The sequence below is a fragment of the Scardinius erythrophthalmus genome, assembly GCF_964197995.2.
Source record: "Scardinius erythrophthalmus genome assembly, chromosome: 1".
In the NCBI taxonomy this organism is placed as follows: Eukaryota; Metazoa; Chordata; class Actinopteri; order Cypriniformes; family Leuciscidae; genus Scardinius; species Scardinius erythrophthalmus.
In genome coordinates, this window is record NC_138221.1 from 5,680,839 (window position 1) to 5,752,277 (window position 71,439).

Below are 71,439 nucleotides of genomic sequence, written 5' to 3' on the forward strand. Positions count from 1 at the left end.
GTACAGCATTAACATTATGTCTGGAAATAATTGGAAACAAAGAAAAAAACAGTGTTCTGCCATCAACAACTACCAGTGTACAACCAATCAACTAGCATTTCATAGATTCCCCAAAGATCCAGAGAGGTAAAGTAGAAAAGGTTTTATTAACTTTAAAGTGAGCTAACGTCAACGATAACAGGTGCTGTAACGTTATTGTAAGCTATCCCATAACCGCAGTAACAGTTTGCTAATAGTAATGTTATGTATTTGGTCGAAATTGTCAAGACTCGAAATGGGCTTTTTAAATCGCATACTTTCAGAGATATATGAACACCTAACCTGGCAAATGACCGCTTTATTAATTCATTGTTATCACTAAATTAGCCCTTTAACTGTCACCTTTTTTTCGCATAAACATGAAAATCACTATCCAAACTTAAATGGTTGTAACGTTAATTCAAGAATGCTTTGGAATTTAGACCTATGGTTGGTCTTGTTTTAATTTGTCAGATTATTGTTGAAGTGAAATAAATTATGAAAGTGAAACAGAAAAAAGTTATATAAGTTTGAGTTTATTAAAATGTACAAATTTAAAAATAGAATTATTTATATTTTATATAAAATATATATATTACAAAATATATTTTACTTTAGAACTGCAAGAATATGAAAGCAAAAAATCTGAACAAGTTGTGTTCCACATTTTAGGTTGATATGTTGATATCTCGCTCCCTCACCCTTTCTGCCGTGTGCTCTAACGTTACACGGTTTGGAGCTGCGCGCTCTTGCTCGCTCGCTCTAGATTCCGGGTGATTTTAGCTAATTTGCGGGCATCAGGGAGCCGCTATCAATATGCGGGAGACTCCCGGATCTTCCGGAAGACATGGGATGTCTGCTCTAGAGATATTAAAAACTAGAAACTACTTTTTAGTTCATTTAACCGCTTTTGAATTTGAACCGGTATCGTTCAATTCTATGACAGCTGTGTTGCGTTCAGTCCAAGATGGCGGAGCTGCAGCTCTGCGCATGGGGGAGTTTGTTGCAATGGAACGTTCTATTGAGTTTCGCCTCTTGTTACTTCTATACTCTTTAATTATATTGCACATTTGCCCAAAATTACAATAGGTAACATGGAAGAAAATGGAAGCACTTTGGGAAAAAAAATCCGCTTTTACCACTTTTAAGAATATAGTGTTAAAATGGACAAAAAAACATTTTCTAAGCTGACAACCTTGCTAGAACATATGTTGTGGGGTTAAATATTAATACTGGATAGGTTGTATACTTGTACCAAAAAGTGTCCAACAAAGTTTTAATATCAGTTTTGGCCCCCTGACTATTAATGTGAAGTGAACACGTGTGATCATGTGAAGTGACTGAATTGTGCACTGGCGTGGAAACTGTAATTTTATGTCTGCTCGTTTCCCAGTTGGCATACTCGTGGGTCTCGAAGGTCAAATTGAAATTTACTAACTGCTGTGTGTTTAGCGCATGCTGTACAGGAATGCAGCCCCATCTTGTCTGATTTGAAGAGGATTTGTTGAATATTCATGCATTGCTGTTGACTCCGTGACCTGAAGAGGAAGCATTATCTGTTTATTGAACTGTCCACACCACACGAAAATCAGATCTGGGTGGGTAATTTCTAAATCACACCGGGTACCCAGATAATACTAATCCAGTGCGAATAGGGCTTTAGACTGAGGTATTACTTATTGGACCAAAAACCTGTACACAGAATCACAATTTGCATTTAGAAGGTTGCACTGAAACTTTATCCTCTACAGTTAAAGACCTGGGCGTTATATTAGACAGCAACTTGTTTTTTCGAAAATCCTATTTAATATGTTACAAAGACAGCTTTCTTCCACCTCAGAAACATTGCTAAATTCTGGAACATGCTATCGGTTTCTGATGCAGAAAAGTGAATTGATGCATTCATGACCTCTAGGCCTATAGAGTAGATTACATTAATGCTTTATTAGCTGGTTGTCCTGCATCCTCGATAAAAAAGCTACAATTAGTGCAAAATGCCGATGCTAGTGTTCCTGTTTAGGTCAAGATGATATGGTCGTATAACACCAATTTTATCATCTCCACACTTTTTCCTATTAAGTTCCGTATCAGTTATAAAGTATTGCTACTGACCCTAAATGGTTTAGCTCCTGTGTATTTAACTAATCTTCTATCGCCTTCCAATCCATCACGCTCTTTAAAGTCACAAAACTCAGGGCTTCTGATAGTACCTAGGATATCTAAGTCCACTAAGGAGGGAGAGCGTTTTCACATTTGGCTCCTAAACTCTGGAATAGTGTCTCTGATAATGTCCAGGGCTCAGACTCACTCTCCCAGTTTAAATTTAGATTAAGGACTCATCTCTTTAGCCTAGCATTCATATATGCATCTCCTAATCTTATAGTTATATTAGATCAAATTCACATGACTATCTGTTACGTGCTCAGATGATGTTGTTTTTTTATTTTACTTTCTCTTTCTCCGCTAGGGCGGTGCTGTTGGCTTTCGACGGTTACACCGGAATGGGTGTCCCTGTTATAAAAGTGACGTAGACCGGAAGTGGGGGAGAGAGAAGGAGGGAGTTGATTCGTTTTGTTTGGCACCGCTGGGTTGTTGCCGTGTTTTGTTTTTGTTTTCTGATTCTTTGTTTAATCTTTTCAGTTGTTTTAACCAACAGTTTGTTTTCTCTCAGTGATTTGTTGTTTTTCAAAGCATGTAAAAACTTGAAGTCTTTATGTTTTCTTTATATTGGTTTACAGCCGACCAGGGAGTAGTGACCAGGGAAGTGTGTCACGTGACTTCCATTTTTTGCAACATCTCTAGGAAAACACGTTGCTAAAAACATTAGGTAAGGAGCGGGTGCCACCATTGTATGTTTTGAGTTTTAAGTAGTTTAAGTAGGGCATGTTGAATGCTGAAGATATATATATATATATTTTTTTTTTGTATCTTTTCTTTTTGAATTAGTAGCTTATTGGGAAGGGGAGATGAGTAGTACTTACCCTATACCACCTGTCAAAATTATTGATGACTTCCGGTCCCGCCCCCCTAGATAAGACATCTGGTAACCGCCCTTCCGGTTGACGGTTGACTTGTCCCGCCCTTTCTGGCGTGTATTGATAAGGATATGGATTGTCGTATTGACCGTTCGATCATGCGTTTTGACAGTTTTATCTACTGCATATGTTGTTTTTTTTATCTATTATCTTTCCGGCATATGTTGTTATGGTTTGCCTATCGTCCTAGCTAGTCGTAGATAATGTGGTTTTGTCAGAAAGTTTGAAGACTGTCACACAAGCATTATCTCTTGTGCACACAAGCTGGGTGTATTTTCTGTTTGTGAAAAATTCAATAAGATGAACATTTTAAATGGTAACCATATTGTAAAACTTTTTTTCTGTCTGTTTTCTCTAAACACTGTAGATGAACTTAAATTGTGTCCATATTTTAAAGCGTTATATTCTGCATCTACATTTTAATAATAATAATAATAATTTGTTACATTTATATAGTGCTTTTCTGGGTACTCAAAGCGCTTTACATGGAAGGGGGGATATCCTCAACCACCACCAATGTGCAGCATCCATATTGGGCCAGAACGCCCACCACACACCGGCTTAATGGTGGAGAGGAGACAGTGATGAAGCCAATCAGTATATGGGGATGATTAGGAGGCCGTGATGGACAGAGGCCAAGGGGCAAATTTGGCCAGGATGCCGGGGTTACACCCCTACTCTTTTTCGAAGGACATCCTTGGACTTTTAATGACCACAGAGAGTCAGGACCTCGGTTTAACGTCTCATTGGAAGGATGGTGCTCTTTGACAGTATAGTGTCCCGATCACTACACTGGGGCGCTAGGACCCACATAGACCACGGGTGAGCACCCCCTGCTGGCCTCACTAACACCTCTTCCAGCAGCAACCTGGTTTTCTCAGGAGGTCTCCCATCCAGGTACTAACCAGGCTTGCTAACCTCTTACAATAACAAAGGTGTAGGTTGATGACGCATAAGCGGAATTATGGAACTTGTCGTCATTGCCAATGAGAGACAGATATCAGAGCCACATGCGAGTCCTGCGGATATAAAGGAATAAGGACATTTCATTCTACTGATCTACCCGCAAGTGTTGAATTAATACTCACAAATACCCCTTTTCCACCAGCATGAACCAGGTGCCAGTTCAGAGCCAGAGCTACAGTATTGCCAGTCCGGAGTTGGTTCGTCTGACGAGCTCTCTAAGATCCGGTTTGCCAAACACAAGGTCACTGTATACATCTCATGTTGCCCAGCAATGCTAGCGTGGCAGCGCCAAACACAAACACACCAGGCTTGTTCGAGATGGTTCGGCTTCTCGCAGACCGATCGGCTCATGACATCAAAGCACGGCGAAAGCAATCCAAAAGCACAAGGACTCGTATGCTCTCCAAACACTCCCGCAGCTCCGATTGGTCCGTGCCGCTCCGATGCATCTCGAACAAGCCTTCCATCAACAATGGAGGTCATTGCGTTACTATTGATGCTCATGGCTTTGCGAACCTACATCGGCATCCAAACACGGCGAATCCAACGTGTTCGTGCAGCTCGACCATAACTTGCATAGACGGAGATTACAATCAAGCTGTTATTAGCTCGATTAGCTGCTATTTGAGAAATGGCGGTCACAAGTTTCTGTTCGTCTTGTTGGTCACGGTAACCCCGTCCCTAGGCCCTGACGCAAGCGGTTCTTACTTCTAGACCAGCAATGTTTTGGTGCTACTTAAGAACCACTTTTCCTGGTTCAGAGCTGGTGCTCTGGGTGTCGAAAAACAAAGAACCCATTTGAAACTAGGCTCTAGCTCTGAACCAGCACCAGCACTGCCTTGGTGGAAAAGGGTTAACAAGTCAGTTTATTTGGTGAATTAAACTTGTGAGGTAACGCAGAGCTGTTTCACTTGGTCTACACTATCACACTAAACTGCATTCGAGTGTGTTGAAAGTTATAATGTTATTCTATGCGTTTGTTTGTCTGTATGAGACTAGCAGTAAGCTAGATGAACATTAGAATAACATACTGATCATATTCTAACATTTCATCATGTTGAGCTATATGACATTGATTAGTTTTATGTACATTTGCTCAGCTGTCTAATAAAGTACATGCAATACGCCTCTGTCAAGTCGAAGTTTGTGGCATCTCCAAAACACCACGCCGATATTGATCCTCGTTTTAGTTCTCCTTTTGTCCCAAAGTCTGCTTGCCATGGTCCATAATGTTTGAACGAAAGTGAACATGGACGAGCCATTATTAGGGGTTCAAGCACAAAGTGCTAAAACTTTTGAACTTTTACATTTGGACGGCTATAACACGGTCATTTAGAAAATGGGCGTGGCAAATATCACTCGAAAGCCTATAAATCCTAAACAAAAACTCAGAACTTAACGAAAATTGGTGAGCATATGTGAAATAACATTGTAAAGAAGCATGCACAAATTTATGGAGATCGGACCATAGGTGGCGCTATAACTGTTAAAAGCTTTGAAAACGTCTCTGGTTACTTACGTAACCTATGTTCTCTGAATAGGGAACGAGACACTGCGGATAGCGCAGTGGGATATTCTCTGAATGTGCCGATTGTCTGAAGCCCTATAGAATCACGCCAATTCATTGGCTGATGGCGCCCGCGCAATCTGGCTCCGCCCCGACGCTCTTACGTTGCATCATTACATATTCGCGCTCGCCATCTGCTCCTCAGATTTCTCTGCCGAAAAGAAAACTGTCAGCAGCGCGAGGAGCTTGGCAGCTAACGCAGCATCTCGTTCCCTATTCAGAGAACATAGGTTACGTAAGTAACCAGAGACGTTCTCTTTCATAGGTTCACTCAACGCTGCGGATAGCGCAGTGGGACAAGGACAACCAAACTCGCCAAGCTAGAGCGCTTTCAATGACTGGTACATAAAGAGACAACGACCAAGATGAGTTCAAACAGAAAGAACCTGGGAACCCGGGGTCATGTCAAGATCCAAATTATAGAACCTTACAAAAGTGTGCAGTCCTCCAAAAGTGCTCCTCTAAAAAGAGCTTGAGAAGATGCCACACTTCTGGTGGAATGTGCTTTAATGCTAAGAGGTGAAGGCAAGCCACGCACCTCGTAAGCCAACGAGATAGCTTCTGTGACCCAGTGAGAAATCCTCTGCTTTGATGCAGCAAGCCCACGGCGGCCAGCACCGAAACAAACCAGAAGCTGGTTAGATTTCCTCCAACCGCCTGAGTGGTCTACATATATCTTAAGAGAACAAACTGGGCAGAGCAAGTTAAGCTTCCTATCTTCCTCAGAAGAAAATGGAGGAGGGTGGAAAGCGTTAAGGTTAACCACCTGCGAGCGGAAAGTTGTGGAAAGAACTTTGGGGACATACCCTGGTCTCTGCCTCAAGGAAACCTTGACCAAGCCAGGAGCAAAGTCCAAGCAGGACTCGCTAACAGAAAGAGCTTGTAAGTCTCCTACCCGCTTTAATGAGGACAAAGCCAACAAAAGAGAAACCTTGAGAGACAGAATCCGCTCCGGAGCTGACTCCAAGAGCTCAAAGGGGGTCTTCGTCAAACCCTCTAGGACAATAGAAAGGTCCCATGAGGGAACTCTAGGGGAGCGAGCCGGTTTCAGGCGCTTAACCCCACGCATGAAGGCCGAAACTAACCTTAGTTTCCCCAGGGGAATCTCGTCCGATTCCCTATGTGCTGCAATAGCTGCGACATAAACTCTGAGAGTGGTAGCAGCTGCTCCAGAAGCAAACTTCTCCTGCAGGAATTCCAGTACTGAACCAACAGGGCAGTTAACTGGACTCCTATCATGTGCTAAGCACCATGCCTCAAAAACCTTCCATTTGGAAGAATATAGCCTCCTTGTAGAAGGGGCTCTAGCACTCGCAATGGTCTCCTGAACGTCAGTTGGGAGATCAGAACTTAATGCTAATGGCCTCTGATTGGCCAAACATACAGCTTCCACATGTCTGGGCGAGGATGCCATATCCTGCCCTGCAGCTGGGACAACAGGTCCTCCCTGACCGGGATCTTCCAGGGGGAAGATTCCAGCAGAGGAATTAGCTCCGAAAACCATGGCTGAGACGGCCAGAACGGAGCTACCAGGAGGAGGCTGACTCCGCTCTCTCTCACTCTGGCCAAGACCGCCTGGATCAGTTTGATGGGCGGGAAGGCATAGAGTTTCTGCGTTGGCCAAGGGTCAGCGAACGCGTCTATCCCTAATGGAGCCGGGGGACTCAGGGAGAACCACAGCGGGCATTGGGACGACTCTTGAGATGCAAAGAGGTCCACTTCTGCCTCTCCGAAAACCTCCCAGATCAGGGCCACTGTCTGGAGGTTCAACATCCATTCTCCCGTTTTGAGTTTCTGCCTCGACAGAAAGTCTGCTGTGAGGTTCAGAACCCCTGGGACATGGACTGCTCTCAGAGATAGGAATCTGCTCTGAGACCACAGGGCGACCGAGAACCCCCCTGCCGGTTCACATGAGACACCACTGCCATGTTGTCTGTTCTGACAATTACATGGTGTCCCTCCAGAAGAGGGAGAAAATGATGCAGAGCTAGAAAAACGGCTCTTAACTCCAGGCAGTTTATGTGCCAAGAGAGAGTCTCGCCAGTCCAAACCCCACACGCTGGTCTGCCCTCGAAAACTGCTCCCCAGCCGGTGAGAGAGGCATCCGTCATAATCATCTGGCGACGAAATACCGCACCCATGCTGACCCCTTTCCAAAGAAAAAGAGGGTCCCGCCAAACTGACAGGGCTCGAAAGCAACTGCGCGATACCTTCAGTAGGCGAAAGGCTGGCCCGGAGGGCCGAACCCCTGAGAGCTTCATCCACCACATGAAGGGTCTCATGTGGAGCAGGCCCAGCGGTAGCACGGAGGAGGCCGCGGCCATCAGGCCCAGCATCCTGCGGCAAGTGCCCACAGACACATGATGGCCTAGCGAAAAACGGGCCAAGCATGACGTCAGACTGGAAATCCGTGCAGGAGCCAAGCGGGCCTGCATGAGAATGGAATCCATGTTCACCCCCAAGAAAACGGTGCTTTGAGCCGGAGCAAGAACACTCTTCTCCGAGTTCAACCTCAAACCGAGAGACTGGATATGACTCAGGACGATGTCTCTGTTGTGGGTCACTAGCTCCCTGGACTGGGCTAAAATGAGCCAATCGTCCAGGTAATTTAGAATACGGATGCCCTGGAGCCGCAAAGGGGCCAGAGTTGCATCCACACACTTCGTGAATGTCCTCGGGGCCAGAGCGAGGCCGAAGGGAAGGACCCTGTATTGGAACGCTCTTTCTCCAAAGGCGAACCTGAGGAACTGCCTGTGTCGCCGTACAACCTGGATGTGAAAGTAAGAATCCTTTAGGTCTACTGTCACGAACCAATCCCCTGGCCGAATCTGAGATATGATAGCTTTCAGCGTCAACATCTTGAATTTCCCTTTGTAAAGGGGCGAAGTTCAGTCGGCGGAGGTCCAGTATGGGACGCAAACCGCCGCCCTTCTTCGGGACCAGGAAATAACGGCTGTAATTCTATTGCTCCTTTGAGAAGGAGGGATGAAATTTCCTGCTGAAGTACAGAAGCCTGAGTGGCGCTGTCTACTACGGTAGGAAAGACCCCGTTGAAACAAGGGGGATTGCGGCAAAACTGAAGAGTGTAGCCGAACCGAACTGTGCGAAGAACCCAAGACGATACCCCTGGTAAGCGCTCCCATTCTTGAAAGAAAGGTGAAAGAGGAAGAGGGATGTTGTAATGCAGACGACATACCTGCGTGAGGGTGCCGTGTTGACGTTTGTGAGGTTGAGAAGTTGACTGTGCAGGAGAGCCCTTGGCGTCCTGACACGTGATGGGAGGCATCGATGCTGGGGTCATGGTGACCAGGTCCGCCCGCTCCGGGGGAAAGCGAAAAGTGCCTCCGAGGATGCGACCGGCAGTTATAGAGAGTGTCGGGGGTGAGGGGAGAAAGCAAAAAGCGTTCCTTCCTCCCGCGCTGGGTTGAGTAGAGATGGTGAAAAATGGCCTGCACTTCGAGACACTCTGAGTGGCGAAGGTGACAGGGCAAGGAAAGGAGAGCTGGGAGGTGGGCAGAAACGCTTGCGCGGTCTGTCCCAACCTTGAGGAAGCAGAGGAGCTCTCCTTTTTCCGACCGGAGGGTCAGGAATGGCTCTGGGCAGCCGGAGGGGTCGGTTTGTCGGACCGCTTCATCTGGAGGCGCTTGTGAGGCCGTTGACGGGGAAACAGGCGACCGCGTGCTTCCCAAACCATGGAAGGTGGGGGATGCACCGGTTCGCTCCTCCTGGAAGAGAACTCCGGTCTAAAAGAGGGACGTTCTCTGGGTCGAACAGGGGAGGGAGCAGAAGGTTTCCTAGCCCTCCTGGGCATGAACTGTCTGAACGCGGCCGATTGTGATTTGGAGGAGCGGAATATCTCAACCACCGTGTTGACCGCCTCACCAAACAACCCTGTTTGAGAAATGGGGGCGTCCAGGATGAAAACCTTCTCCTTGTCACGGATCTCCGTGAGATTAAGCCACAAGTGGCGTTCCACCGCAACGGAACCAGCCATAGAGCGACCTATAGCGCGTGCGGTATGCTTGGTGGCTCTTAAGGCTAAATCCGTAGCCTTACGAAGCTCCTTGACTGCTTCAGGGGTCACGCCGTCGCCCTCGTCCATTTCCTTCAGGACGTCCGCTTGGTAGGCCTGAAGAATGGCCATAGTGTGCAGGGTCATGCCTGCCTGCCCTGCCGCCATGTAGGATTTTCCAATGAGAGAGGAAGTAGTCCTACATGCTTTAGAGGGGAGGAGGGGGCGCGACTTCCAGGACGGTGCAGACGACGGAGCGAGATGGTCGGCTAAAGTTTCCTCAATCGCCGGAATGGCGGAGTAGCCCTGTTCCACAGAACCTACTAGGTTGGTGAAATCAGCAGCTGCCGCATTAGTGAGGCGCGCAGAGAAAGGCTGCTTCCAGGATCTAGAAATCTCGTGATGCAGATCACTGAAAAATGGCAGCTTTCTCCATTGAGGCCTAGAATTAGGGCCACTGAGAAGTCTCTCGTCGAGTTTCGACAACTGAGATTCGCGGGGCTCGTCGGGCCAATCAAAAGCGAGCTTCTCTGTAGCGCGTGAAAGTACGTCAACGAGCTCCGCGTAGGCCGTAGTAGGCCGCGCTTCCTGGCCGCTCGGCGGGATAACCTCGTTGGCGAGAGTAGGCCCGAAATCCTCGGAGTCGGAAGCCTCGGTAAAAAGTACATCCTCCAGCCCGAAAGAAACCGTGTCGCGTGCTCCCGGGCTGGGGCGCAAATAATCGTGTGAAAATTAGACTGGCATGCCTCGCGCGTGCCGAGGGGAGGGAGGGAGAGAAAGAACGGGGCTCGTCTGCTCGAACTCCACATCCTCAAGCTCTACATCCGAACCCCAAGTCGCGGATCCTCGAGAGGCCTCGGGAGCGCGACGGGGGAGACGAATGATTCCCTCTCAAAAACCGCGAGCCGCGATTTGAGGGTCTTGAGCAACAAATTTTCACAGAATTTGCATTTAGACGATCCTATGACTGCCTCGCGCGCATGTGAAAAACCCAAACATTTAACACACTTACTGTGTGGGTCGTCGTTAGCGATGTAACGAGCACATGGCTGAGTACAGCGTCGGTATTCCATGGCAACTTCACCGTAAGGAGTTCCACTTGAACAGTCGCAGAAGCGCCGAGAATAATCCAGAAGTCGTTTGAGCTCTGAAAAATCACGAGCGAAGTGCAACGTGACCGCTTCGTTCTGAAGGTAGAGAAATCTGAGGAGCAGATGGCGCGCGCGAATATGTAATGATGCGACGTAAGAGCGTCGGGCGGAGCCAGATTGCGTGGGCGCCATCAGCCAATGAATTGGCGTGATTCTATAGGGCTTCAGACAATCGGCACATTCAGAGAATATCCCACTGCGCTATCCGCAGCGTTGAGTGAACCTATGAAAGAGAACCATATATTTCCTCTTTGTTAAATTGGCTGGAAATGGTCTTTTCTATGTGGTTGCCAAATAAAACTTAAGGTCTTTTTATGCATTTGTGCTTAAAGGCCTTAAATGCTTGAACCCCGATAAATGCTGCTTGCAGCTTTAACCCTCTGAGGTCGACAAACGCGCCGGCGCGTTTTGCTGGATTTTCTCCACATTGTAGCACTATAAACTTAAATTTCTCCGTCATTTATGGTCATACAGAAAAAATAAATATAAAAAAAGAATCTGTGGTATTTCTACTTTTGTATGTGTCCACTTCCAATCAAATCAAAACATTGTGCTTTTGTAAAATAAAGAAAATAAACAGTGTGTGCGTTCTGCCTCTCCGTCGCGGTGAACTTTTTGTTCTTGAGCACGTCTATAAACTGAAACAAAACTCAGCGAATACTTGTCACACATTTATGAGCCATACACCTTTATAAACATTTAAGTGTGTACTTTTAAATGATCGGATTCAAAACGAAAACAAATATTCTCTGTTTAAGTAATTTGTATAAAACCAACAAGATTTCCAGCTTCTCAAACGCTTCCTAATTATTTTTAATTCGGCCACGCCCACTCGCGCAAAAGATATTCACATGCAAATCTCCACATGGAACGCGATCGCCCTCATTACCTCAACAACAAAACACTTCACTTCACTTTTCGTCGAGTTTGAAAGACGTGCCTGAGCTTACATTGGATTTACATCAGAAGAAGAAGAACGATATTTGAAGACAAGAAAGATAAGGTAAGTAATTCTTACATATTAGTTTGCTATTGTTGCATAAATTTCACATTGCAGTTGAACTGTTGCTAGATATATGGTGAATATTATAATATTTAGACCCGTGTTTACTGTTACTGTGTTTGTGGATATCTGCTCAAACGTAGATAGGCTATGTATATGGTAGGCCTAACCATAATGTTTTATATTTGATCGCAATCGCGTTTTAATGTATCATATTTTTGATCGCGATCGCGTTTTAATGTATCATATTTTTGATCGTGATCGCGTTTGAATGTATCATATTTTGGAAAAGCAAAACGCTCCAAACGGCTTCATGTTTTTACTATTATCTCATTTCATATCATCATAACGAATGGAAACATTTGAAGTAACATGATAATCAATATATTTTTCTCTAGCTTAGTTGTTACTGAAATCTTTTTGAAAATATATATAGGCTGCTATATTGTTATTATTTTATGCAGCACTGCGCATAGCCTATACCTACAAGGCACAACAAACCTGGTGTTCATTATATGTTGTTGGAAACATTTGTGTGAGTGTGTGTGTGTATTCTGTGAATTTTAAAAAGCAATTTTAACAAGAAAAATCTAAAATGTATTCCCAAAATCGTGCAGGCCTTTCTCTTGATATCAGTATGTTCTTTTTTTTTTTTTTTTCAGGGCCCAGATGCCACTGAGTCCTGCTGACTTAAACATTCACAGTACATGTCTCTGTACATGAACATGGTAAAGTGAAAATCAAACACCTTAGAAAATGAAAGGTATGTACAATGTTTTTAGGAATGGCACAAAGGTCTCTTTCTTCAATAAGTGCTTTTTTGTTGTGTATCTTTGGATTATGTTGTGTTGTAAATAAATCCAAACAATTTTAAAAGCCATTCTTTTTTAAATCTCCTCATTCTTTGTGCAAGGTTGGTCAGAATGATGGGCCCTGATAAGCTCCTAATAGGGCCATTAGGGAGGTTCTTTGTCTTTCTCAGGTGTGGAAAGCTTTCATATTAATGAGGTGATCCGCCCCTTCGCATATTGCTTTCTAACACAAAACACGTCGTAAAATTTTTAAATCAATATATTGTCTTCTCTGAATGAGCAGTCAGGGTGATTCTCACATAGTTTTAGAGCAAATATTCTAGGCTACGTGATACAATTTTCAAAAGTCTTGTGAAGAAATAATCAGTATGGGTTTCATGACCTTATTTCAGTGAGAATTTATTTTTGTATTTTCACAAACCACGCATAAATGTCATTATCTCAAAACTACAAACTTTTACATACATGCTGCTGATATATTATTGTAGCAGAGTTTGTGCTGAATACAGTGTAATTAGACTTTAGCCATGAAAATGTCACAAGTAACAGAAATAACCACAAATGTCAGAGCATGTCAGAACACCTCCAGGGCCCAGAAAACAGCTCAGACCTCAGAGGGTTAATTTAAAATGGGAATTTCTCTGAAATTAAAAATCTTTGGGAACTTTTGGGATACTGGAAGTACACAACTGCAGGAAATATATCACACTTTGCAAGTGATTTTTGGTTATTTTATTACAAAAATCTTACATATTCTAGCTTTAAACACCTTACAAGAAAACCAAGACATTTTTTTGCATTTTGATTCCCTGTTAACTGTACTAACAAACTGTCAGAATAATATAATAAGAATAATAATATTTTTAATTTATATGTGAAAATAAAAGAGAACAAAACACTACACAACACATTTGATTTTTCAAATATAGACATAACGGTATGTATAAATAAATAACCAGGCGTCTGGTCTTATAAATGATTGTTTTCTAACTCGGGTGCACCGTTGCCATGGTGGCATTTTTGTTTATTTTTCATTCGCGCTCAATCGCCTCGTGATGGATTGTGGGAAATAGTGTCTCAGCAAGTGTACATCGTATGTACACTCGAATTCAGAGAGGATTGTGGATAAAAGTAGTGAAGAATGTAGGGAATGATGTCGTTCACTCAGAATTCGGACACCTCTACAAAATGGCCGACACCCTAAATAGTGCACTATATAGTGGATAGGGAACGATTTCAGACACAGATCTTGTCATCATGGAGAGCGCAGTTCATGTTTGCATAGCAACGACAGACGCCACAGGAGAACAAGCGAAAGGAGACAGCGGCGCGCTCGCGCTTTCCACTTGTTTTTACACATCTAATGTGCGTTCCATTCGACAGGGTCCATATGCAGTGTTCACTGCTCCCCTACTCCCTGAGCACGGTATATCAGTTGAAGTGGACTTCACTGACAATAACCGCTCATTAGAAACACCCAGCAAATGTCATCAAAGAAAGTCAACGACGGAGTCGCGCAGATTATGATATAACAAATATATGTAGGACTACATTCATATTTTAATTTTTATTATTATATTATATATTTACAATTATATTGCTCTATTTTACAACTACCTAAAATAAAATCACTTTACTTCACAAACTAGCTAAGCTGGCTGCATTCACTGAGGTAAATTATAATCATCAAAAATAGTATATGTAATATTCACAACAATAACCGTTAAAAATACTGTCATTTGTATAACAATGGCGAAATGTATTACTTACACACATACGTAAACTCCTCCATCGTTAGTTATGACCGTTCTGACTGGTGATGACCTGATGCGCGAAATGACAGTTGGGTGTGTGATCATCGCTCTCCACTTCCTGTGAAGTGATGTATCGATGTTCCCTTATTCCCTATGCCGTGCGCAGTGCCCTTCGAACTGAACATGTTCGCTCCCTTCGGATTAGACTCTAACTTAAGATGGCGGAATACCCTGTGAAGTCCACTTCGCAGTCCACAACGCACCTCTAGAGCGACGTTGTTGATTGTTTGAGCATGTGACTGCGCGTTTCTCCTTGTTTTCTATTGTTATGCGCAGCATATTTCCCGCGCGCACAAACACAGCCACAGACAATTAATTGTTTGTTCGGTTATCGAAGAAGAGCATAATGTATTTTGTATAAAGTTTTTTTTTATTATTATTAACTGCTTTGAGGATTGGAAATGCACAATTCATGCATACAAATCTGTATATATTAATAAATGAAGATGATTAAAATAGACCAATGCAAAAAACGAAATTCATGCCTGCATTTATTAAGATAAACCTGGTAAAAACGAATGCAGTCTATACACTGACTTGGCTGCTCTGTGAAATGTAATACAACAGTGCCACCTACTGTCTAAATGCATTACCTAACATTAAAAGGTGAAACTCTTGCATAGACATAGGTAAATGGGTTTGTCTATTAGCCTGAAATAAAAAAATAAATAAAAAAAAATCAGATCTTGTACATCCTCACATTGGAGTCCCGAGTTCATGTATAAAGTTTGGTTTCGATATGTGACAGAGTTCCTGAGATATGGACGACTTCCTGTTTGGCGACTACGCCGCTGATTTCGTTTGGCTGTGACGGGCAAACGCTTCCAAAAATCAAAAATCCTTCTAGTAACTTTGATGAGGCTTGCTCCAATGATCATGTACGTCTAGTTTCGTGAAGTTCGGACCAAATTTGTGACCTGTGAAACTTTAGTTTCGCTTTCTGTTCAATCCAATATGGCGGACGAACGACATGGACTCGTGATGTCATCTTCGCGAGCAACTTACACCGGTACTGACCGAACGTTTTAAAGTTGGAACGGTGTCTCTGTCTCAAAGGGTCTAGGCGCAGGAGCTGGCCAAAATGTTTCTCCCGGGAATAATAATAATAATAATAACTAGAAAAGTGCATTTCCGGAGGAACTGCAAAGTGTGCTTGCTCTGGTGCGGTTCACTAACGTTAGCAGGTAGTGGATAAGGGTGCGTTGAAGTTTGCTTGATGTGAGAATTTCAACAATAGTACTTTTTTCAAGATTGTGCATATAAAGGCCAAACAGCGTTATCCATGTTGTTGCGATTGCATCGCTAAGCTAATAGTGAAACTGATAGCGTTCTTCATTTAATTACAATATGAGGACTGACGGTAGGCTATAAAAAACAGCGTTTCTGTGTAGGTGATGACAGTCTTCATTTACTTTATCCAATAAGCCAATACAAAACTTACCCAGCTGTTCTGTGGTTGAGTGTTCCCTTTGATTAGGAACAAATTTACTATCTCAAATTAAGGTCAACCGTAATTAGCGATGCTTTGATTGCTGCTGTCAAGATGGTTGTCATCACCTACACAGAAACGCTGATTTTTATAGCCTACCGTCAGTCCTCATATTGTAATTAAATGAAGAACACTATCAGTTTCACTATTAGCTTACTCTAGCGATGCAATCGCAAAACATGGATAACGCTGTTTGGCCTTGCCTAACTTTATATAACATATGCGCCATATGCTAGAGTTACACATCCCGCTGCCATTTCAGGGCTTGAATTTCGGTGCGGGAATGTGGGGATTGCGCATTTACATTTACATGAACAAGCAAAAGCCATTTAATGACTTTTAATGCTTTTTAATGCCCCGCGGAAACCCTGGCTGATTATAGCTGTACAGGGCGCCTTATTATTTTTCATCTCCATAAATATATCTAGTAGTAAAGCCAAGGCCGTGACCAGGGTTTGAAAATTAGTGAGGTCCGGGGTGAGGTGCAGGGCCGGATTAAGAATTCAGAGGCCCCTGGGCACAATGTCTTGTAGGCCCCCCCTAAGGCAGGCCAAATGTATAGTTTGTCCAAGTACATTTTAGGACATTAAAAGGAACTTTGTTGTACTATGCTGGAGTAAAGTTAATAAATTATCGTTCTTTACCATAGGATTTTTAAAACTATGTTGGGTAAACCTCTGTCCCTCTAGGGGGGTTCGAGGACATGCTCCCCCGCAAGAAAATTTTGTACATTTTAAAGTTAAATGCATCAGTCTGGTGCACTTTGAGAGCTCAAAATTAAGAGCTTTAACGGGCTTCAACCATAGACTGTAAAAAAAAAATGGCTTCAACCCATGAACTGTGCACAAAGAAAAAGCATTGACTTATACCTGGACATTAAAGAGGGCTAAAACATATTTTTTAGTTATGATATAGAGTCTCAGTCTACATTAAATTATCACTGGTGTTTTAGGACGCCAAACAATTAGTATAATAATATAATAATGATTTATATAATTATTCCTATGACATAAAATAGCCTATAAACGTACTGTATTAAATGAAAATGAATATTTCAAAAGTATATTTTACATTACACTACAGGAAAATTACAATACTTTTGTCCTAATGTCTTCTCCACTAGCAAGAAATAAACTCTTTGATCGCGTGAGCAAAGTGCGCACTTTTCTTTAAATCACGCAGCACAAACATAATGCCTATATAGGATACTTAAAGTCTTGTGCTGTTTTATAAAGCACAAAACCATATCACGGTTTCGATTTTAGTTCGTTGGCAAAATATAACGCTAGAGACCTTTATGTTAGCTATACATTTTACATCTCATGTGTATTGGGAAAAGGGAGAAGAGCGAGTTCGGCAAAAGGCGAATTCGAACTTGAGTCGAACGCGTCAAAAACTACTTTGTTTTAAGCACCTCACGCACGCTCTCAAGCCCCGTTCACTGTTCTACATTCTCGCAGCAACATGAATTGCAAACACACATGTGACGTGGTTTAAACGACTAATTAATCATTCAGAGAGCTTGAAATTTTATTTTTGAATGCAAAAAAATTACCGAGGTCCAGACCTCGGTGACCTCATAGCTGGCTACGGCCATGAGTAAAGCTAATGCAAGGGCTAGAAATCTATTAATCTTTTGCTGATACTTCCTTGTCATCATGGCGATCGGAGTTCACGGTTGCATAGCAACGACAGACGCCACGGGACAGCAAGCGAATGTGGAAAGGAGAGAGCGGCGCGCTCGCGCTTTCCACTTGTTTTTACATATCTAGAGAGACGTTGTTGATTGTTTGAGCATGTGACTGCACGTTTCACCTTGTTTTCTGTTGTTATGCGCAGCATATTTCCCGCGCGCACAAACACAGCCACAGACAATTGTTCGGTTAGCGAAGAAGACCGAATGTATGATGCATAGGCTAATAATCTTTGAATCCCCCCCATGTGACCCATATAAGCGGTGGAATTCCCTCCCAGTTTAAAAAACGAAATTCATGCCCTGCATTTATTAAGGCAAACCTAGTAAAAACTAATGCAGTCTATTCACTGACTTGGCAGCTCTGTGAAATGTAATACAACAGTGCCACCTACTGTCTAAATGCATTAACATTAAAAGTCTGAGTTGAAACCTAGACATAGGTAAATGGGTTTGTCAATTAGCCTGAAATAAAAAAAAATAAATAAAAAAATTCAGATCTTGTACATCCTCACCTTGGAGTCTCGAGTTAATGTACAAAGTTTGGTTTCGATACGTGACAGCGTTCCTGAAATATGAACTACTTCCTGTTTTGGCGACTACGCCGCCGATTTCGTTTGTCTGTGACTGGCAAACGCTTCCGAAAATCAAAAATCCTTCTAGTAACTTTTGTGAGGCTTGGTCCAAGGATCATGTACGTCCAGTTTCGTGAAGTTCGGACCAAATTTGTGACCTGTGAAACTTTAGTTTCGCTTTCTGTTCAATCCACTATGGCGGACGAACGACATGGACTTGTGATGTCATCTTCGCGAGCAACTTACACCGGTACTGACCGAACGTTTTAAAGTTGGAACGGTGTCTCTGTCTCAAAGGGCCTAGGCGCAGGAGCTGGACAAAATTTTTCTCCCGGGAATAATAATAATAATAATAATAATAATAAAACTTAAGAAGAACAATAAGTGTGCTGCTTTCAGCAAGCACACTTAATAATAAGAAAACTTAAGAAGAACAATAAGTGTGCGCTTTCAGCAAGCACACTTAATTATTTAATTAATGCTTTATTTAATTGTTTGAATGCAAATGTAGATATGTTCACTATATACTTTTTACTACTATTTTCAGTAAAAAGTAATATAATTAAGTATTGGTCAGCATTTATCGTTGTTATTATTGCATGTTTTGGGGTGGGATATCAATGCAATTCATTCTGGGGTAATATTAATTTTTAATATTAATGATACTTAAATTTTTTTGAGTATAAAATCAACAGTTTTCTCCAAAGGCAAATCTTTGCACAGCTGCCCTTTGTGCAGACATTACAAACGCTGAGGAAAACCGTTCTAGGTAGGGCTGTTGAGTTACTGATGTTATGTGTATATATATATATATATATATATATATCATGGGTTTGCATACATAAGAGATTTTTTACACAGGAAAAAATAACCTAGTCCTAGTACAAGGTTGAATATTTTAATATATTTTTTCTTAAATAATTCATTATAATACATTTAAAAATGCATAAAAAAAAAAAAAATAGGCCTGAGGGATGAAACGAGAGTTAAGAAAAAGAAGAAAACATAAAGCAGTTAGCCACTTTTGCTTGTGGATAAATGTTTGGATATAAAATAAAGAAATGAACAACATTCAAGAGATGACCATTTTGGGATTTCGTAATAAAAATAAATATTGTAAGGATAAAACGGTGGGTCACATTAGTAGGGTTAAATATAACAACTTTAATCAACCCTAAATGTATACACAAAATAAATGGGCAGCAGTTTCTTCAAAATGAACAAGTTTAATCAATATCAATATTTACAGATAGATGAATTAAACGTATTGTTCAAATCTTTTAAGTTGTTGCGCGTGTGATAATGCAAGGCAAGGCAAGGCAAGGCAAGTTTATTTATATAGCACATTTCATACACAATGGTAATTCAAAGTGCTTTACATACTATTAAAAATAATCAGAAGAAATAAGAATATACAAAACAGTTTAAAATAAAGAAACAAGAAAGAACTAAAAATAATTAAAACAGTTTAGAATAAAGAACAGTTTAAAATAAAGAAACGAGAAAGAACTAAAAATAATTAAAACAGTTTAGAATAAAGACTAAAATAAGACACAGTATAAACAGTCGGACAAACAGTGACACAGTGCTCATTCATTTAATGCAAAGTTAAACAGATGTGTTTTGAGTCTGGATTTGACATCTGATCTCCTCTGGAAGCTGGTTCCAGCTGCGGCTGGCATAATAGCTAAAAGCGGACTCTCCTTGCTTAGAGTGAACTCTTGGAACTTCTAGCTGATGTGATCCTAATGATCTGAGTAATCTGTTGGGTTTGTATTCCGTGAGCATATCTGCAATGTATTGAGGTCCTAGGCCATTGAATGATTTATATACTAGTAATAATACTTCAAAAATCAATCCTATAAGTAACTGGCAGCCAGTGTAATGACTTGAGTACTGGTGTGATATGGGCTGCGTTTCCCGATAACGTTGTCTCTTAGCGCTCTACGAAGACTCTTAAGGTATAACTTAACTGAAGGTATACCATTTCTAGGTGTGTTCCCCGAACTATACCTTAGGAATCTGCTTAAGATATACCTTCTTACGTGCGACGTTACCCGGCGCTTTCCGTGGCGATGGTGCTGAATGTTTATATCGATGGCTCGAGAATCAATTATTCTCTCGTGCAGGGGCTGTTTATGTGAGAAAGCGGTGTTTTTTTTGTTTTGTTTTTTTTATAAAATAAGCACTTCAGAAATAGTTTAAATTGCATTTATTAGGACTCATGGGACATTTAAAAAAATAATCCAAACTATACTAGCCTATAATAGCCTTGCCTACATATTTTAAAAGTGTAGGCTATCATATAGGCTATTGCTGCCATAATAACCATTTTAATTTTTTATGTGCTTTCTTCTCTTTCCCATTTTTGTTTGCTGAGGTGGAGCTGCGATGAAATATTGTTCTTATAAATACTTTCCAGCATCTCTCTAAATAAAAGTGTACGTCACGTACGGTGCTCGGCAGTGATCAAAAAGGATTTAAACAGTGGATTTTGAATCTCTTTTTGTAAACTCGGAGATGTGGATTCAGACAGCAATTCAATTAGGCTACCACACGACCTGTTTGTCAAAAAACAGTAGGTATAATTTGGCCAGGGATTTTTACGCGGGTTGGGTGAGTAAAAACACTGATATGGATTCGGACGGCACTAAAATCACAGACTTACCCCTGTAAATGTTTAAAATACTGTACGAGCCCATGAGAAACAATATTAGCGTCCGAATAGGACTTAACTGACAGTAGCCTATTTCACTGGCCTTTAAAAGCGCTCTTTAATTAAAATACATTTATAAAATTGTATTATATAATAATATAATTAAAATTCTAACAACAATCATTGTAATGACAATTTTATTCTTTGCATGAAAACACTTGAATTAGCCTAACTGAACACTGTCTGGGTGTATTAAAACTTCAGAATTATATTCATATAGACCTGCAACAGTGATAAGGTGAAGCTAAGAGCGGTCCAGACCAACCTTCCGAAAGTATGACTTACAGAAGATATACTTAACTAAGAACGTTTTGGGAAACATGTATTAACGATAAGGTACAGCTTAAGGTCTAACTTAAGAACGACGTAGCGTTAAGAAGGTTTCGGGAAACCCAGCCATGATCATATTTTCTGGTTCTGCTAAGAATCCTGGCTGCAAGAATGCGTCGTAGGTCACATGATAACGTCAACATGGCAGATGTCCGGTTCGCATTCATACTCAAAGAGATATGGCTATAAAGTACCTACTCTTTTAGTGCTCGTTAAGTAAGTATTCATTGAAAATAAGTACCTACTCATTGAGTATGCGGTTTCGGACGCAGCCAGTGTATCTTTAATTAAAGGCCATTGTCATGCTCAGAAAGTGTTAACCCATTGAGCACAGTAAATCAAACTAAACGGCCCACTTTGCCTGCATTCACCCTACATTTATTTTTAATAGTGCATTTACTATTGGAAGCTTTGGCCAAAAAGCCTCTGAAAAGACCAAGAAAAAAAACATGGGAATGTTCAGGTTCTGAAATATACTTTAATGATGGACACATACAAAGAATACACAAGGAAAATCATGATTATCCCATTTGAATCTGCCCTTCCACCATATCCAACTCCCTCATCTTTGACTCTCAGTGCCTTCCTCCACATGGTTTCTTGGGGGGCACTTCAGTCTTCTGCCACAGACTTGGAGTAGTAATACCAATCACACCGAGAGCAATTATCGGTCCAGCATTCCCACTGAGTTTACTCTCCTCATCTGAACCCATTCCCAGATCATCCTCCTTCTCATGAACCGCCACCGCACGTCCCAGAATGGAATAAGGCCCAAAGAGCTTGGCGTCTGGAAGCGTCAGGAACTGCCTTATAACTCCTTTCTCGGAAGCAAAGTTGCCCAGGTCTCCAGGATGATGAGGGTGGTCAACGCCGTTTGGATTATAATGAGGACCAACAGTGATGCAGCCTTGACTGAGGTCTCCATACTGATGGATGTGCATGGCACGCTCTTGACGATCGATGGCAGGCAAACCACGGAGGTTGATTTTCACTTCTAATTCTCCATTGGGGAAGACCTGCTTGAAGAGGATTTGCCCAAAGATCTTTGGCTGGTTACGTGGCAAATTGGGGCTGGGAGTTACTTCACAAGTGGCATAGATGGTGTTGTCGAACTCCACGACTTCCGGCTGTGGAGCTTCGGCAGGCAAACACTCCTCCTTGTGGAACTCTCCTCCTTGTATATGCAGCACCAGCAATATCAGAGGGAATATTAGGATGATTTTCTCCATGTTGATCTTTAAAGCCTACAATGAAAAGTGGATTCAGTGAAATCATGCCATTTGGTTTAAGAACGGAATATTTTTGATAAAAGGTCAAAGCTTTGTTGCAGGGAGCTTTGAGAATAGAAGTTGCATTAGGTAAAAATAGCACAACCAGATTAGTTTGCAACGGAAAACCATACAAGAACCCAGACAGCAACCAGATCTGGCCCACATCTGGGCCGCGTGTAATCCAGGTGTACCAGACGTGGGCCGACACCATGTTGCTGTCTAGAAAACTCTATAATTTTTTAATTGCTATGTACCCTTGTGAAAATAATAAAATAAAAAATTAGCTTATTGGTATTGGATGTGTACCTGTAGTATCTTGAAAGTACAATAATAATAATAATAATAATAATAATAATAATGCCTACATGTTATTTAATATTAAATATAAAGTTGATGTCTGATATTTTTCACAAGGACAGGTAAAATAAAAGACAATATCTATACTTCTGCTTAAACTTTTTTTAGTTGTACTAAATCAAGTCAGTTGATGGAGAAAATGGAATGGAGAAAACAAAAACAAAACAAGCCTAAAACAGCAAAGGTGCACTACCGTACAGCTGAAAAGTTGTCCTCAATCCGTGTGGAGCCTGAATATTGCAGTCACAAAAATACTACAACACTTAATCCGTGTGCAGTCCTGACCTGGGGTTGAGAGAATGTTCCTTTTGGTTGCTCTTATAGGAACTCATGTTGAGCTACAAGTTAACCATGATAGTCTGTTAGTCACTAATTAAGTTCACCTGTGTTTCATTTAGCTCCCTTTGTTTGCCTGTTTAAATATAGCACTCAGTTTATTCAGTTCTTTGTCTTGCATTGCACAATGTGTTCTCCAGTGTTTTGTGTTTATTAAAAGAAGTACTGCTATAGTTTTTTTTTTTACAATTGCTATGACAGATTTTTCAATACTTTTAACAATTTTCCAAAACTCTTAACACGGTTAGTTAGCACTACATCCGTCTATGTAACCTATACTATTAACACATTTCTCGTTGCTTTAACACAAAATGCATACAATTAACACAAATTTAAAATGCTTGAACTTCTTTTACACACAACCTTAAACAAGACCAAAACAATGGATTTTTAGTGCCAAATTTACCGATGCTTTAAACAATGTGTGTCAGAACAGATAACACCATGTTCTGAACCTTACAGGCTAAAGTCAAGGTAAACAGCTGTTTATATTGTGAATTGAAACCCAAATATATCCCCTGTATTTTATCCTATTGTTACTGAGAAACAATTATGCAATAATATAAATCACAGCTGATTCCCATCTAGGAAACACACTCAGGTGTTAAGTTTCTTTCAATCGCATGACCATATGGTATACTGTAACCGTACATTCTATAAAGCACTCTGAGATGGGTCTTTTTTTATTGAATTTCTGCAGCAAAAGACCTACAGTAAACCCAACAAAACAAAAATGTAGAGAGGCTTCAAAAGAAACTGCAGTGCAAAACACAATCTATGATCAATACAATATACTGTCTGTTGTATGAGGGCATACCTGACACGTATACAATAATGCAGTTTCTGTAATTCCATCTGATGTTAGTGTTTTTATGACATTGTGCTATGATTGACTAAATCTTCCTGTTGGACAGCTATGTTACATATGTTAGTGTTTTGAAAAATGATTTGATTTTGAGACATGTTTGCAGTGTTCTGGTAGGCATAGTGTATTATTGTATTTAGAAAATTAGTGTTGGAGTTTAGTTTACAGTGTGTGATTTTGAGCATGAAATAAACTGTTTTGCCAATTGTGTGTTGTAGGTGTGTTGGTGCGTTAAGAGTTTAGGAAAGTTGTTAAAAGTACTGAAAAAACTGTACTTGTCTTTGAAGGCAGAAGTACAAATTTCTGAGGGAATGATTCTTCTATGGCATCGATGTTAAAATCCCCTTTTAGTAGATTGAATGCAGGTAAGGTGGGACACTTGTCATTTAGATAGATACAGTATCTAATAATTTATAATAATAATTTATTACATTTATATAGCGCTTTTCTCGACACTCAAAGCGCTTTACATAGAAGGGGGGAATCTCCTCAACCACCACCAATGTGCAGCATCCACCTGGATGATGCGACGGCAGCCATATTGCGCCAGAACGCCCACCACACACCAGCTTACTGGTGGAGAGGAGACAGTGATGAAGCCAATCAGTATATGGGGATGATTAGGAGGCCATGATGGACAGAGGCCACTGGGCAAATTTGGCCAGGATGCCGGGGTTACACCCCTACTCTTTCGAAAGACATCCTGGGATTTTTAATGACCACAGAGAGTCAGGACCTCGGTTTAACGTCTCATCCGAAGGACGGTGCTCTTTTGGCAGTATAGTTTCCCCGTCACTATACTGGGGCATTAGGACCCACACAGACCACAGGGTGAGCACCCCCTGCTGGCCTCACTAACACCTCTTCCAGCAGCAACCTGGTTTTCTCAGGAGGTCTCCCATCCAGGTACTAACCAGGCTCAGCCCTGCTTAGCTTCAGTGGGCAACCAGTCTTGGGCTACAGGGTGATATGGCTGCTGGACATCTAGATGTTTATTTCTTTTTATTACTTTTGTTAACTTTAAGGTCCGACTTTAATATTTCATTTTGAATACAGTTGATATGTGTTATTTGCAAGGTATATACCAATAAACATTTTGAGATCATGCACTCCAGACAAATTTCTTTTCAGGTAATGTGACCCATCCCTAATTTATCAAAAATGATCCTGGTTCTTAAAATCACATGATTTATTAACACATCACACAAACATATTCCACAGCATATTTAACAGACCCAAAAGCACATAGATGGGCTATGATGAGTAATACTCATCAGTTCACTCAATGCATGTGTAAAGTTCAAAACAACTAGAACATGTTGTGTTGACATGAAATTTGATGAAAGTTGAATATCAGATATCTTAATGAACTCTACAACATATTACAAATGGAACTACAACACATGCAACAACAAATAGGCTAACAAAAATTCAATAAGAGGAACATTTTAAATGGTAACCATATTGTAAAACTTTTTTCTGTCTGTTTTCTCTAAACACTGTAGATGAACTTAAATTGTATCCATATTTTAAAGCGTTTTATTCTGCATCTACATTTTAATAATTATAATAATAATTCGTTACATTTATATAGCGCTTTTCTGGGTACTCAAAGCGCTTTACATGGAAGGGGGGATATCCTCAACCACCACCAATGTGCAGCATCCATATTGGGCCAGAACGCCCACCACACACCAGCTTAATGGTGGAGAGGAGACAGTGATGAAGCCAATCAGTATATGGGGATGATTAGGAGGCCGTGATGGACAGAGGCCAAGGGGCAAATTTGGCCAGGATGCCGGGGTTACACCCCTACTCTTTTTCGAAGGACATCCTTGGACTTTTAATGACCACAGAGAGTCAGGACCTCGGTTTAACGTCTCATTGGAAGGATGGTGCTCTTTGACAGTATAGTGTCCCGATCACTACACTGGGGCGCTAGGACCCACATAGACCACGGGTGAGCACCCCCTGCTGGCCTCACTAACACCTCTTCCAGCAGCAACCTGGTTTTCTCAGGAGGTCTCCCATCCAGGTACTAACCAGGCTTGCTAACCTCTTACAATAACAAAGGTGTAGGTTGATGACGCATAAGCGGAATTATGGAACTTGTCGTCATTGCCAATGAGAGACAGATATCAGAGCCACATGCGAGTCCTGCGGATATAAAGGAATAAGGACATTTCATTCTACTGATCTACCCGCAAGTGCTGAATTAATACTCACAAATACCCCTTTTCCACCAGCATGAACCAGGTGCCAGTTCAGAGCCAGAGCTACAGTATTGCCAGTCCGGAGTTGGTTCGTCTGACGAGCTCTCTAAGATCCGGTTTGCCAAACACAAGGTCACTGTATACATCTCATGTTGCCCAGCAATGCTAGCGTGGCAGCGCCAAACACAAACACACCAGGCTTGTTCGAGATGGTTCGGCTTCTCGCAGACCGATCGGCTCATGACATCAAAGCAGGGCCGGCCCGCGGCATAGGCGGAATAGGCAAATGCTAGGGGCGCCACTCATCCATAGGGGCGCCAGAATGAGTGAACGAGTGAATTTTTTTTTTTTTTTTTTTTTCATATTTATTTTTTTATAATACTATTTTAAAACCATTAATTCGAAATACTACCAAATAAAGCAATAAAAGCCCGCCTCATCAATCTTCCCCCGCCCATCGAGTGCTTGAAGTGCGTCAGAAACAGCGCGCGCGCGCGATCAGATGTTGGTCATTTGTTGTGTAGCGTGCGCGATGCCGCATGCAATGTAGACAGCACTGCTTTTGTTAACACACGGGCCTGGCAGCTCGCGCCAGTTCTAGACACGGTGAAAGTTTCCTGATTGTGACGGATGGCCGAATTTACATGACACATTATAAATGAGCATAGTCTGCGATACAGTGCCAAAAAGAAGAGAAGAGGATAAAAGTGGATAAAGACAGAGGTAAAGTGATGTAGTGAATGAACAATTTATTGCATAGGAGTAAGATACTATAATTTCATGGCAGTTATTTTTACCTTAAACTTAATGTTAGCAGTTGTTCTGAGTTCTACAGAGTCCCCAGGCCCAGACTGTGCTTTTGTAACAATCATGTCAGTTTTAAGACGCATTTTTTATTATCACTTTTTTTTATTAATGTTTTACTCTACAGTTGTGCAGTTTTGGGGGGATACAGTACAGGCCAAAAGTTTGGAAACATTACTATTTTTAATGTTTTTGAAAGAAGTTTCTTCTGCTCATCAAGCCTGCATTTATTTGCTCAAAAATAGCCTACAGAAAAAAAAAATATATATATTGTGATATATTATTACAATTTAAAATAGTTGGTTTTCAATTTATTATACCTTAAATTATCTTTTATTTCTGTGATGCAAAGCTGAATTTTCAGCATCATTACTCCAGTCTTCAGTGTCACATGTGACATCCAGTCTATCACATGATCCTTTAGAAATCATTCTAATATTCTGATTTATTATGAGTGTTGGAAACAGTTCTGCTGCCTAATATATTTGATGAATAAAATGTTAAAAAGAACTGCATTTATAAAAAAAAATAAAATAAAAAAAATTCTAATTATATAAATCATCTTTACGATCACTTTTGATCAATTTAACACATCCTTGCTGAATAAAAGTATTGATTTATTTAAAAAAAAGAAAGAACAAAATTACTGACCCCAAATTACTGACCAGTAGAGTACATTGTTGTTACAAAAGATTTATATTTTTAAAACGTTTTTTTTTTTTTACTTTTTATTCATCAAAGTATCCTAAAAAAGTATCACAGGTTTTGAAAAAATATGAAGCAGCAGAACTGTTTCCAACTTTGATAATGAATCATCATATTAGAATGATTTCTAAAGGATCATGTGATAGACTGGAGTAATGATAATTTAAAGTATAATAATTTGAAAACCAATTCTTTTAAATTGTAATAATATATCACAATATTATTATTTTTTCTGTATTTTTGATCAAATAAATGCAGGCTTGATGAGCAGAAGAAATTTCCTTCAAAAACATTAAAAATAGTAATGTTTCCAAACTTTTGGCCTGTACTGTGTATGGCATTTTTAAAATTTGTTTGCCAAAATTAGTAATGATATTTATTTACAGGTTTATTCAAAATAGCAAAGTTCACATTAAATCTGTATTGTAAAACGTGTTATAAAAGATAATGGGGACTTGAATGCTATGTAATGCTCTTGGTATTTGTGTTTAGGCTGTAATGTGTGTGTGAGTGTGTGTGTGTGTGTATGTATGTGTATGTATGTGTGTATATATATATATATATATATATATATATATATATATATATATATATATATATATATATATATATATATATATATAATGTGTGTGTATGCTAAATAAACATGAACACAATGACGGGGTGAAATGGGCTGTGATGCATGGGGCACCAGGTAAAGTCTTGCCTAGGGCAGCAAATTGGTCAGGGCCGGCCCTGCATCAAAGCACGGCGAAAGCAATCCAAAAGCACAAGGACTCGTATGCTCTCCAAACACTCCCGCAGCTCCGATTGGTCTGTGCCGCTCCGATGCATCTCGAACAAGCCTTCCATCAACAATGGAGGTCGTTGCGTTTCTATTGATGCTCATGGCTTTGCGAACCTACATCGGCATCCAAACACGGCGAATCCAACGTGTTCGTGCAGCTCGACCATAACTTGCATAGACGGAGATTACAATCAAGCTGTTATTAGCTCGATTAGCTGCTATTTGAGAAATGGCGGTCACAAGTTTCTGTTCGTCTTGTTGGTCACGGTAACCCCGTCCCCAGGGCCTGACGCAAGCGGTTCTTACTTCTAGACCAGCAATGTTTTGGTGCTACTTAAGAACCACTTTTCCTGGTTCAGAGCTGGTGCTCTGGGTGTCGAAAAACAAAGAACCCATTTGAAACTAGGCTCTAGCTCTGAACCAGCACCAGCACTGCCTTGGTGGAAAAGGGTTAACAAGTCAGTTTATTTGGTGAATTAAACTTGTGAGGTAACGCAGAGCTGTTTCACTTGGGCTGCGTCCGAAACCGCATACTCAATGAGTAGGTACTTAATTTCAATGAGTACTTACTTAACTAGCGCTAAAAGAGTAGGTACTTTATAGCCAGATCTCGTTGAGTATGAATGCGAACCGGACATCTGCCATGTTGACATTATCATGTGACCTACGACGCATTATCACGCGCGCAACAACTTAAAAGATTTGAACGATACGTTTAATTAATCTATCTGTAAATATCTTGATATTGATTAAACTTGCTCATTTTGTGGTCTTTTTGAAGAAACTGCTGCCCATTTATTTTGTAAATATATTTAGGGTTGATAAAGTTCTTATATTTAACCCTACTAATGTGACCCACCGTTTTATCCTTAACGATATTATTTATTTTTATTACGAAAACCCCAAAATTGTCATCTCTTGAATATGTTGTTAATTTCTTTATTTTATATCCAAACATTTTTATCCACAAGCAAAAGTGGCTTACTGCTTTGTTTTCCTCTTTTTCTTGTTGAATTTAACTCTCATTTCATCCCTCAGGCCTAGGCCTATAAATAAAAAAAATTAAATTAAAAATGCATTTTTTAAAATGTATTATAATGAATTAAGAAAATATATTAAGATATTCAACCTTGTACTAGGTTCTTTTTTCCTGTGTAAAAAATCTCATATTATGTATGCAAACCTATGATATATATATATATATATATATATATATATATATATAATATATATATATATATACCTCATAACATCAGTAACTCAACAGCCCTACCTAGAACGGTTTTCCTCAGCGTTTGTAATGTCTGCACAAAGGGCAGCTGTGCGAAGATTCGCCTTTGGAGAAAACTGTTGATTTTATACTCAAAAAATTTAAGTATCATTAATATTAAAAATTAATATTACCCCAGAATGAATTGCATTGCTATCCCACCCCAAAACATACAATAATAACAACGATAAATGCTGACCAATACTTAATTATATTACTTTTTACTGAAAATTATATTCAATTCAATAAAACAAACAAAATGTAATGTATGTCATATGACATAACTATGCAGGATTGAATACACTCTACATGTGTATATAATGAACATATCTACATTTTCATTCAAACAATTAAATAAAACATTAATTAAATAATTATATTGTATTTACTGACAACAATGAGAAATATTAATAAAAGAATGAATGAAAGTCACCATCACACAATAAACAAATGCATATACAAGTCAACACATGAAACAAAGCTTTATTCAAACTACAATCATGTATGTAGGCTGAAGGCGCTGAGGTTGTTGCGTGTTGTGTTGTGCTTCACAATCTGAAGCAATAAGGGCAGGTGGAGTGATGCAGGGTCTCGTAAGGGCAGGTGGAGTGATGGAGGGACTCATCCATGACACCATCTCCAGGATTCAGCTCTGGTCTCCTCATCCTCAGTGCTCAAACCAGCCTGCTGACATTTCAGATTCTACAAAATGCACAAACATAACACAAAAGCAGTCATTTTAACCGCACAATGTCATTTGATTTCAGTATTATTTAGAAGACAAAACCGCTTTTTTCACAAATTCCGCCATCATCTTCCCTTGCAGGTCCTGCTCCACCACAAAAGCTGTGCAGCTAATGCACAGAAATCAAGAATCAGAAAAGTGCTGTAATAGCTCTGTTTGAAATTACAATAATTAAAATAAACTACTGTCATGAAACAGAGGTCCAGAGACGAAAAGCAGGTACAGTTCTTTTAATAGAAACAAGGAAAAAGCCGTACAGGCTGATAACAGAACGTCACTTCTCAAATAATCAAACAAAGGTTTCGTTCGCAGCTTTTCTCAATGTAAATAGAAACTGAAGAGTAAACTGTCGATCTGGACCACTCCTGAGTAGCGAGGACTGGAAGTAGGTGAGCAGTGGAACCCTCTGCTATTCTCCACGGAGAACACTGGATACAGTACAGAAGAGGTAACTCACAGCAGTTGAAAACAGTGGCACAGTATTATTCAGCAGGACCAGACAGGACAGGACAAGACAAGGTATTCCTACAGAGCAATAACAGCCGACGTGCATCACAGAGAAACAATAATCCGACAATACAGACACGAAAGAGAGAACTAGATATAGCGAAGACAAAAGTGAAAGATAGAGAACAGGTGTGTAGATGGGATGCGAATGAGAAACAGCTGAGGGCGATGAGGTGAAGCGTTAATGAGTGTCTGCGTAAGTGTGTGAGCAAGGAGGTAGTAAGGCGTAAAACAGCCAGCAGAGGGAGACAAAGGAAAGAAAAAGAGAAGGAAAGAGCCAGGATCATGACAGTACCCCCTCCTCAAAGTGCGCCCCCTGGCGCATCTGAGGAAGAGGACTGACGGGAGCGGATAAAATCGTCAATAAGCGAGCGGTCCAGGACGTCCCGGGAGGGGATCCAGCATCTCTCCTCAGGCCCATAACCCTCCCAATCGACAAGAAATTGATGGCCCCTCCCCCTGGGGCGCACATCTAGTAATCTGCGAACTCGGTAGACGGGCGAACCCTCAACCCGGACCGGAGACAAGACAGGACGAGGAGGAGCGCGAATAACGGGCTTCAAACAAGAAACATGAAAAACTGGGTGAACCCTACGGAGATTGGCTGGCAATCGGAGTCTGACCGAGACCGGACTAAGGACCTTAATGACGCGGAATGGTCCAATGAATTTGGGAGCCAGCTTACGCGAAGGATACTGAAGGGGAAGGTTAGCATTTGAGAGCCAGACTTTCTGTCCGCGGACATAACGGGGACTCTTGATGCGCCGCTTATTAGCGGATCGACGCGTCACAGAACGAGACTTACAAAGGGCGGACCTGACTATTCTCCAAGTTCGTTTGCAACGTTGAATAAACGCCTTAACCGAAGGGACCTTAGACTCGGTATCAGAAGCGGAGAAAAGGGGAGGTTGGTACCCCAAACTGCCTTGAAACGGCGACAGACCGGTGGCCGAGGCGGGAGCGGAATTATAGGCATATTCTGCCCAAGGAAGCTGTTCTACCCAGGACGCGGGATTACGAAAAGCAAGGGTGCGTAACAGACCACCGATAGTTTGGTTTGCGCGTTCAGCCTGACCATTTGTCTGGGGATGAAACCCGGAGGAGAGGCTGACAGAGGCACCTATGAGGCGACAAAACTCCTTCCAAAAGAGGGAGGAGAACTGTGGACCTCGATCCGAGACAACATTCTCGGGAAGACCATGGATCTTGAACACATGGTCAACGACAATCTGAGCGGTCTCTCTGGCTGACGGAAGCTTAGGCAACGGAATAAAATGGGCGGCTTTTGAAAAGCGATCAACGACCGTGAGAATTACGTGGTTACCCTTGGAAGAAGGGAGACCAGTAATGAAGTCAAGGGCAATTTGTGCCCATGGACGCGACGGAATAGGTAAGGGTCTAAGATACCCTGCCGGGGGTCTGTTACTGATCTTGGTCTGTGCGCAGATAGAACATGAAGCGATGAAGCGACGAATGTCTCGCTCGCGGTATGGCCACCAAAATCGTTGTCGAACGGCGGAAATTGTGCCTCTTACCCCTGGATGAGCGAATAACTTAGACGAGTGACCCCACTGAAGAACGGCGCGGCGGGCGGAGGGTGGCACAAACAAAAGTCCCTTAGGGCAGAGCCTCGGCGTCTGAGTGTGAGAAAGGGCTCGTTTGACTAAACGTTCAATACCCCAGACGGCCGCGCCAACTACCACCCCACGAGGAAGAATTCCCTCATTAGTTGGCACGGTCTCTGAAGAAGGAAACTGGCATGATAGTGCGTCAGGCTTTAAATTCTTGGACCCCGGCCGATAAGAGATAGAAAAATCAAAACGCGTAAAGAAAAGAGACCAACGAGCCTGACGGGCGTTAAGTCTCTTGGCAGAACGTATGTATTCGAGATTCTTGTGATCGGTCCAAACCACGAACGGAACCGCAGAACCCTCAAGCCAGTGTCGCCACTCCCCCAAAGCCAGACGAATGGCCAGAAGCTCTCGATTACCTACATCATAATTCTGCTCGGCAGGGGTTAAACGATGTGAAAAAAAAGCGCAGGGGTGAATCCGCTCATTAGCTGAAGCGCGCTGAGAGAGGATGGCCCCTACCCCGACCTCTGAGGCATCGACCTCGACAATAAACTGCTTCTCTAAATCAGGCGTGACAAGAATGGGAGCGGAAGAGAAACGCGATTTGAGAAGATCAAAAGCTGCCTGGGCAGCTTCAGTCCAGGAGAATCGAATCTTAACAGACGTGAGCGCAGTGAGAGGGGCCGCAATCTGACTAAAACTTTGAATAAAGCGTCGATAAAAATTAGCAAACCCTAGAAAACGCTGGAGGGCAACGCGGGACTCTGGTCTGGGCCAGTCTGTAACAGCGCGAACCTTGGCAGGGTCCATACTGATTCCCTGGGCGGAAATAATGGAACCTAGAAACGAGACCGACTGGGAGTGAAAGGTGCACTTCTCGGCCTTGACAAAAAGACGATTCTCAAGGAGTCTTTGAAGGACCTGTCTTACGTGTTGCACATGAACTTGGAGATTAGGAGAGAAAATCAAGATATCGTCAAGGTAAACGAACACGAAAAGATTTAACATGTCTCTGAGAACATCATTGACAAGAGCTTGAAACACGGCGGGAGCGTTGACCAACCCGAACGGAAGAACGCGATATTCAAAGTGCCCTAGGGGTGTGTTAAATGCCGTCTTCCACTCATCACCCTCCTTGATGCGGACAAGATGATAGGCATTACGAAGGTCCAGTTTTGTGAAGAATTGAGCCCCCTGCAGGATCTCAAAGGCTGAAGACATGAGCGGCAGCGGATAACGGTTCTTAACAGTTATGTCATTCAAGCCTCTGTAATCAATGCAGGGGCGGAGCGAACCGTCCTTCTTCACAAAAAAGAAACCTGCCCCCGCAGGAGAGGTGGAGGGAACGATAGTACCTGCATCTAACGAATCGGAAAGATACTTCTCAAGAGCCTTGCGCTCAGGAACCGAAAGAGAATAAAGCCTTCCACGAGGAGGCGTAGTACCCGGTAGAAGCTCAATGCTGCAATCGTACGGCCGGTGGGGAGGGAGAGATGCGGCCCGGGAACGAATGAAGACCGCCCGCAAATCGAGGTACTCCTCAGGAACACCGGACAAATCCCCTGGCTCCTCCTGAAAAACAGGCACAGTAGATACAGGAGAAACAGCAGACACAAGACATTCTACATGACATGAAAGCCCCCATGAGAGTATGGAATTCTTAGCCCAGTTAATATGAGGGTTGTGTTTGACCAACCATGGATGACCCAAAACTACAGGGGTATTAGGTGAATCAAAAATTAAAAAAAGAAATAGTCTCTTTGTGGTTGCCAGATACGGTGAGACTCACCGGTGCTGTAGAGCAGCAAACCTGGGCGAGAACTCGACCATCCAGGGCGTAGACAGGAGTGAGGTCTTGAAGGTCTAATAGGGAAATACCCTGTTTAAGAGCCCAGTTCTTGTCCATAAAATTTCCCTCAGCTCCAGAGTCTATCAGAGCGGGACAGGTGACAGACGAGTTGGCCCAGCGGAGGAAAACAGGAAATGTGGTCCGGGAGCGCAGTAGAGGGTCCAGAGAGGATGCGCTCACCAGTCTCCCTCTTATGACTGGTGAGCTTTGGCTTTTACTGAGCACTGTGTAGCGAAGTGCTTATCCGAACCGCAGTAAAGACACAGACGGTTGACGATTCGACGATGGCGCTCAGCAGCCGAGATCCGTATCCCTCCTAACTGCATTGGCTCGTGTTCGGTAGAAATTGCAGGTGGAGAGCTGGCGGTAGACGAAAGAGTAGGCGTGGTCATAACACGGCGAGTCCGCTGGCGCAGTTCAAAGCGCTTTTCAATGCGTAAAGCAGAGTCTATCAGTGGATCAAGACGAGTAGGGACCTCACGAGCCAACACTTCATCCTTAATCTCAGCATTGAGACCTTCAATAAAACGAGCCACCAGAGCAGGCTCGTTCCAACCACAGGAGGTGGCGAGAGTCCGGAACTCCACAGAAAAGTCAGAGACAGAGCGGCGTCCCTGCCGTAAGCAGGACAGTGTGCGAGAAGCCTCAGGACCATGGACCGAGCGGTCGAAAACTCGCAGCATCTCCTCTTTAAACAGTGAATATCGGATCAGACAATCAGCTTCAGCATTCCAGACAGCCGTTCCCCACTCGCGGGCTCTCCCCTTGAGAAGAGAGATTACATAGGCTATTCGGGAGTGCTCTCTTGTGTAGATAGATGGCTGGAGCGAGAAAACGACTTCACACTGGGTGAGGAAAGGCAGGCATTCCGTAGGTTCACCAGCATAACAAGGAGGGTTGTTGACCCGCGGTTCAAGTGTACCTGATGAGGCAGACTGGGAAGCGTCCATGCGAAGCACGTGGAGCTGCTGAGAAAGGTCGGCCACTTGAGCGGTCAGCGAGTCCACAACACGGCGGGCGGCGGAGAGTTCTTCATCGTGCCGACCCAGTAAGGCGCCCTGCATCTCCACAGCGGCCTGGATAGGATGTTCACCAGCCTGCTCCATTCTGTTGGTCGGATTATTCTGTCATGAAACAGAGGTCCAGAGACGAAAAGCAGGTACAGTTCTTTTAATAGAAACAAGGAAAAAGCCGTACAGGCTGATAACAGAACGTCACTTCTCAAATAATCAAACAAAGGTTTCGTTCGCAGCTTTTCTCAATGTAAATAGAAACTGAAGAGTAAACTGTCGATCTGGACCACTCCTGAGTAGCGAGGACTGGAAGTAGGTGAGCAGTGGAACCCTCTGCTATTCTCCACGGAGAACACTGGATACAGTACAGAAGAGGTAACTCACAGCAGTTGAAAACAGTGGCACAGTATTATTCAGCAGGACCAGACAGGACAGGACAAGACAAGGTATTCCTACAGAGCAATAACAGCCGACGTGCATCACAGAGAAACAATAATCCGACAATACAGACACGAAAGAGAGAACTAGATATAGCGAAGACAAAAGTGAAAGATAGAGAACAGGTGTGTAGACGGGATGCGAATGAGAAACAGCTGAGGGCGATGAGGTGAAGCGTTAATGAGTGTGTGCGTAAGTGTGTGAGCAAGGAGGTAGTAAGGCGTAAAACAGCCAGCAGAGGGAGACAAAGGAAAGAAAAAGAGAAGGAAAGAGCCAGGATCATGACAACTACAACTTAAGATTTAAATAGTTGTTGTTATTCATTTCTGTAGTATACTCACTCAAAGCATTTGATTGCAGCATTCAGCTTCATGAGCCACTCTCCACTGGATAAACACACATCTGTTCATCTGTCCCTGTAACATCCAGACAAGATTCACATTACCTCTGTCATTTATGAGCTTGTTTTAACTTTTTATCCAACATAAATGTTCCTCAATTTATCAACAGTACTAATGGACAAATAAAATAGATAACTTATGTTTAGTTACTTTATAGATTTGTTCTACATAATAGCACACATTCATCACTCAGATGTCTATTTCATGTTGTGATGTGCTCTTCTGCAATACTTAAGATTTTCCTGTCAGATGTAAATAGACATTTAAAATAAGCGTCTTTAATATGTATATGGTTTATGTAAATCCACTTTAGAGACGTAACGTTAACTTACGTGTCCTTACTGGAGCTCCCCTCTGGTTAGCTATCGTTATACATAATAAAACGTGTTTTTACAGCAAAATCACAACTATACTACACTGTGTAACGTTTTTACACCTTCAACAATTCAACAGTTTACTCTACAGTAGTTCAACACTTGCAATTTTAACACAAGGAACCGTGTTTACTCACATTTGAAAGCACCCGCGTCGCCGATCTCTGCGATGTTTAATAATGACGTATCCTCTCGCGTGGCCTCCTGGGATAGAAGAGTATTCATCGGTCGAGCACTCAAAAATCTGGCCGGAAGCAGTAAGCCATCCGGGAACTTCTCGCCTACTCTTTTGTAAATACTGATGTTTCGAACGTACTGCTTCCTTCACGTACTGTTTTCGCCTACTATATAGTAGGAAAGTAGGCATATTCGAACGCACTTAAGTCCGAATCTCGCGATAATTAGTACGTCACCCAGGTAATTCTCGCCTACTCTTTTGGATTCGAACATAATTTTTCGCTCGCCTACTCTTTTTCCCATACTAAATAGTAGGGAAGTATGCGGTTTCGGACGCAGCCTTGGTCTACACTATCACACTAAACTGCATTTGAGTGTGTTGAAAGTTATAATGTTATTCTATGCGTTTGTTTGTCTGTATGATACTAGCAGTAAGCTAAATGAACATTAGAATAACATACTGATCATATTCTAACATTTCATCATGTTGAGCTATATGACATTGATTAGTTTTATGTACATTTGCTCAGCTGTCTAATATGTACATTTGCTCAGCTGTCTAATAAAGTACATGCAAGACGCCTCTGTCAAGTCGAAGTTTGTGGCATCTCCAAAACACCACGCCGATATTGATCCTCGTTTTAGTTCTCCTTTTGTCCCAAAGTCTGCTTGCCATGGTCCATAATGTTTGAGCGAAAGTGAACATGGACGAGCCATTTTTAGGGGTTCAAGCACAAAGTGCTAAAACTTTTGAACTTTTACATTTGGACGGCTACAACAGGGTCATTTAAAAAATGGGCGTGGCAAAATTCACTCGAAAGCCTATAAATCCTAAACGAAAACTCAGAACTTAACGAAAATTGGTGAGCATATGTGAAATAACATTGTAAACAAGCATGCACAATTTTATGGAGATCGGACCATAGGTGGCGCTATAACTGTTAAAAAAGCTTTGAAAACCATATATTTCCTATGTTAAATTGGCTGGAAATGGTCTTTTCCATGTATGACGTCAGTGGTTAAATGGTTGCCAAATAAAACTTAATGTCTTTTTATGCATTTGTGCTTAAAGGCCTTAAATGCTTGAACCCCAATAAATGCTGCTTGCAGCTTTGATTTAAAATTGGAATCTCTCTGAAATTAAAAATCTTTGGGAACTTTTGGGATACTGGAAGTACACAGCAAGGAAAATCATGATTATCCCATTTGAATCTGCCCTTCCACCATATCAGACTCCCTCATCTTTGACTCTCAGTGCCTTCCTCCACATGGTTTCTTGGGGGGCACTTCAGTCTTCTGCCACAGACTTGGAGTAGTAATACCAATCACACGAGAGCAATTATCGGTCCAGCATTCCCACTGAGTTTACTCTCCTCATCTGAACCCATTCCCAGATCATCCTCCTTCTCATGAACCGCCACCGCACGTCCCAGAATGGAATAAGGCCCAAAGAGCTTGGCGTCTGGAAGCGTCAGGAACTGCCTTATAACTCCTTTCTCGGAAGCAAAGTTGCCCAGGTCTCCAGGATGATGAGGGTGGTCAACGCCGTTTGGATTATAATGAGGACCAACAGTGATGTTGCCTTGACTGAGGTCTCCATACTGATGGATGTGCATGGCACGCTCTTGACGATCGATGGCAGGCAAACCACGGAGGTTGATTTTCACTTCTAAATCTCCATTGGGGAAGACCTGCTTGAAGAGGATTTGCCCAAAGATCTTTGGCTGGTTACGTGGCAAATTGGGGCTGGGAGTTACTTCACAAGTGGCATAGATGGTGTTGTCGAACTCCACGACTTCCGGCTGTGGAGCTTCGGCAGGCAAACACTCCTCCTTGTGGAACTCTCCTCCTTGTATATGCAGCACCAGCAATATCAGAGGGAACATTAGGATGATTTTCTCCATGTTGATCTTTAAAGCCTACAATGAAAAGTGGATTCAGTGAAATCATGCCATTTGGTTTAAGAACGGAATATTTTTGATAAAAGGTCAAAGCTTTGTTGCAGGGAGCTTTGAGAATGGAAGTTGCATTAGGTAAAATAGCACAACCAGATTAGTTTGCAATGGAAAAACCATACAAGAACCCAGACAGCAACCAGACCCGGCCCACATCTGGGCCGTGTGTAATCCAGGTGTACCAGATGTGGGCCGACACCATGTTGCTGTCTAGAAAACTATAATTTTTGAATTGCTATGTAGCCTTGTGAAAATAAAATAAAAAAATAGCTTATTGGTATTGGATCTGTACCTGTAGTATCTTGAAATTACACTAATAATAATAATAATAATAATAAATAAAAATAAATAAAACTTGCAGATAATAACACGGATGAATTATAAAAAGCCACTTAAGTGTACACACACACACTTTCATAAGCGTCACACCTGCCAGCCAAAGTTCCTATGATACAAACCAATGACATACAGGTGGATGTAATCACACTAAAATGAGTCCAGGCAAAGGTTCATGGAAATGGAAAAGGTCTAGGGAGAAGTGCCCTCTGGTGGCCATGATAGGGCTTCTGCTGGCAGGAGTGACATTAAGTACATGTACTCTTAAAAAAAAAAGAAAATAATGCCAAACTAAGAGTTTTACTTTAAAGAACATTATGTTTTTACAATCTTTTTGTTGTGCTTTAAAGTACACTTAATTTGATCTGTTGTAGCCTTCATGTTATTCAATATTAAATATAAAGTTAAGATTTCCTGATTCTGATATTTTTCACAAGGACAGGTAAAATAAAAGACAATATCTATACTTTTGCTTAAACTTTTTTAGTTGTACTAAATCAAGTCAGTTGATGGAGAAAATGGAATGGAGAAAACAAAAACAAAACAAGCCTAAAACAGCAAAGGTGCACTACCGTACAGCTGAAAAGTTGTCCTCAATCCGTGTGGAGCCTGAATATTGCAGTCACAAAAATACTACAACACTTAATCCGTGTGCAGTCCTGACCTGGGGTTGAGAGAATGTTCCTTTTGGCTGTTCTTATAGGAACTCATGTTGAGCTACAAGTTAACCATGATAGTCTGTTAGTCACTAATTAAGTTCACCTGTGTTTCATTTAGCTCCCTTTGTTTGCCTGTTTATATATAGCACTCAGTTTATTCAGTTCTTTGTCTTGCATTACACAATGTGTTCTCCAGTGTTTTGTGTTTATTAAAAGAAGTACTGCTATAGTTTTTTTTTACGATTGCTATGACAGATTTTTCAATACTTTTAACAATTTTCCAAAACTCTTAACACGGTTAGTTAGCACTACATCCCAGGGTTATTATAGTTTTGCATTTTTCATTAGTTTTTATTTTTATTTCGTTTTGACTTTTTGTTTTCAAATTCAGTTTAGTTTTAATTAGTTTTTAAAGTGGGTTTGCTAGTTTAGTTTTTATTTTTTGAAAATGCTTAGTTTTAGTTTAGTTTTTATTAGTTTTAGTGTTAGTTTTAGTCTTTTTTTGTAATTTGGGTTATTTGTCAGGAGTAAGATTCAAAAAGTTCACCCTATACTAAATTTACCCTATACAGTAGGGTGACCACATCAAACAAACCAAATGTGGGACGATTATACGTTTGTGTGGGACAATGCTGGACATGTTACCAACACTAAAACATAACCTGAAACTGTTATTTAATGCTTATCTAACTTAATAAAAAAACATTTGTATTCTGCCTTTCAGCTGATAAAAATGCTTTGTTCTTTAGTCCCTTCCAGAAAACACCATTATATCACAATGTAACATTACATGTCTTAATTTGACATGTCATTTAAATTCAACATCACTGAGCCCAAAGGCAGCAGCATCATGCAGATAACTATTTTTGAAACAGTTCTGACCAAGTCCAATTAAAATCCAACAAAATAAATAATGAACTAATAAAATATAAAACATGAAATTAGATCATTGACATGTCTTATAAACCAAAAACTTTCATATTTTTTAGAAAGGATGTGAATCAAAACAACGACAGCTGGCAACAAGTTGATAAATTCTGTTAAATTTTTATTTTAATTGACCGAATTATACATTTGTTTTCTGACAGGGAACACATTGAACGAATCACCGCTCCACATTTTGATTGACAGCCGTCAAAACGTACTAGTGACCGTGTTTACTCCTTTACTTTCAACCTTTGGATAGGATTTAAAAGAAGGCGGTTGTATTTGTAGCCTACTTCTGAGGAAGCGCTGTTAAATATAGGTGAAAAACTATGCCGCAAAAATAATAAAGAAAATGCTTTCTTAAAAAGGCAAAAGAAAGCATGCACGTTTTCTTAATATGATTATTAAAAACCGACAGACTGATGAAAATGCGGGACATTTTCTCAATATGCGACGTGCGGGACAAGGGGTGAAAATGCTGTGCAGTACAATGCAATGCGGGACAGGTGGTCACCCTACATACAGTAAATAGCCTAACAACGTACTCATCTGGATTGAAGCAGCAAACATTCAGTGTAAAAGTGTGCTTTAACAATGTGTGTCAGAACAGATAACACCATGCGGGTTTTGAACATTTGCTCAACTGTCTAATAAAGTACATGCAAGACGTCTCTGTCAAGTCAAAGTTTGCGGCATCTTGAAAACACCACGCCGATATTGATCCTCGTTTTAGTTCTCCTTTTGTCCCAAAGTCTGCTTGCCATGGTCCATAATGTTTGAATGAAACAACTCCATGAGCGTGCCGCTAGACGTAACGCAGTTGTCGCCATGGTTACTATGGCAGTACGAGCGGAAACCAGGGATAACGCGGATATTTATGTCATTGACAGGCGACAAGTGAACATGGACGAGCCATTATTAGGGGTTAAAGCACAAAGTGCTAAAACTTTTGCATTTGGACGGCTATAACACGGTCATTTAGAAAATGGGCATGGCAAAATTCACTCGAAAGCCTGTAAATCCTAAACAAAAACTCAGAACTTAATGAAAATTGGTGAGCATATGTGAAATAACATTGTAAACAAGCATGCACAATTTTATGGAGATCGGACCATAGGTGGTGCTATAACTGTTAAAAAAGCTTTGAAAACCATATATTTCCTATGTTAAATTGGCTGGAAATGGTCTTTTCCATGTATGACGTCAGTGGTTAAATGGTTGCCAAATAAAACTTAAATAAAACTAATAAGTCCTTAAATGCTTGAACCCAGATAAATGCTGCTTGCAGCTTTAATTTAAAATGGGAATTTCTCTGAAATTAAAAATCTTTGGGAACTTTTGGGATACTGGAAGTACACAACTGCAGGAAATATATCACTCTTTGCAAGTGATTTTTGGTTATTTTATTACAAAAATCATTCATATTTTAGCTTTAAACACCTTACAAGAAAACCAAGACATTTTTTTGCATTTTGATTCCCTGTTAACTGTACTAACAAACTGTCAGAATAATATACCCATTTGTTGACATTTAGCGAGAAACCTTATAATTTCAAAAATAAAATCTTATGTCAGAGGTTATGTCTACCTTGAACAATAAAGGTGTCCTCCCTTGAGATCTAGCCACACCCTCCAGTGTCATATTGCTTCAACCTAAACCATTGTATCATTTAAAGAAATAGTGTATCTTTAATTAAAGGCCATTGTCATGCTCTGAAAGTGTTAACCCATTGAGCACAGTAAATCAAACTAAACGGCCCACTTTGCCTGCATTCACCCTACATTTTTTTTAAGAGAGCATTTTCTATTGGAAGCTTTGGCCAAAAAGCCTCTGAAAAGACCAAGAAAAAAAACATGGGAATGTTCAGGTTCTGAAATATACTTTAATGTAGGACACATACAAAGAATACACAAGGAAAATCATGATTATCCCATTTGAATCTGCCCTTCCACCATATCCGACTCCCTCATCTTTGACTCTCAGTGCCTTCCTCCACATGGTTTCTTGGGGGGCACTTCAGTCTTCTGCCACAGACTTGGAGTAGTAATACCAATCACACCGAGAGCAATTATCGGTCCAGCATTCCCACTGAGTTTACTCTCCTCATCTGAACCCATTCCCAGATCATCCTCCTTCTCATGAACCGCCACCGCACGTCCCAGAATGGAATAAGGCCCAAAGAGCTTGGCGTCTGGAAGCGTCAGGAACTGCCTTATAACTCCTTTCTCAGAAGCAAAGTTGCCCAGGTCTCCAGGATGATGAGGGTGGTCAACGCCGTTTGGATTATAATGAGGACCAACAGTGATGCAGCCTTGACTGAGGTCTCCATACTGATGGATGTGCATGGCACGCTCTTGACGATCGATGGCAGGCAAACCACGGAGGTTGATTTTCACTTCTAAATCTCCATTTGGGAAGACCTGCTTGAAGAGGATTTGCCCAAAGATTTTTGGCTGGTTACGTGGCAAATTGGGGCTGGGAGTTACTTCACAAGTGGCATAGATGGTGTTGTCGAATTCCACGACTTCCGGCTGTGGAGCTTCGGCAGGCAAACACTCCTCCTTGTGGAACTCTCCTCCTTGTATATGCAGCACCAGCAATATCAGAGGGAATATTAGGATGATTTTCTCCATGTTGATCTTTAAAGCCTACAATGAAAAGTGGATTCAGTGAAATCATGCCATTTGGTTTAAGAACGTAATATTTTTGATAAAAGGTCAAAGCTTTGTTGCAGGGAGCTTTGAGAATGGAAGTTGCATTAGGTAAAAATAGCACAACCAGATTAGTTTGCAACGGAAAACCATAAAAGAACCCAGACAGCAACCAGATCTGGCCCACATCTGGACACCATGTTGCGGTCTAGAAAACTCTATAATTTTTGAATTGCTATGTACCCTTGTGAAAATAATAAAATAAAAAATTAGCTTATTGGTATTGGATGTGTACCTGTAGTATCTTGAAAGTATAATAATAACAATAACAATAACAATAATAACAATAACAATAATAACAACAATAACAATAACAATAACAATAATAATAACAATAATAATAACAATAATAATAACAATAATAATAACTTGCAGATAATAGCACTGATGAATTATAAAAAGCCACTTAAGTGTACACACACTTTCATAAGCGTCACACCTGCCAGCCAAAGTTCCTATGATACAAACCAATGACATACAGGTGGATGTAATCACACTAAAATGAGTCCAGGCAAAGGTTCATGGAAATGGAAAAGGTCTAGGGAGAAGTGCCCTCTGGTGGCCATGATAGGGCTTCTGCTGGCAGGAGTGACATTAAGTACATGTACACTTTTAAAAAAAAAAGTAATGCCAAACTAAGAGTTTTACTTTAAAGAACATTATGTTTTGAAAATCTTTTTGTTGTGCTTTAAAGTACACTTAATTTGATCTGTTGTAGCCTACATGTTATTTAATATTAAATATAAAGGCAAGATTTTCTGATTCTGATATTTTTCACAAGGACAGGTAAAATAAAAGACAATATCTATACTTTTGCTTAAACTTTTTTAGTTGTACTAAATCAAGTCAGTTGATGGAGAAAATGGAATGGAGAAAACAAAAACAAAACAAGCCTAAAACAGCAAAGGTGCACTACCGTACAGCTGAAAAGTTGTCCTCAATCCGTGTGGAGCCTGAATATTGCAGTCACAAAAATACTACAACACTTAATCCGTGTGCAGTCCTGACCTGGGGTTGAGAGAATGTTCCTTTTGGTTGCTCTTATAGGAACTCATGTTGAGCTACAAGTTAACCATGATAGTCTGTTAGTCACTCATTAAGTTCACCTGTGTTTCATTTAGCTCCCTTTGTTTGCCTGTTTATATATAGCACTCAGTTTATTCAGTTCTTTGTCTTGCATTGCACAATGTGTTCTCCAGTGTTTTGTGTTTATTAAAAGAAGTACTGCTATAGTTTTTTTTTTACGATTGCTATGACAGATTTTTCAATACTTTTAACAATTTTCCAAAACTCTTAACACGGTTAGTTAGCACTACATCCGTCTATGTAACCTATACTATTAACACATTTCTTGTTGCTTTAACACAAAATGCATACAATTAACACAAATTTAAAATGCTTGAACTTCTTTTACACACAAGCTCAAACAAGACCAAAACAATGGATTTTTACTGCCAAATTTACCGATGCTTTAAACAATGTGTGTCAGAACAGATAACACCATGTTCTGAACCTTACAGGCTAAAGTCAAGGTAAACAGCTGTTTATATTGTGAATTGAAACCCAAATATATCCCCTGTATTTTATCCTATTGTTACTGAGAAACAATTATGCAATAATATAAATCACAGCTGATTCCCATCTAGGAAACACACTCAGGTGTTAAGTTTCTTTCAATCGCATGACCATATGGTATACTGTAACCGTACATTCTATAAAGCACTCTGAGATGGGTCTTTTTTTATTGAATTTCTGCAGCAAAAGACCTACAGTAAACCCAACAAAACAAAAATGTAGAGAGGCTTCAAAAGAAACTGCAGTGCAAAACACAAACTATGATCAATACAATATACTGTCTGTTGTATAAGGGCATACCTGACACGTATACAATAATGCAGTTTCTGTAATTCCATCTGATGTTAGTGTTTTTATGACATTGTGCTATGATTGACTAAATCTTCCTGTTGGACAGCTGTTACATATGTTAGTGTTTTAAAAAATGATTTGATTTTGAGACATGTTTGCAGTGTTCTGGTAGGCATAGTGTATTATTGTATTTAGAAAATTAGTGTTGGAGTTTAGTTTACAGTGTGTGATTTTGAGCATGAAATAAACTGTTTTGCCAATTGTGTGTAGTAGGTGTGTTGGTGCGTTAAGAGTTTAGGAAAGTTGTTAAAAGTACTGAAAAAACTGTACTTGTCTTTGAAGGCAGAAGTACAAATTTCTGAGGGAATGATTCTTCTATGGCATCGATGTTAAAATCCCCTTTTAGTAGATTGAATGCAGGTAAGGTGGGACACTTGTCATTTACATAGATACAGTACCTAGATGTTTATTTCTTTTTATTACTTTTGTTAACTTTAAGGTCCGACTTTAATATTTCATTTTGAATACAGTTGATATGTGTTATTTGCAAGGTATATACCAATAAAAATTTTGAGATCATGCACTCCAGACAAATTTCTTTTCAGGTAATGTGACCCATCCCTAATTTATCAAAAATGATCCTGGATCTTAAAAACACATGATTTATTAACACATCACACAAACATATTCCACAGCATATTCAACAGACCCAAAAGCACATAGATGGGCTATGATGAGTAATACTCATCAGTTCACTCAATGCATGTGTAAAGTTCAAAACAACTAGAACATGTTGTGTTGACATGAAATTTTATGAAAGTTGAATATCAGATATCTTAATGAACTCTACAAGATGAACTTAAATTGTGTCCATATTTGAAAGCGTTATATTCTGCATCTACATTTTAATAATAATAATAATAATTCGTTACATTTATATAGCGCTTTTCTGGGTACTCAAAGAGCTTTACATGGAAGGGGGGATATCCTCAACCACCACCAATGTGCAGCATCCATATTGGGCCAGAACGCCCACCACACACCAGCTTAATGGTGGAGAGGAGACAGTGATGAAGCCAATCAGTATATGGGGATGATTAGGAGGCCGTGATGGACAGAGGCCAAGGGGCAAATTTGGCCAGGATGCCGGGGTTACACCCCTACTCTTTTTCGAAGGACATCCTTGGACTTTTAATGACCACAGAGAGTCAGGACCTCGGTTTAACGTCTCATTGGAAGGATGGTGCTCTTTGACAGTATAGTGTCCCGATCACTACACTGGGGCGCTAGGACCCACATAGACCACGGGTGAGCACCCCCTGCTGGCCTCACTAACACCTCTTCCAGCAGCAACCTGGTTTTCTCAGGAGGTCTCCCATCCAGGTACTAACCAGGCTTGCTAACCTCTTACAATAACAAAGGTGTAGGTTGATGACGCATAAGCGGAATTATGGAACTTGTCGTCATTGCCAATGAGAGACAGATATCAGAGCCACATGCGAGTCCTGCGGATATAAAGGAATAAGGACATTTCATTCTACTGATCTACCCGCAAGTGTTGAATTAATACTCACAAATACCCCTTTTCCACCAGCATGAACCAGGTGCCAGTTCAGAGCCAGAGCTACAGTATTGCCAGTCCGGAGTTGGTTCGTCTGACGAGCTCTCTAAGATCCGGTTTGCCAAACACAAGGTCACTGTATACATCTCATGTTGCCCAGCAATGCTAGCGTGGCAGCGCCAAACACAAACACACCAGGCTTGTTCGAGATGGTTCGGCTTCTCGCAGACCGATCGGCTCATGACATCAAAGCACGGCGAAAGCAATCCAAAAGCACAAGGACTCGTATGCTCTCCAAACACTCCCGCAGCTCCGATCGGTCCGTGCCGCTCTGATGCATCTCGAACAAGCCTTCCATCAACAATGGAGTTCGTTGCGTTACTATTGATGCTCATGGCTTTGCGACCCGACATCGGCATCCAAACACGGCGAATCCAACGTGTTCGTGCAGCTCGACCATAACTTGCATAGACGGAGATTACAATCAAGCTGTTATTAGCTCGATTAGCTGCTATTTGAGATATGGCGGTCACAAGTTTCTGTTCGTCTTGTTGGTCACGGTAACCCCGTCCCCAGGCCCTGACGCAAGCGGTTCTTACTTCTAGACCAGCAATGTTTTGGTGCTACTTAAGAACCACTTTTCCTGGTTCAGAGCTGGTGCTCTGGGTGTCGAAAAACAAAGAACCCATTTGAAACTAGGCTCTAGCTCTGAACCAGCACCAGCACTGCCTTGGTGGAAAAGGGTTAACAAGTCAGTTTATTTGGTGAATTAAACTTGTGAGGTAACGCAGAGCTGTTTCACTTGGTCTAAACTATCACACTAAACTGCATTTGAGTGTGTTGAAAGTTATAATGTTATTCTATGCGTTTGTTTGTCTGTATGAGACTAGCAGTAAGCTAGATGAACATTAGAATAACATACTGATCATATTCTAACGTTTCATCATGTTGAGCTATATGACATTGATTAGTTTTATGTACATTTGCTCAGCTGTCTAATAAAGTACATGCAAGACGTCTCTGTCAAGTCGAAGTTTGTGGCATCTCCAAAACACCACGCCGATATTGATCCTCGTTTTAGTTCTCCTTTTGTCCCAAAGTCTGCTTGCCATGGTCCATAATGTTTGAATGAAACAACTCCATGAACGTGCCGCTAGACGTAACGCAGTTGTCGCCATGGTTACTATGGCAGTACGAGCGGAAACCAGGGATAACGCGGATATTATGTCATTGACAGGCGACAAGTGAACATGGACGAGTCATTATTACGGGTTAAAGCACGAAGTGCTAAAACTTTTGCATTTGGACAGCTATAACACGGTCATTTAGAAAATGGGCGTGGCAAAATTCACTCGAAAGCCTGTAAATCCTAAACAAAAACTCAGAACTTAATGAAAATTGGTAAACATATGTGAAATAACATTGTAAACAAGCATGCACAATTTTATGGAGATCGGACCATAGGTGGCACTATAACTGTTAAAAAAGCTTTGAAAACCATATATTTCCTATGTTAAATTGGCTGGAAATGGTCTTTTCCATGTATGACGTCAGTGGTTAAATGGTTGTCAAATAAAACTTAGTCTTTTTATGCATTTGTGCTTAAAGGCCTTAAATGCTTGAACCCCGATAAATGCTGCTTGCAGCTTTGATTTAAAATTGGAATTTCTCTGAAATTAAAAATCTTTGGGAACTTTTGGGATACTGGAAGTACACAACTGCAGGAAATATATCACACTTTGCAAGTGATTTTTGGTTATTTTATTACAAAAATCATACATATTCTAGCTTTAAACACCTTACAAGAAAACCAAGACATTTTTTTGCATTTTGAGTCCCTGTTAACTGTAGTAAACTGTCAGAATAATATACCCATTTGTTGACATTTAGCGAGAAACCTTATAATTTCGAAAATAAAATCTTACGTCAGAGGTTATGTCTACCTTGAACAATAAAGGTGTCCTCCCTTGAGATCTAGCCACACCCTCCAGTGTCATATTGCATCAACCTAAACCATTGTATCATTTAAAGAAATAGTGTATCTTTAATTAAAGGCCATTGTCATTCTCTGAAAGTGTTAACCCATTGAGCACAGTAAATCAAACTAAACAGCCCACTTTGCCTGCATTCACCCTACATTTATTTTTAAGAGTGCATTTACTATTGGAAGCTTTGGCCAAAAAGCCTCTGAAATGACCAAGAAAAAAAAAACATGGGAATGTTCAGGTTCTGAAATATACTTTAATGTAGGACACATACAAAGAATACACAAGGAAAATCATGATTATCCCATTTGAATCTGCCCTTCCACCATATCCGACTCCCTCATCGTTGACTCTCAGTGCCTTCCTCCACATGGTTTCTTGGGGGGCACTTCAGTCTTCTGCCACAGACTTGGAGTAGTAATACCAATCACACCGAGAGCAATTATCGGTCCAGCATTCCCACTGAGTTTACTCTCCTCATCTGAACCCATTCCCAGATCATCCTCCTTCTCATGAACCGCCACCGCACGTCCCAGAATGGAATAAGGCCCAAAGAGCTTGGCGTCTGGAAGCGTCAGGAACTGCCTTATAACTCCTTTCTCGGAAGCAAAGTTGCCCAGGTCTCCAGGATGATGAGGGTGGTCAACGCCGTTTGGATTATAATGAGGACCAACAGTGATGCAGCCTTGACTGAGGTCCCCATACTGATGGATGTGCATGGCACGCTCTTGACGATCGATGGCAGGCAAACCACGGAGGTTGATTTTCACTTCTAAATCTCCATTGGGGAAGACCTGCTTGAAGAGGATTTGCCCGAAGATCTTTGGCTGGTTACGTGGCAAATTGGGGCTGGGAGTTACTTCACAAGTGGCATAGATGGTGTTGTCGAACTCCACGACTTCCGGCTGTGGAGCTTCGGCAGGCAAACACTCCTCCTTGTGGAACTCTCCTCCTTGTATATGCAGCACCAGCAATATCAGAGGGAACATTAGGATGATTTTCTCCATGTTGATCTTTAAAGCCTACAATGAAAAGTGGATTCAGTGAAATCATGCCATTTGGTTTAAGAACGTAATATTTTTGATAAAAGGTCAAAGCTTTGTTGCAGGGAGCTTTGAGAATGGAAGTTGCATTAGGTAAAAATAGCACAACCAGATTAGTTTGCAATGGAAAAACCATACAAGAACCCAGACAGCAACCAGATCCAGCCCACATCTGGGCCGTGTGTAATCCATGTGTACCAGATGTGGGCCGACACCATGTTGCGGTCTAGAAAACTCTATAATTTTTGAATTGCTATGTACCCTTGTGAAAATAATAAAATTAAAAATTAGCTTATTGGTATTGGATGTGTACCTGTAGTATCTTGAAAGTATAATAATAATAATAATAATAATAATAATAATAATAATAATAATAATAATAACTTGCAGATAATAGCACTGATGAATTATAAAAAGCCACTTAAGTGTACACACGTACACTTCCATAAGCGTCACACCTGCCAGCCAAAGTTCCTATAATACAAACCAATGACATACAGGTGGATGTAATCACACTAAAATGAGTCCAGGCAAAGGTTTATGGAAATGGAAAAGGTCTAGGGAGAAGTGCCCTCTGGTGGTCATGATAGGGCTTCTGCTGGCAGGAGTGACATTAAGTACATGTACACTTTAAAAAAAAAGTAATGCCAAACTAAGAGTTTTACTTTAAAGTACATTATGTTTTGAAAATCTTTTTGTTGTGCTTTAAAGTACACTTAATTTGATCTGTTGTAGCCTACATGTTATTCAATATTAGATATAAAGTTGATGTCTGATATTTTTCACAAGGACAGGTAAAATAAAAGACAAAATCTATACTTTTGCTTAAACTTTTTTAGTTGTACTAAATCAAGTCAGTTGATGGAGAAAATGGAATGGAGAAAACAAAAACAAAACAAGCCTAAAACAACAAAGGTGCACTACCGTACAGCTGAAAAGTTGTCCTCAATCCGTGTGGAGCCTGAATATTGCAGTCACAAAAATACTACAACACTTAATCTGTGTGCAGTCCTGACCTGGGGTTGAGAGAATGTTCCTTTTGGCTGCTCTTATAGGAACTCATGTTGAGCTACAAGTTAACCATGATAGTCAGTTAGTCACTAATTAAGTTCACCTGTGTTTCATTTAGCTCCCTTTGTTTGCCTGTTTATATATAGCACTCAGTTTATTCAGTTCTTTGTCTTGCATTGCACAATGTGTTCTCCAGTGTTTTGTGTTTATTAAAAGAAGTACTGCTATAGTTTTTTTTTACGATTGCTATGACAGATTTTTCAATACTTTTAACAATTTTCCAAAACTCTTAACACAGTTAGCACTACATCCGTCTATGTTAGGGTTATTATAGTTTTGCATTTTTCATTAGTTTTTATTTTTATTTCGTTTTGACTTTTTGTTTTCAAATTCAGTTTAGTTTTAACCTGTTAAAGGGTTAGTTCACCCAAAAATGAAAATTCTGTCAGTAATTACTCACCGTCATGTTGTTCCAACCATGTAAGTCTTTCGTTCATCTTCGGAACACAAATTAAGATATTTTTGATGAAATCTGACAGAATTCTGACTCTTCCATAGGCTTCCAGTGTGACCGAAACTCACCGGCCCAGAATAGTTATTAAAACATCGTTAAAATAGTCCAAGTGACTCCAGTGGCTCAATCTTAAGTATATCAAGCGACGAGAATACTTTTTGTGCGCAAAAACAAACAAAAATACCGACTTTATTCCACTATTCAATTCCTTCTCTCTGGGCCTCGTAGTGTTTTTGCGTAGCGCGTCTGTGTTGCACGTCATCACGCAACACACACATGACCTTCTTCGGCCAATTGTGAGCCTACGTGGTGACGTGTAACACAGACGCGCTACGCAAAAACACTACGAGGCCCAGAGAGAAGGAATTGAATAGTGGAATAAAGTCGGTATTTTTGTTTGTTTTTGCGCACAAAAAGTATTCTCGTCGCTTGATATACTTAAGATTGAGCCACTGGAGTCACTTGGACTATTTTAACGATGTTTTTAATAACTATTCTGGGCCGGTGAGTTTCGGTCACACTGGAAGCCTATGGAAGAGTCAGAATTCTGTCAGATTTCATCAAAAATATCTTAATTTGTGTTCCGAAGATGAACGAAAGACTTACATGGTTGGAACAACATGAGGGTGAGTAATTACTGACAGAATTTTCATTTTTGGGTGAACTAAAGTCTATGTTGCAGGTTAGAGTACCCAGTAAGCCAATGTATAGAAAAATAATGTTGGAACTAGATTTAAATATAAACATATACTTATAAAACGCTATTTAGGCTTCTGGAGTCGTTTTTGTGAGAAATTTTTACTTCCGCATTTGAAAATCGCTTAAACCGCCGAACCTGAAGTGACGTAACATGAGGTAGAGCGGTCAAAGTAAATCAACTAGCAAATAGGAAAGCAATGGATCGCAATGACAGCTCAGAAAGCTGGGGGAATTGTAGCCTAAATGTTTACTCGTATGATATATATATAATTTAGGGGTGTAATGGTACGTGTATTCGTACCGAACCGTTTCGGTACAGGGCTTTCGGTTCGGTGCACGTGTGTACCGAATGACTGAATGCAATATTTTGTGTGGGAACATAGGTACATTTTCGTGTTTCCACACGAACATATTAAGTGGCGGAAGTCTCCGCGTTCAGCGCAAATCCCGCCCTGCAGCTGATTCTAATGTTTTTTCCTATTAGACATTCTCTGGTTTTACCCGTGTTTTACCCGTCGTCACTGTAACAATGAAATAGACTGCAGGGCGGAAAAAAGCTTTTCCGCTTCGTGTGCGCCGCCGCACTCTCCGTTCCGTGGGGCATGTATGTGTGTGTGTGTCGACGACCCGCTGCGCTCTCTGCTCAATGTTCGAGTCCGTGTTTGCGCTGCGCGTTCTGCTCTGTCGTTAACGGCCCAAACACTCCAATCATGTACCGATCACGCACTGGAAAAGCAAAGTCCGCTCAAATAAGGAGAAATTTCTCAGTAGTAACTTAGATTTCTGTTTGCTGAGCTGGTATAGTCATGGTGGCAACAATGGTAAAATGACCTGCTCTGATCACATGCTCTGGTAATAATAGCTTTGTACTATAGCTTTGTACTATAGCTTTGGACTATATTTTATTTTGATAATTATTAAAAAAGTGGAAAAAAAAAATCTTAAATTGATTATGTTGATTGATTATTGAAAAATAATAATACATTAATATATTTGTTGGTATTGGTATATTGGTTTGAGACTGAGAGTATTTTATTTAGTGGAGAACTTTGCAGCAGTATTTTATTTCTTATTCTTTTTTTATTTTATATCTATTTTATTATATTTTATTAAAAAGTGTTTAAAAAAGTGTAAACAACTTGTTAAAAAAGTTTATAGTAATAAACAACCTGCAGTTTAATGTTTGCATTCCTTTCCCTTACTGTACCGAAAATAAACCGAACCGTGACTTTAAAACCGAGGTACGTACCGAACCGTGATTTTTGTGTACCGTTACACCCCTAATATAATTCATATATAATTGATATATATGATGATATCATATATAATTATGAGCCTGATATGAAACCAAGTGAGCTGGACAGGCCAGGGTTAGACAGAACAACGGTGAGTTGTGGTGTGAGGAGAACAGGCCGAGAGAACAGTGTTAGCTTATAGATGTATTCACGTTAGCCGACGATATGTATAACAGTAACACTATGCTCAGATCACAATACTGTACAGATTATCATCATCATGTATCAGGCAATAGCAAAGCTAGTACTTAGACCCATACTTGCATGTGTTGTGTGTGTCAGCCATTAGGAGACAGTTTCCAGAGGAAGATCGACTTTATAAAGGCTTTGAATTGACCCATTTGGTGACAATGAATAAAAAAAATGATCACAATCACAACTGTCTTACTGTATAACAACTTTATATGTAGAAACAGCCAACACAAACATTAAAGTCGGTTTGTACAGATTGAAAATGAATTATAGAACATAATATATTATATTTATAATAATAATAATAATAGTGTCGGCTGCAGACTAATAACAAACACATAAATGCATTACATTACAAGTGTCACATGCCTGTCCTGTCTTGTGTGACACATGGGTGTTTTGTTATTTTGGGCCATGTGCTCATGTCATTGTCTGATCCCTCCCCCTTGTTATCTGATTATTGTTTGAGTTATTCCACCCCTTGGCCCACCTCCCATTTACCTCACAAACTCCCAAGTCCCCAGTCCTCCGATGACCCCTCCGGGGAGAGGGAGGAGGAAGACATGCTCCAGCCCATCTGCCACCTATCCTGAGGTGGAGGAAGGGGCGACAGAGGACCCGACTCCGGTGGTCCCGAGACGGAGGAGGAGAAGGAAGACCTCCTCCATGACTGTTCCGGTGGTCCCTGTTCCGGTGGTCCCTGTTCCGGTGGTCCAGAGTCCGGTGGCTCCTAACATGGAGACAACCCCTCGGGCGGCCACGGCAGAGCAAACAGTCCATCGGGCGGAGACGACCCCTCGGGCGGCCACGGCAGAGCAAACAGTCCATCGGGCGGAGACGACCCCTCGGGCGGCCACGGCAGAGCAAACAGTCCATCGGGCGGAGAAGACCCCTCGGGCGGCCACGGCGGAGAAGACCCCTCGGGCGGCCACGGCGGAGAAGACCCCTCGGGCGGCCACGGCGGAGAAGACCCCTCGGGCGGCCACGGCGGAGACGACCCCTCGGGGGGCCAGGGCGGAGACGACCCCTCGGGGGGCCAGGGCACAGGAACAGATACCGGCTCAGGAACTGGAACAGACACCACCAGCTCATGAACAGATCCCACCGCTCAGGTTCAGGAACAGACACCACCGGCTCAGGAACTGGAACAGACACCACCGGCTCAGGAACTGGAACAGACACCACCGGCTCAGGTACTGGAACAGACACCACCGGCTCAGGTTCAGGAACAGACACCACCAGCTCAGGAACTGGAACAGACACCACCGGCTCAGGAACTGGAACAGACACCACTGGCAGCCACGGCTCAGGCTCAGGAACAGACACCACCGGCTCAGGAACAGACACCACCGGCTCAGGCTCAGGAACAGACACCACCGGCTCAAGCTCAGGAACAGACACCACCGGCTCAGGCTCAGGAACAGACACAGGCTCGACGGCGGCCATCTTGTCAGGAGACACAGGCTCAGCAGGCGTGACGTGGACAGGCTCGGCGGCGGCCATCTTGTCCGAAGACACAGGCTCGGCAGGTGTGACGTGAACAGGCTCGGCGGCGACCATCTTGTCCGAAGACACAGGTTCGGCAAACGTGACGTGAACAGGCTCGGCGGCGGCCATCTTGTCCGAAGACACAGGCTCGGAAGGCGTGACGTGAACAGGCTCTGTGGCGGCCATCTTGTCCGAAGACACAGGCCCGGCAGACATGACGTGAACAGTCTCTGTGACAGCCATCTTGTCCGAAGACACAGGCTCGGCAGACGTGATGTGAACAGTCTCTGGCTGGGCAGACGTGACGTGAACAGTCTCTGGCTGGGCAGACGTGACGTGAACAGTCTCTGGCTGGGCAGACGTGACGTGAACAGTCTCTGGCTGGGCAGACGTGACGTGAACAGTCTCTGGCTGGGCAGACGTGACGTGAACAGTCTCTGGCTGGGCAGACGTGACGGATCGCTGGGGTGGTGCAGGCAGTGCGAGCAGCTCGGGCGGGGCCTGTAGAGCATGACGCCTGGGCGGCGCGGGCAGAGCAAGACGCCTGGGCAGTGTGTCAGGGACGGCAGTCACCTCCGGGATGGTCTCCGTGTTAGGAGCCACCGGACTCGGGACCACCGGAACAGGGACCACCGGAACAGTCATGGAGGAGGTCTTCCTTCTCCTCCTCCGTCTCGGGACCACCGGAGTCGGGTCCTCTGTCGCCCCTTCCTCCACCTCAGGATAGGTGGCAGATGGGCTGGAGCATGTCTTCCTCCTCCCTCTCCCCGAAGGGGTCATCGGAGGACTGGGGACTTGGGAGTTTGTGAGGTAAATGGGAGGTGGGCCAAGGGGTGGAAGACCACCCTCCCATCCGTGATGGTAAATGTACCCCACAAACTGCCAGAATGACAATATCCCCAGCATTCCCATCTCCCAGGCAGGCACAGGCATATTAAGGCTGGTGTTAAAAATGTCCTTGAGCTCTGCGTCGCTGATGTTGAGCCCCTCCGCTACAACCACAAACTGGTGAGCAAACTCCTTTATGCTGGCATTGCCTTGTTGAAGGGAAAGGAGTTTGCCACGTTGGTCCACTTGTTGAGCGGAGGGGCAGGGAGATGGGAAAAGGAAGATGCCCATTTCTTCTGCTGAGTCCTCAGATGGTCGGTTCGTTCTGTCACGGTTGTGTGAATGCAAAAAGGTGTGAGGACTCATGTGCAGGATAATTGATATTTATTATAAAAGAAATACTAAACATAAAACAAAACCCACGAGGGGGAAAACATAACTTAATAAATAACAAAACACCCATGTGTAGCACAAGACAGGACAGGCATGTGACAACAAGTTTATGTAGGATATGTTAATGAATTAAATTAAGACAAGGCACATTTTGTAAAGCAGATGTACAATAAGTGATCTCTGACGGATCTGTGAGCGTCATGTTTCCCACTGGCGGCCGAACCACATGCCGACGGCGGACCGGGCGACCCGATGGAGCCGGGACAGTGTGCACATATTGCCGGGATTATAATCATTCGGTCTATAGTGAACGCTACACACTACCGCGTTTTTCAAAGCAGAAGCAGAAGTGAAGTCCCGTCTCTTACCCGGCACAAAACGCACACTGGCACGGAAGATTGCACCGTCCTTTTTCTTATTCGGAAACCTGTGGACTCGATGTCCTGACAGGCCATAATTCACAATCATTTACCACGACGATGATTAATTGAAATACAATAAGCACAGAAAACACACTGAATCATGACCGCTCCAACTGAATACCAACCTATCTCTGCACTGAGCGAACGCAGATCCAAACGACTACCTCAGGTGATGCCATATGACGCGATGGTGAAAAAAAGTGGATTTTTGAAAAAAGGATTTTTCAACACGGTCAAGGAAACAGTCACGTTTTCTATTAAATTTGTGCCCTTATGTCTTGCAAAACTATTTTTAATCCTGCATTTACTTTTCATATGGTATTTTCATACAAGGTTATATTAATACCAAAAAAAAAAAAAAACCTGCAACATGGGCTTTAATTAGTTTTTAAAGTGGGTTTGCTAGTTTATTTTTTATTTTTTGAAAATGCTTAGTTTTAGTTTAGTTTTTATTAGTTTTAGTGTTAGTTTTAGTCTTTTTTTGTAATTTGGGTTATTTGTCAGGAGTAAGATTCAAAAAGTTCACCCTATGCTAAATTTACCCTATACAGTAGGGTGACCACATCAAACAAACCAAATGTGGGACGATTATACGTTTGTGTGGGACAATGTTGGACATGTTACCAACACTAAAACATAACCTGAAACGGTTATTTAATGCTTATCTAACTTAATAAAAAAAAAACATTTGTATTCTGCCTTTCAGCTGATAAAAATGCTTTGTTCTTTAGTCCCTTCCAGAAAACACCATTATATCACAATGTAACATTACATGTCTTAATTTGACATGTCATTTAAATTCAACATCACTGAGCCCAAAGGCAGCAGCATCATGCAGATAACTATTTTTGAAACAGTTCTGACCAAGTCCAATTAAAATCGAATTATCCATTTGTTTTCTGACAGGGAACACATGGAACGAATCACCGCTCCACATTTTGATTGACAGCCGTCAAAACGTACTAGTGACCGTGTTTACTCCTTTACTTTCAACCATTGGATAGGATTTAAAAGAAGGCGGTTGTATTTGTAGCCTACTTCTGAGGAAGCGCTGTTAAATATAGGTGAAAAACTACGCCGCAAAAATAATAAAGAAAATGCTTTCTTAAAAAGGCAAAAGAAAGCATGCACGTTTTCTTAATATGATTATTAAAAACCGACAGACTGATGAAAATGCGGGACATTTTCTCAATATGCGACGTGCGGGACAAGGGGTGAAAATGCTGTGCAGTACAACGCAATGCGGGACGGGTGGTCACCCTACATACAGTCAATAGCCTAACAACGTACTCATCTGGATTGAAGCAGCAAACATTCAGTGTAAAAGTGTGCTTTAACAATGTGTGTCAGAACAGATAACACCATGCGGGTTTTGAACATTTGCTCAACTGTCTAATAAAGTACATGCAAGACGTCTCTGTCAAGTCAAAGTTTGCGGCATCTTGAAAACACCACGCCGATATTGATCCTCATTTTAGTTCTCCTTTTGTCCTAAAGTCTGCTTGCCATGGTCCATAATGTTTGAATGAAACAACTCCATGAGCGTGCCGCTAGACGTAACGCAGTTGTCGCCATGGTTACTATGGCAGTACGAGCGGAAACCAGGGATAACGCGGATATTATGTCATTGACAGGCGACAAGTGAACATGGACGAGTCATTATTAGGGGTTAAAGCACGAAGTGCTAAAACTTTTGCATTTGGACGGCTATAACACGGTCATTTAGAAAATGGGCGTGGCAAAATTCACTCGAAAGCCTATAAATCCTAAACAAAAACTCAGAACTTAATGAAAATTGGCGAGCATATGTGAAATAACATTGTAAACAAGCATGCACAATTTTATGGAGATCGGACCATAGGTGGTGCTATAACTGTTAAAAAAGCTTTGAAAACCATATATTTCCTATGTTAAATTGGCTGGAAATGGTCTTTTCCATGTATGACGTCAGTGGTTAAATGGTTGCCAAATAAAACTTAATGTCTTTTTATGCATTTGTGCTTAAAAACCTTAAATGCTTGAACCCCGATAAATGCTGCTTGCAGCTTTGATTTAAAATGGGAATTTCTCTGAAATTAAGAATCTTTGGGAACTTTTGGGATACTGGAAGTACACAACTGCAGGAAATATATCACACTTTGCAAGTGATTTTTGGTTATTTTATTACAAAAATCTTACATATTCTAGCTTTAAACACCTTACAAGGAAACCTAGACATTTTTTTGCATTTTGATTCCCTGTTAACTGTACTAACAAACTGTCAGAATAATATACCCATTTGTTGACATTTAGCGAGAAACCTTATAATTTCAAAAATAAAATCTTATGTCAGAGGTTATGTCTACCTTGAACAATAAAGGTGTCCTCCCTTGAGATCTAGCCACACCCTCCAATGTCACATTGCATCAACCTAAACCATTGTATTATTTAAAGAAATAGTGTATCTTTAATTAAAGGCCATTGTCATGCTCTGAAAGTGTTAACCCATTGAGCACAGTAAATCAAACTAAACGGCCCACTTTGCCTGCATTCACCCTACATTTATTTTTAAGAGTGCATTTACTATTGGAAGCTTTGGCCAAAAAGCCTCTGAAAAGACCAAGAAAAAAAAACATGGGAATGTTCAGGTTCTGAAATATACTTTAATGTAGGACACATACAAAGAATACACAAGGAAAATCATGATTATCCCATTTGAATCTGCCCTTCCACCATATCCGACTCCCTCATCTTTGACTCTCAGTGCCTTCCTCCACATGGTTTCTTGGGGGGCACTTCAGTCTTCTGCCACAGACTTGGAGTAGTAATACCAATCACACCGAGAGCAATTATCGGTCCAGCATTCCCACTGAGTTTACTCTCCTCATCTGAACCCATTCCCAGATCATCCTCCTTCTCATGAACCGCCACCGCACGTCCCAGAATGGAATAAGGCCCAAAGAGCTTGGCGTCTGGAAGCGTCAGGAACTGCCTTATAACTCCTTTCTCGGAAGCAAAGTTGCCCAGGTCTCCAGGATGATGAGGGTGGTCAACGCCGTTTGGATTATAATGAGGACCAACAGTGATGCTGCCTTGACTGAGGTCTCCATACTGATGGATGTGCATGGCACGCTCTTGACGATCGATGGCAGGCAAACCACGGAGGTTGATTTTCACTTCTAAATCTCCATTGGGGAAGACCTGCTTGAAGAGGATTTGCCCAAAGATCTTTGGCTGGTTACGTGGCAAATTGGGGCTGGGAGTTACTTCACAAGTGGCATAGATGGTGTTGTCGAACTCCACGACTTCCGGCTGTGGAGCTTCGGCAGGCAAACACTCCTCCTTGTGGAACTCTCCTCCTTGTATATGCAGCACCAGCAATATCAGAGGGAATATTAGGATGATTTTCTCCATGTTGATCTTTAAAGCCTACAATGAAAAGTGGATTCAGTGAAATCATGCCATTTGGTTTAAGAACGGAATATTTTTGATAAAAGGTCAAAGCTTTGTTGCAGGGAGCTTTGAGAATGGAAGTTGCATTAGGTAAAATAGCACAACCAGATTAGTTTGCAACGGAAAACCATACAAGAACCCAGACAGCAACCAGACCCGGCCCACATCTGGGCCGTGTGTAATCCAGGTGTACCAGATGTGGGCCGACACCATGTTGCTGTCTAGAAAACTATAATTTTTGAATTGCTATGTAGCCTTGTGAAAATAATAAAATAAAAAATTTGCTTATTGGTATTGGATGTGTACCTGTAGTATCTTGAAATTACACTAATAATAATAATAATAATAATAATAATAATAATAATAATAATAATAATAAAAATAAATAAAACTTGCAGATAACACAGATGAATTATAAAAAGCCACTTAAGTGTACACACACACACTTTCATGAGCGTCACACCTGCCAGCCAAAGTTCCTATGATACAAACCAATGACATACAGGTGGATGTAATCACACTAAAATGAGTCCAGGCAAAGGTTCATGGAAATGGAAAAGGTCTAGGGAGAAGTGCCCTCTGGTGGCCATGATAGGGCTTCTGCTGGCAGGAGTGACATTAAGTACATGTACTCTTAAAAAAAAGAAAATAATGCCAAACTAAGAGTTTTACTTTAAAGTACATTATGTTTTGAAAATCTTTTTGTTGTGCTTTAAAGTACACTTAATTTGATCTGTTGTAGCCTACATGTTATTCAATATTAAATATACAGTTGATGTCTGATATTTTTCACAAGGACAGGTAAAATAAAAGATAATATCTATACTTTTGCTTAAACATTTTTTAGTTGTACTAAATCAAGTCAGTTGATGGAGAAAATGGAATGGAGAAAACAAAAACAAAACAAGCCTAAAACAGCAAAGGTGCACTACCGTACAGCTGAAAAGTTGTCCTCAATCCGTGTGGAGCCTGAATATTGCAGTCACAAAAATACTACAACACTTAATCCGTGTGCAGTCCTGACCTGGGGTTGAGAGAATGTTCCTTTTGGCTGCTCTTATAGGAACTCATGTTGAGCTACAAGTTAACCATGATAGTCTGTTAGTCACTAATTAAGTTCACCTGTGTTTCATTTAGCTCCCTTTGTTTGCCTGTTTATATATAGCACTCAGTTTATTCAATTCTTTGTCTTGCATTGCACAATGTGTTCTCCAGTGTTTTGTGTTTATTAAAAGAAGTACTGCTATAGTTTTTTTTTTTACGATTGCTATGACAGATTTTTCAATACTTTTAACAATTTTCCAAAACTCTTAACACGGTTAGTTAGCACTACATCCGTCTATGTCAGGGTTATTATAGTTTTTATTTTTATTTCGTTTTGACTTTTTGTTTTCAAATTCAGTTTAGTTTTAAAGTCTATGTTGCAGGTTAGAGTACCCAGTAAGCCAATGTATAGAAAAATAATGTAGGAACTAGATTTAAATATAAACATATACTTATAAAACACTATTTAGGCTTCTGGAGTCGTTTTTGTGAGAAATTTTTACTTCCGCATTTGAAAATCACTTAAACCGCCGAACCTGAAGTGACGTAACATGAGGTAGAGCGGTCAAAGTAAATCAACTAGCAAATAGGAAAGCAATGGATCGCAATGACAGCTCAGAAAGCTGGGGGAATTGTAGCCTAAATGTTTACTCGTATGATATATATATAATTCATATATAATTGATATATATGATGATATCATATATAATTATGAGCCTGATATGAAACCAAGTGAGCTGGACAGGCCAGGGTTAGACAGAACAACGGTGAGTTGTGGTGTGAGGAGAACAGGCCGAGAGAACAGTGTTAGCTTATAGATGTATTCACGTTAGCCGACGATATGTATAACAGTAACACTATGCGCAGATCACAATACTGTACAGATTATCATCATCATGTATCAGGCAATAGCAAAGCTAGTACTTAGACCCATACCTGCATGTGTTGTGTGTGTCAGCCATTAGGAGACAGTTTCCAGAGGAAGAGGGACTTTATAAAGGCTTTGAATTGACCCATTTGGTGACAATGAATAAAAAAAATGATCACAATCACAACTGTCTTACTGTATAACAACTTTATATGTAGAAACAGCCAACACAAACATTAAAGTCGGTTTGTACAGATTGAAAATGAATTATAGAACATAATATTATTAATAATAATAATAATAATAATAATAATAATAATAGTGTCGGCTGCAGACTAATAACAAACACATAAATGCATCACATTACAAGTTTATGTAGGATATGTTAATGAATTAAATTAAGACAAGGCACATTTTGTAAAACAGATGTACAATAAGTGATCTCTGACGGATCCGTGAGCGTCATGTTTCCCACTGGCGGCCGAACCACATGCCGACGGCGGACCGGGCGACCCGATGAAGGAGCCGGGACAGTGTGCACATATCGCCGGGATTATAATCATTCGGTCTATAGTGAACGCTACACACTACCGCGTTTTTCAAAGCAGAAGCAGAAGTGAAGTCCCGTCTCTTACCCGGCACAAAACGCACACTAGCACGGAAGATTGCACCGTCCTTTTTCTTATTCGGAAACCTGTGGACTCGATGTCCTGACAGGCCATAATTCACAATCATTTACCACGACGATGATTCATTGAAATACAATAAGCACAGAAAACACACTGAATCATGACCGCTCCAACTGAATACCAACCTATCTCTGCACTGAGCGAACGCAGATCCAAACGACTACCTCAGGTGACGCCATATGACGCGATGGTGAAAAAAAGCGTTTTTTCAACACGGTCAAGGAAACAGTCACGATTTCTATTAAATTTGTGCCCTTATGTCTTGCAAAACTATTTTTAATCCTGCATTTACTTTTCATATGGTATTTTCATACAAGGTTATATTAATAAAAAAATAAAAAAACTGCAACATGGGCTTTAATTAGTTTTTAAAGTGGGTTTGCTAGTTTAGTTTTTATTTTTTGAAAATGCTTAGTTTTAGTTGAGTTTTTATTAGTTTTAGTCTTTTTTTTAATTTGGGTTATTTGTCAGGAGCAAGATTCAAAAAGTTCACCCTATGCTAAATTTACCCTATACAGTAGGGTGACCACATCAAACAAACCAAATGTGGGACGATTATACGTTTGTGTGGGACAATGTTGGACATGTTACCAACACTAAAACATAACCTGAAACTGTTATTTAATGCTTATCTAACTTAATAAAAAAAACATTTGTATTCTGCCTTTCAGCTGATAAAAATGCTTTGTTCTTTAGTCCCTTCCAGAAAACACCATTATATCACAATGTAACATTACATGTCTTAATTTGACATGTCATTTAAATTCAACATCACTGAGCCCAAAGGCAGCAGCATCATGCAGATAACTATTTTTGAAACAGTTCTGACCAAGTCCAATTAAAATCGAATTATCCATTTGTTTTCTGACAGGGAACACATGGAACGAATCACCGCTCCACATTTTGATTGACAGCCGTCAAAACGTACTAGTGACCGTGTTTACTCCTTTACTTTCAACCATTGGATAGGATTTAAAAGAAGGCGGTTGTATTTGTAGCCTACTTCTGAGGAAGCGCTGTTAAATATAGGTGAAAAACTAAGCCGCAAAAATAATAAAGAAAATGCTTTCTTAAAAAGGCAAAAGAAAGCATGCACGTTTTCTTAATATGATTATTAAAAACCGACAGACTGATGAAAATGCGGGACATTTTCTCAATATGCGACGTGCAGGACAAGGGGTGAAAATGCTGTGCAGTACAACGCAATGCGGGACGGGTGGTCACCCTACATACAGTCAATAGCCTATCTGGACTTATCTGGATTGAAGCAGCAAACATTCAGTGTAAAAGTGTGCTTTAACAATGTGTGTCAGATCAGATAACACCATGCAGGTTTTGAACATTTGCTCAACTGTCTAATAAAGTACATGCAAGACGTCTCTGTCAAGTCAAAGTTTGCGGCATCTTGAAAACACCACGCCGATATTGATCCTCGTTTTAGTTCTCCTTTTGTCCCAAAGTCTGCTTGCCATGGTCCATAATGTTTGAATGAAACAACTCCATGAGCGTGCCGCTAGACGTAACGCAGTTGTCGCCATGGTTACTATGGCAGTACGAGCGGAAACCAGGGATAACGCGGATATTATGTCAGTAGCCGCGTTTCCATTACAGATTTGCGCAAATGTTTTGCGCTATTATCTAAATATCGATAAAAAACTATTGCGAAATGACGGCGTTTCCATTACCGATGTTATGCAACTAAAACATCCTTTTTTCTCTCGCGATAAGTCATTCCCAAAATCACGGCAACTGACGTTGGTTTATATAATATCACAGCCACCGCATTAGACATTATTATTATTAATGAAAGGAGACGTGGCGTGTTATCCAAGCATTAATGGCAGGGAAAGACCCTTATAATGCGAACGACACATGGAGTTTCTGGGTGTTTCGCCCTCATTTCTGCTCCGAGGTTTTGATTGTGGCATTTCTTTGAGATTTAGAATCCAATATTCCTATAGTCTAATTATTATTATTTTTTAATGAATTTAATAAAGAACTCTGTCTCGTATTCTGTCCAAACGATCCATAGGCTATTTTGTGTCCATTCGTTTTTCCTTTTTTTAACCCGTAATTGAAAAACGAAAAATGAACGGTTGTTGTCTTTTTAAAACGCAAAGTGGAACACCAAAATTTTAATTTGAACTGGCTACACCAGCTGCTGCGCAAAAAAAGTAAATATCGAAGAATTTTCAGATGTTTGTTTATGACTTTTTGCCCCTTTATTAAACATTTAAAATAGTCACAAATTAATATGGAAAACATGTCGATTTTACTGGTTTTCTAAGGCCAAATTAGAACCTGGAATTGATGTTTTTCCCGCAGTGCTGAATGAGAAGAGCCATTAATATTATTAATAAACTATTGTTTTGGCTAAAATCACATCTCCATCTCCGCTGTTAAGCAGATGCGCTTTTAGAGAGAAATGCACCTTTCGAATTACAAAATCAGAAGGTAAGCTTTCGATTCGAATTTGTTCGTTTTAAAGTGGACATTTCAAGCTTTAGCCTATATTTGTTTCAGTTCTCGCGCTCCAGTTTACGGAGATCATGAAAGTGCGTCTGATTGTTTTCTTTTACTTTACACAAGCACAACGTTTTATTTTGTTCTTGTGAGTTTACACAAATAAAAGTAGTTGAGAATAATGTATTACTATTTTCTGTATGACCAGAAATGATAGAGTATTTTTAAGTTGTTTCCACTGTTGATAGGAAAATGCAAGTGTTCGCGACCGCGCCTCCGTGCCATGCAGTGCGCGCTCCACACTCAGCTTTGTTCTTTTTTTGCATAAAAGCGTCCTCTAAATATAGCCTATTAAATGTTAAAATAAAATAATATAAAATAATTGTTAGGCCTATTTGCGTAGCTATACATGGACCTCAAACACACCGCGTCTTCTAAGTCAGGTGACTGTAAATGCGCAAAAACTGTTTCCATTGCAGTTTTGCGAAATATTCCTTTTTCGAATTGCCTGAAAAACCACCTCATGAGAGCGTAAAAACTTTTTTGCGATAAACGGGAGTTTTTGCGAAATTGACGTGTTTCCATTGAGCGTATTTTTATTTCGCAATTTCAATTTGCGCAATTTGAAGGGTAATGGAAACGCGGCTATTGACAGGCGACAAGTGAACATGGACGAGCCATTATTAGGGGTTAAAGCACAAAGTGCTAAAACTTTTGCATTTGGACGGTTATAACACGTCATTTAGAAAATGGGCGTGGCAAAATTCACTCGAAAGCCTATAAATCCTAAACAAAAACTCAGAACTTAATGAAAATTGGCGAGCATATGTGAAATAACATTGTAAACAAGCATGTAAAATTTTATGGAGATCGGACCATAGGTGGCGCTATAACTGTTAAAAAAAGCTTTGAAAACCATATATTTCCTATGTTAAATTGGCTGGAAATGGTCTTTTCCATGTATGACGTCAGTGGTTAAATGGTTGCCAAATAAAACTTAATGTCTTTTTATGCATTTGTGCTTAAAGGCTTTAAATGTTTGAACCCCGATAAAAGCTGCTTGCAGCTTTGATTTAAAATTGGAATCTCTCTGAAACTAAAAATCTTTGGGAAATTTTGGGATACTGGAAGTACACAACTGCAGGAAATATATCACACTTTGCAAGTGATTTTTGGTAATTTTATTACAAAAATCTTACATACTTTAGCTTTAAACACCTTACAAGAAAACCAAGACATTTTTTTGCATTTTGATTCCCGGTTAACTGTAGTAACAAACTGTCAGAATAATATACCCATTTGTTGACATTTAGTGAGAAACCTTATAATTTCAAAAATAAAATCTTATGTCAGAGGTTATGTCTACCTTGAACAATAAAGGTGTCCTCCCTTGAGATCTAGCCACACCCTCCAGTGCCATATTGCATCAACCTAAACCATTGTATCATTTAAAGAAATAGTGCATCTATAATTAAAGACCATTGTCATGCTCAGAAAGTGTTAACCCATTGAGCACAGTAAATCAAACTAAACGGCCCACTTTGCCTGCATTCACCCTACATTTATTTTTAAGAGTGCATTTACTATTGGAAGCTTTGGCCAAAAAGCCTCTGAAAAGACCAAGAAAAAAAACATGGGAATGTTCAGGTTCTGAAATATACTTTAATGTAGGACACATACAAAGAATACACAAGGAAAATCATGATTATCCCATTTGAATCTGCCCTTCCACCATATCCGACTCCCTCATCTTTGACTCTCAGTGCCTTCCTCCACATGGTTTCTTGGGGGGCACTTCAGTCTTCTGCCACAGACTTGGAGTAGTAATACCAATCACACCGAGAGCAATTATCGGTCCAGCATTCCCACTGAGTTTACTCTCCTCATCTGAACCCATTCCCAGATCATCCTCCTTCTCATGAACCGCCACCGCACGTCCCAGAATGGAATAAGGCCCAAAGAGCTTGGCATCTGGAAGCGTCAGGAACTGCCTTATAACTCCTTTCTCAGAAGCAAAGTTGCCCAGGTCTCCAGGATGATGAGGGTGGTCAACGCCGTTTGGATTATAATGAGGACCAACAGTGATGCTGCCTTGACTGAGGTCTCCATACTGATGGATGTGCATGGCACGCTCTTGACGATCGATGGCAGGCAAACCACGGAGGTTGATTTTCACTTCTAAATCTCCATTGGGGAAGACCTGCTTGAAGAGGATTTGCCCAAAGATCTTTGGCTGGTTACGTGGCAAATTGGGGCTGGGAGTTACTTCACAAGTGGCATAGATGGTGTTGTCGAACTCCACGACTTCCGGCTGTGGAGCTTCGGCAGGCAAACACTCCTTGTGGAACTCTCCTCCTTGTATATGCAGCACCAGCAATATCAGAGGGAATATTAGGATGATTTTCTCCATGTTGATCTTTAAAGCCTACAATGAAAAGTGGATTCAGTGAAATCATGCCATTTGGTTTAAGAACGGAATATTTTTGATAAAAGGTCAAAGCTTTGTTGCAGGGAGCTTTGAGAATGGAAGTTGCATTAGGTAAAAATAGCACAACCAGATTAGTTTGCAACGGAAAACCATAAAAGAACCCAGACAGCAACCAGATCCGGCCCACATCTGGGCCGCGTGTAATCCAGGTGTACCAGACGTGGGCCGACACCATGTTGCTGTCTAGAAAACTCTATAATTTTTTAATTGCTATGTACCCTTGTGAAAATAATAAAATAAAAAATTAGCTTATTGGTATTGGATGTGTACCTGTAGTATCTTGAAAGTACAATAATAATAATAATAATAATAAATAATAATAATAATAATAATAATAATAATAATAATAATAATGCCTACATGTTATTTAATATTAAATATAAAGTTGATGTCTGATATTTTTCACAAGGACAGGTAAAATAAAAGACAATATCTATACTTTTGCTTAAACTTTTTTAGTTGTACTAAATCAAGTCAGTTGATGGAGAAAATGGAATGGAGAAAACAAAAACAAAACAAGCCTAAAACAGCAAAGGTGCACTACCGTACAGCTGAAAAGTTGTCCTTAATCCGTGTGGAGCCTGAATATTGCAGTCACAAAAATACTACAACACTTAATCCGTGTGCAGTCCTGACCTGGGGTTGAGAGAATGTTCCTTTTGGTTGCTCTTATAGGAACTCATGTTGAGCTACAAGTTAACCATGATAGTCTGTTAGTCACTAATTAAGTTCACCTGTGTTTCATTTAGCTCCCTTTGTTTGCCTGTTTATATATAGCACTCAGTTTATTCAGTTCTTTGTCTTGCATTGCACAATGTGTTCTCCAGTGTTTTGTGTTTATTAAAAGAAGTACTGCTATAGTTTTTTTTTTACGATTGCTATGACAGATTTTTCAATACTTTTAACAATTTTCCAAAACTCTTAACACGGTTAGTTAGCACTACATCTGTCTATGTAACCTATACTATTAACACATTTCTTGTTGCTTTAACACAAAATGCATACAATTAAGACAAATTTAAAATGCTTGAACTTCTTTTACACACAAGCTCAAACAAGACCAAAACAATGGATTTTTACTGCCAAATTTACCGATGCTTTAAACAATGTGTGTCAGAACAGATAACACCATGTTCTGAACCTTACAGGCTAAAGTCAAGGTAAACAGCTGTTTATATTGTGAATTGAAACCCAAATATATCCCCTGTATTTTATCCTATTGTTACTGAGAAACAATTATGCAATAATATAAATCACAGCTGATTCCCATCTAGGAAACACACTCAGGTGTTAAGTTTCTTTCAATCGCATGACCATATGGTGTATACTGTAAACGTACATTCTATAAAGCACTCTGAGATGGGTCTTTTTTTATTGAATTTCTGCAGCAAAAGACCTACAGTAAACCCAACAAAACAAAAATGTAGAGAGGCTTCAAAAGAAACTGCAGTGCAAAACACAATCTATGATCAATACAATATACTGTCTGTTGTATAAGGGCAGACCTGACACGTATACAATAATGCAGTTTCTGTAATTCCATCTGATGTTAGTGTTTTTATGACATTGTGCTATGATTGACTAAATCTTCCTGTTGGACAGCTATGTTACATATGTTAGTGTTTTGAAAAATGATTTGATTTGGAGACATGTTTGCAGTGTTCTGGTAGGCATAGTGTATTATTGTATTTAGAAAATTAGTGTTGGAGTTTAGTTTACAGTGTGTGATTTTGAGCATGAAATAAACTGTTTTGCCAATTGTGTGTTGTAGGTGTGTTGGTGCGTTAAGAGTTTAGGAAAGTTGTTAAAAGTACTGAAAAAACTGTACTTGTCTTTGAAGGCAGAAGTACAAATTTCTGAGGGAATGATTCTTCTATGGCATCGATGTTAAAATCCCCTTTTAGTAGATTGAATGCAGGTAAGGTGGGACACTTGTCATTTAGATAGATACAGTACCTAGATGTTTATTTCTTTTTATTACTTTTGTTAACTTTAAGGTCCGACTTTAATATTTCATTTTGAATACAGTTGATATGTGTTATTTGCAAGGTATATACCAATAAACATTTTGAGATCATGCACTCCAGACAAATTTCTTTTCAGGTAATGTGACCCATCCCTAATTTATCAAAAATGATCCTGGATCTTAAAAACACATGATTTATTAACACATCACACAAACATATACCACAGCATATTTAACAGACCCAAAAGCACATAGATGGGCAATGATGAGTAATACTCATCAGTTCACTCAATGCATGTGTAAAGTTCAAAACAACTAGAACATGTTGTGTTGACATGAAATTTGATGAAAGTTGAATATCAGATATCTTAATGAACTCTACAACATATTACAAATGGAACTACAACACATGCAACAACAAATAGGCTAACAAAAATTCAATAAGAGGAACATTTTAAATGGTAACCATATTGTAAAACTTTTTCTGTCTGTTTTCTCTAAACACTGTAAATGAACTTAAATTGTGTCCATATTTTAAAGCGTTATATTCTGCATCTACATTTTAATAATAATAATAATAATTCGTTACATTTATATAGCGCTTTTCTGGGTACTCAAAGCGCTTTACATGGAAGGGGGGATATCCTCAACCACCACCAATGTGCAGCATCCATATTGGGCCAGAACGCCCACCACACACCAGCTTAATGGTGGAGAGGAGACAGTGATGAAGCCAATCAGTATATGGGGATGATTAGGAGGCCGTGATGGACAGAGGCCAAGGGGCGAATTTGGCCAGGATGCCGGGGTTACACCCCTACTCTTTTTCGAAGGACATCCTTGGACTTTTAATGACCACAGAGAGTCAGGACCTCGGTTTAACGTCTCATTGGAAGGATGGTGCTCTTTGACAGTATAGTGTCCCGATCACTACACTGGGGCGCTAGGACCCACATAGACCACGGGTGAGCACCCCCTGCTGGCCTCACTAACACCTCTTCCAGCAGCAACCTGGTTTTCTCAGGAGGTCTCCCATCCAGGTACTAACCAGGCTTGCTAACCTCTTACAATAACAAAGGTGTAGGTTGATGACGCATAAGCGGAATTATGGAACTTGTCATCATTGCCAATGAGAGACAGATATCAGAACCACATGCGAGTCCTGCGGATATAAAGGAATAAGGACATTTCATTCTACTGATCTACCCGCAAGTGTTGAATTAATACTCACAAATACCCCTTTTCCACCAGCATGAACCAGGTGCCAGTTCAGAGCCAGAGCTACAGTATTGCCAGTCCGGAGTTGGTTCGTCTGACGAGCTCTCTAAGATCCGGTTTGCCAAACACAAGGTCACTGTATACATCTCATGTTGCCCAGCAATGCTAGCGTGGCAGCGCCAAACACAAACACACCAGGCTTGTTCGAGATGGTTCGGCTTCTCGCAGACCGATCGGCTCATGACATCAAAGCACGGCGAAAGCAATCCAAAAGCACAAGGACTCGTATGCTCTCCAAACACTCCCGCAGCTCCGATTGGTCCGTGCCGCTCCGATGCATCTCGAACAAGCCTTCCATCAACAATGGAGGTCGTTGCGTTACTATTGATGCTCATGGCTTTGCGAACCTACATCGGCATCCAAACACGGCGAATCCAACGTGTTCGTGCAGCTCGACCATAACTTGCATAGACGGAGATTACAATCAAGCTGTTATTAGCTCGATTAGCTGCTATTTG

The 71,439-nt window shown here is 40.9% G+C and overlaps 6 protein-coding genes across 14 annotated transcripts; all 6 read right to left on the reverse strand.

Moving 5' to 3' along the window:
• Positions 1–21,641: 21,641 nt before the first annotated feature.
• On the reverse strand, positions 21,642–23,201 carry LOC308692105 (extracellular superoxide dismutase [Cu-Zn]-like). 2 transcript variants are annotated; one of them, XM_081367849.1, is made up of 2 exons: positions 23,008–23,201; positions 21,642–22,425 (listed from the first exon to the last, which is right to left on the reverse strand). In XM_081367849.1, exon 2 carries the CDS (start codon positions 22,408–22,410, stop codon positions 21,757–21,759), a length of 654 nt encoding a protein of 217 aa, XP_081223975.1. In that variant the 5' UTR covers positions 22,411–22,425; positions 23,008–23,201; the 3' UTR covers positions 21,642–21,756. The 2 variants fall into 2 exon arrangements, with proteins under 2 accessions (XP_081223975.1, XP_081223976.1); XM_081367850.1 differs by having other exon boundaries at positions 23,003–23,201.
• A 14,565-nt stretch (positions 23,202–37,766) lies between these two features.
• On the reverse strand, positions 37,767–39,857 carry LOC308692705 (extracellular superoxide dismutase [Cu-Zn]-like). The gene is made up of 2 exons (XM_081368986.1): positions 39,736–39,857; positions 37,767–38,786 (listed from the first exon to the last, which is right to left on the reverse strand). The coding sequence occupies exon 2, from the start codon at positions 38,769–38,771 to the stop codon at positions 38,193–38,195; it is 579 nt and encodes a 192-aa protein (XP_081225112.1). The 5' UTR covers positions 38,772–38,786; positions 39,736–39,857; the 3' UTR covers positions 37,767–38,192.
• Positions 39,858–42,609: 2,752 nt separating this feature from the next.
• LOC308691659 (extracellular superoxide dismutase [Cu-Zn]-like) lies at positions 42,610–44,571 on the reverse strand. Of its 2 annotated transcripts, none has more exons than XM_081367123.1 (2): positions 44,378–44,571; positions 42,610–43,393 (listed from the first exon to the last, which is right to left on the reverse strand). In XM_081367123.1, exon 2 carries the CDS (start codon positions 43,376–43,378, stop codon positions 42,725–42,727), a length of 654 nt encoding a protein of 217 aa, XP_081223249.1. In that variant the 5' UTR covers positions 43,379–43,393; positions 44,378–44,571; the 3' UTR covers positions 42,610–42,724. The 2 variants fall into 2 exon arrangements, with proteins under 2 accessions (XP_081223249.1, XP_081223250.1); XM_081367124.1 differs by having other exon boundaries at positions 44,373–44,488.
• Positions 44,572–49,091: 4,520 nt separating this feature from the next.
• Positions 49,092–51,052, reverse strand: LOC308688448 (extracellular superoxide dismutase [Cu-Zn]-like). Of its 5 annotated transcripts, none has more exons than XM_081361474.1 (2): positions 50,841–51,052; positions 49,092–49,890 (listed from the first exon to the last, which is right to left on the reverse strand). In XM_081361474.1, the coding sequence occupies exon 2, from the start codon at positions 49,873–49,875 to the stop codon at positions 49,222–49,224; it is 654 nt and encodes a 217-aa protein (XP_081217600.1). In that variant the 5' UTR covers positions 49,876–49,890; positions 50,841–51,052; the 3' UTR covers positions 49,092–49,221. The 5 variants fall into 5 exon arrangements, with proteins under 5 accessions (XP_081217600.1, XP_081217601.1, XP_081217602.1 ...); XM_081361475.1 differs by having other exon boundaries at positions 49,107–49,890; positions 50,836–51,038; XM_081361476.1 differs by having other exon boundaries at positions 49,107–49,890; positions 50,928–51,034.
• Positions 51,053–59,353: 8,301 nt separating this feature from the next.
• LOC308694259 (extracellular superoxide dismutase [Cu-Zn]-like) lies at positions 59,354–61,334 on the reverse strand. 2 transcript variants are annotated; one of them, XM_081371709.1, is made up of 2 exons: positions 61,123–61,334; positions 59,354–60,161 (listed from the first exon to the last, which is right to left on the reverse strand). In XM_081371709.1, exon 2 carries the CDS (start codon positions 60,144–60,146, stop codon positions 59,493–59,495), a length of 654 nt encoding a protein of 217 aa, XP_081227835.1. In that variant the 5' UTR covers positions 60,147–60,161; positions 61,123–61,334; the 3' UTR covers positions 59,354–59,492. The 2 variants fall into 2 exon arrangements, with proteins under 2 accessions (XP_081227835.1, XP_081227836.1); XM_081371710.1 differs by having other exon boundaries at positions 61,118–61,334.
• Positions 61,335–66,893: 5,559 nt separating this feature from the next.
• On the reverse strand, positions 66,894–68,480 carry LOC308694270 (extracellular superoxide dismutase [Cu-Zn]-like). 2 transcript variants are annotated; one of them, XM_081371730.1, is made up of 2 exons: positions 68,374–68,480; positions 66,894–67,674 (listed from the first exon to the last, which is right to left on the reverse strand). In XM_081371730.1, the coding sequence occupies exon 2, from the start codon at positions 67,657–67,659 to the stop codon at positions 67,009–67,011; it is 651 nt and encodes a 216-aa protein (XP_081227856.1). In that variant the 5' UTR covers positions 67,660–67,674; positions 68,374–68,480; the 3' UTR covers positions 66,894–67,008. The 2 variants fall into 2 exon arrangements, with proteins under 2 accessions (XP_081227856.1, XP_081227855.1); XM_081371729.1 differs by having other exon boundaries at positions 68,287–68,480.
• Positions 68,481–71,439: the final 2,959 nt, after the last annotated feature.

What these genes read in the sequence shown, in the direction of transcription:
- LOC308688448 (XM_081361472.1), bottom strand. Translation starts at nt 50,407, where the DNA reads ATGTCATTGGTTTGTATTATAGGAACTTTGGCTGGCAGGTGTGACGCT. An exon ending in GGTGTGACGCTTATGGAAGT is followed by an intron (nt 49,891 to 50,350) that starts GTACGTGTGTAC and finishes TTTTCATTGTAG; the next exon opens with GCTTTAAAGATCAACATGGA.
- LOC308694270 (XM_081371730.1), bottom strand. Translation starts at nt 67,659, where the DNA reads ATGGAGAAAATCATCCTAATATTCCCTCTGATATTGCTGGTGCTGCAT.
- LOC308692705 (XM_081368986.1), bottom strand. Translation starts at nt 38,771, where the DNA reads ATGGAGAAAATCATCCTAATGTTCCCTCTGATATTGCTGGTGCTGCAT.
- LOC308692105 (XM_081367849.1), bottom strand. Translation starts at nt 22,410, where the DNA reads ATGGAGAAAATCATCCTAATATTCCCTCTGATATTGCTGGTGCTGCAT.
- LOC308691659 (XM_081367123.1), bottom strand. Translation starts at nt 43,378, where the DNA reads ATGGAGAAAATCATCCTAATATTCCCTCTGATATTGCTGGTGCTGCAT.
- LOC308694259 (XM_081371709.1), bottom strand. Translation starts at nt 60,146, where the DNA reads ATGGAGAAAATCATCCTAATATTCCCTCTGATATTGCTGGTGCTGCAT.